A 72089-nucleotide genomic window follows, 5' to 3' on the forward strand; every position below is an offset into this window, starting at 1 on the left:
GCCTACTCTAACAAATGATAAATTGACATAATGAAAGAACTTGAGGTAAACTTTGTGTACAGTAGAAAACCTTTCTCGGTCAGTTTCAATGAAATGGACTCTCGGGTGTGTAAAATAAAAACAGGGATAATATTGGTCTAATGGACTTCCTGTCATACGAAGACTGTCCTCTGTGTTCCTGGGTGAGAGAACTCAAGTATCCCATCTAGTGTTCAAACATGGTTTTACAACATTGATTTAAAAAAAGGCTGTAACCATTATCCCACTGAGCACTTCAGGAAACAAATCTAACCAAAATTAACATTATATTGCTCTCTTAACATAGTTAGTGTAACCTAGTGATACATGAGGCACAAGTATTTTCATAGCATGTTATTAAGCAACTCATGAATCAATGCAGACATGAAGTGCCTCAGTCTGCAAAACATCACACATGCTATAGTCCTCTAGTGTCACAATAATATGTGGAATTAGTAGCATTGAAGAGAAGGAATGTGTCATTCTCTTTCCAAACACTGGCTACTTTGAGAATAGAAGACTGTCTAACCTCTCATGGGCTCTTTCCACTCCAAGGCATTTTTCTTCTACCTCCCTCAGTGTGAGTTCTGAGGTGTCCCTTGATATGGCTGGACTGACTGAATCCTTTCCCACAGACAGGACAGGAGTAGGGCTTCTCCCCCGTGTGGACCCTCAGGTGGGTCTTCAGATGGACTGACTGGTTGAAGCGTTTACCACACACGTGGCAGCGGTACGGTCTCTCTCCCGTGTGGATGCGCTGGTGCTCCTTTAACCTCCCTGAGTAGCTGAAACTCTTGCCACACACACCACAGTGGAAGGGCTTCTCCTTATTGTGAGAACACATGTGGACCTTGAGGTAACTGGTAGAGGTGAATGACTTCCAACAGACTGTGCAGAGGATTTGCCTGTGACTAGTGTCACCACTGTGTGGTTCTGTGTGGGATAGCATGTGTTCCTTCAGCTGGGATAGCTCACAGAACACGGCACCACACTGAGTACATGAGTGTGTCTGTGTGTCCTCCTCTGGTCTCCTTTCTGGATCTCTCTGAACACTTTCAGTGTTCTCACTCTGTGTTCTAGAACAGTCTGGATTTACTGCAGAGAGGGGCTGAGACTGAGGGGAGTCACTGGTTGGTTCTGATAGTGATACTCCATAGCCCTCTCCATCAGGTTCTGTTTTGACCTGTCCAGTTGTGTTGGTCAGTAGAGAGTACTTCTCTCTGTTCTCCACAGTTTGGAGAAGATGTGTGGACTGAGGTGGCTCCTGATCACAGTCACTTTTCACACAGGGAGGAATGATTATGGAGTCTTCTTTGGTATCAGCCTCCGGCCCTTGAATCTGCTCTACCTCCTGACGGGTCCCGAGTTCACCCTGTTCCTCTTTAATCTGTGTGGGCTTTGGGTCCCTCTGCCCCAGACTTGGGCTCCACTCCTGCTCACAGTGCTGTTGCTCAGGGGGAGTTTGCTGCTCTGAGACCCAAGAGAGAATGGGCTGAGGAGCTGGTGGAAAGAAGACAATAAATGACATCAATGACAGCTATTGACACTTGATTGACAAGACAAACATTGTGTTAGCTAGCTTGTTCTGTTAAATGTAATAGCTATGTCTCTGGCTGAATTGAATATCAGCCTTTCCCCACTCCTCTATTCACCTGTGCCACTGCCATATGCACACATCTCCCAAAGCAGAGGGAGTGAAAATGATGGATGGTGTAGGGGCTAATTAGATACAGTGGGGCAGAAAAGTATTTAGTCAGCCACCAATTGTGCAAGTTCTCCCACTTAAAAATAAATAAATAATCATAGGTACACTTCAACTATGACAGACAAAATGAGAAGAAAAACAAATCCAGAAAATCACATTGTAGGATTTGTAATTAATTTATTTGCAAATTATGGTGGAAAATAAGTATTTGGTCACCTACAAACAAGCAAGATTTCTGGCTCTCACAGACCTGTAACTTCTTCTTTAAGAGGATCCTCTGTCCTCCACTCGTTAACCGTATTAATGGCACCGGTTTGAACTTGTTATCAGTATAAAAGACACCTGTCCACAACCTCAAACAGTCACACTCCAAACTCCACTATGGCCAAGACCAAAGAGCTGTCAAAGAACACCAGAAACAAAATTGTAGACCTGCACAGCTGCCTGGTTTGAAGAAATCAACTGTGGGAGCAATTATTAGGAAATGGAAGACATACAAGACCACTGATAATATCCCTCGATCTGGGGCTCCACGCAAGATCTCACCCTGTGGGGTCAAAATGATCACAAGAACGGTGAGCAAAAATCCCAGGACAAAAAAAAAAAAATATGCCATTTAGCAGACGCTTTTATCCAAAGCGACTTACAGTCATGTGTGCATACATTCTACGTATGGGTGGTCCCAGGGATCGAACCCACTACCCTGGCGTTACAAGCGCCATGCTCTACCAACTGAGCTACAGAAGGACCACAAGGGGACCTAGTGAATGACCTGCAGAGAGCTGGGACCAAAGTAACAAAGCTTACCATCAGTAACACACTACGCCGCCAGGGACTCAAATCCTGCAGTGCCAGACGTGTCCCCCTGCTTAAGCCAGTACATGTCCCGTCAGAAGTTAGCTAGAGAGCATTTGGATGATCCAGAAGAAGATTGGGAGAATGTCATATGGTCAGATGAAACCAAAATATAACTTTTTTGGTAAAAACTCAACTCGTCGCGTTTGGAGGACAAAGAATGCTGAGTTGTATCCAAAGAACACCATACCTACTGTGAAGCATGGGGGTGGAAACATCATGCTTTGTGGCTGTTTTTCTGCAAAGGGACCAGGACGACTGATCCGTGAAAAGGAAAGAATGAATGGGGCCATGTATCGTGAGATTTTGAGTGAAAACATCCTTCCATCAGCAAGGGCATTGAAGATGAAACGTGGCTGAGTCTTTCAGCATGACAATGATCCCAAACACACCGCCCAGGCAATGAAGGAGTGGATTCGTAAGAAGCATTTCAAGGTCCTGGAGTGGCCTAGCCTGTCTCCAGATCTCAACCCCGTAGAAAATCTTTGGAGGGAGTTGAAAGTCCGTGTTGCCCAGCAACAGCCCCAAAACATCACTGCTCTAGAGGAGATCTACATGGAGGAATGGGCCAAAATACCAGCAACAGTGTGTGAAAACCCTGTGAAGACTTACAGAAAACGTTTGACCTCTGTCATTGCAAACAAAGGGTATATAACAAAGTATTGAGATAAACTTTTGTTATTGACTAAATACTTATTTTCCACCATAATTTGCAAATAAATTCATTAAAAATCCTACAATGTGATTTTCTGGACTTTTTTTCTCATTTTGTCTGTCATAGTTGAAGTGTACCTATGATGAAAATTACAGGACTCTCTCATCTTTTTAAGAGGGAGAACTTGCACAATTGGTGGCTGACAAAATACTTTTTTGCCCCACTTTACTTCGATAACCACTTCAACCGAGCCAAGGAAGCTAACTTTCACCATAAAAATGCACCGTTATAAATAAAGCATTCCATGCGTCATCACATTTCAAATCAAACTGTCACAAGCGCCAAATACAACAAGTATAGACCTTACTGTGAAACGCTTACATGCAAGCCATTAACCAACAGTGCAGTTCAAGAAGAGTTGAGAATATTTACCAAATAAACAAAAGTAAAAAATAATAAAAAGTAACATAATAACAAGGCTTTATACAGGGGGTACCGAGTCAGTGTGCGGGTTACAGGTTAGCTGAGGTCATTTGTCCATGTAGGTAGGGGTGAAGTGACTATGCATAGATAATAAACAGTGAGTAGCAGCAGTGTACAAAACAAATGGTGGTCAATGTAAATAATCCGGTGGCCATTTGTTTAATTGTTCAGCAGTCTTATGGCTTGGGGGTAGAAGCTGTTAAGGAGCCTTTTGGTCCTAGACTTGCTTGCCATGCGGTAGCAGAGAAAACAGTTTATGACTTGGGTGACTAGAGTCTGACAATTTTATGGACCTTCCTCTGACACCACCTATTATATAGGTCCTGGATGGCAGGAAGCTTGACCCCGGTGATATACTGGGCTGTACGCACTACCCTCTGTAGCGCCTTATGGTCAGATGCCGAGCAGTTGCCATACCAGGCGGTGATGCAACCGGTCAGGATGCTCTCGATGATGCAGCTGTATAACTGAATGATCTGGGGACCCATGCCAAATCTTTTCAGTCTCCAGAAGGGGAATAGGTTTTGTCGTGCCCTCTTCACGACTGTCTTGGTGATGTGGACACCAAGAAACTTGAAACGCTCAACCCACTACAGCCCCGTCGATGTTACTGGAGGCCTGTTCAGCCCGCTTTTTCCTGTAGTCCATGATCAGCTCCTTTGTCTTGCTCACATTAAGGGAGAGGTTGTTGTTCTGGCACCACTCTGCCAGTTCTCTGACCTCCTTCCAATAGGCTGTCTCATCGTTGTCGGTGAACAGGCCTACCACTGTTGTGTCGTCAGCAAACTTAATGAGGGTGTTGGAGTCGTGTTTGGCCTCGCAGTCATGGGTGAACAGGGAGTACAGAAGGGGACTAAGTACACACCCCTGAGGAGCCCCAGTATTGAGGATCAGCGTTGCATACGTGTTGTTGTCTAACCTTACCACCTGGGGGAGGCCCATCAGGAAGTCCAGGATCCAGTTGCAGAGGGAGGTGTTTAGTCCCAGGGTCCTTAGCTTAGTGATGAGCTTCGTGGGCACTATGGTGTTGAACGCTGAGCTGTCGTCAATGAACAGCATTCTCACATAGGTGTTCCTTTTGTCCAGGTGGGAAAGAGCAGTGTGGAGTGTGATTGAGATTGCATAATCTGTGGATCTGTTGGGGCAGTATGCGAATTGGAGTGGGTCTACGGTATCCGGGAGGTTGCTGTTGATGTGAGCCATGACCAGCTTTTCATGGCTACCGACGTTAGTGCTACGGGGCGGTAATCATTTAGGCAGGTTACCTTCGCTTCCTTGGGCACAGGCTGTCAGATTTATGTAAAATAGCCTACTATTCCTGTGATGAGTAGATTGGATAGTCATAACTTAGTCTAATAATATAACTCAATCAAACACTGTTCGCAAAAAAAAAAACTTCATTGAGTGCGTAGAGCAGGCTTAGCGTGTGTGTACTAGCTAGCTAATGTACGGCATGTAGTGACGTAATGCTAATTGGCTTTGTACTGTTTCAAGTACACTCAATGGCAGTTGTCGTGGCATGTAGTGCAAGATCACACAAAATAATGGAGAGGCGTACCTAATTATAAGACATAGGTGGCAACCTGTGATAAATAGCTATCTAGCATTACACAAACACCCGTGTGTAAGCATAACAGGGGATGTAGTGTGGTTAGTCAACTGGAAGCACACAGGTTATGCATCTGTGCCAAACTGAGACTGTTTCTTTATTTGAAATATTATGTATTGCTGATATGAAAGATAAGGGGATTATCAGCATGTGTTTAGAAAACTGGTTTGAAAGCAGATGATTGGAGTTTCTAAAAAAAATAAAACACAGCTTCGGTTTTGTAGTTCACGTGGAGCCAACGGTGGTGGAATGTAACACCTGGAAACCCTAGATATGGAGAAGGGTTTCCGAGAGTTATGAGACTCCCTTTTAAAATAAAAGTTAAATATTGTAAAACGACTGTGTGGGGGTTATTAATTTGAATGCTCGTATTTATTATTTAAAAGTGGAACATGTATTGCACTTAAGTCAACAGTGGGTCCCCAACTTTATGGGTTTATTGATACCCTCGCCACCGAGGGCCCTCTAAACGTGTTGGTGGGGGTGGTTTGGGATTGATGACTCTCCGGGAGTAGATACAATCGGTTGTTTCCGGTTTAAGTATTTAACCTAACGGCCGTTTCACCTAAAAACAAATCTCCGCCCAGGAGTCTCTTTACGCCTGCTACATTAGGTATCCGCCGTGTCTCTGCCCTACAGAGTCAAATACTGTAGAATACAATGCAATACGTGTCTAGATAATACGTGTAAATGAGAAGAGTACAGTAGTCTTGATGGCTACATACCCGGTGTGATCAAGTGTCGTTTCAGGTATTGATTCTCTCTCTTTGTCCGGGTTATTTCTTCCTGGTACTCGGATATCGTGTTTCCGACCACTCCAAGTATATCCTCGGCAGCTTGCATCAAACGCTCAGTTAGAAATACATTCAGATATTGTAATTTAGTCATTGTTTGCAGATTAACGGGACAAAATATCTTCCTGAAATACACGTAGCTTGCTAGGGCTTGTTGTCAAAATTACCGCTGTGAAGCAGGCAAGAATAAATAAGTACTTCCGGTTCATGGATTTTTGGAATCCTTCGGAATAAGAGTCCCGTCCTGTTTACTTTGTAAAGGAATAATTATGTCGAAAATTATGGAAAATGTACACGTATCGATATTTTATACTAGTTATCATTCAAAGAATCATGTATATTGTGATGTATTTGTTCACTTTAATCCAATCGTTTTTCATATTGTACACACACAGCAAAAGGGGATCCATTCTATTCAGGAGCACTTCTAGTTTCCAAATCCACAGAGTTTACACCCAGAGGAGCTTTTACTGTGACACAACGTACAGATAATTTTGTATAGTGCAATAGCTATACATGTCCAATTTGAAATCAAATATATTTTTTAAAGTTGATGGACCACTCTGTAAGGGCTGCCAATTGAGCTTCAACACTCCTATGGATATAAACTGCAGATTTAAAAACTCAAAGTACTCCTGAGAAGAATGGACCCCACTTTAACTCCGACAGAATGTACATCAAATGGTGTAAATACTTGTATGTTCAATGTGAAAAACATACTAAACATTGTGCAATACGAATGGGCTAATTAAGTATGGTATGATTATTCATATTGTTATTATTAATATTATCATTCATGTTTGGTTATTTGTATTACTGTTACCTATCTAGTAATCATTACTTTTAATGCTGTTAACAATATCAATGATATAATAATATTTGAGCTATAAAGGCGATTAATTTTATTCATTTTTTCATATTGTTAAACACAATTTTAAGTCTGCTTACATTTCCTCATAAAATTTGACCAATTTTGAAGGTTTGTATTCTTTTTCACCCTATTCATTGTAGGACTTATATTTTGAAGGAAAATCCCTTAGGACTTATTCTTTCAAGGTCTTGCTCAGTTGTGTAAAAAAACTTTAAAGTTCCACTTAAGTCGTTTTTTGGGGTACTTGTACTTTACTTTTTTTAAATGTTGCCTACTTTTACTTCACTACATTCCTAAATTAAATAATGTACTTTTTATTCCATACATTTTCTCTGACACACAAAAAAACTTGATAAATGGTCCAATTCACACACTTATCAAGAGAACATCCCTGGTCATCCCTACTGCCTCTGAACTGTCAGACTCACTAAACACAAATGCTTTGTTTGTAAATTATGTTTGAGTGTTGGAGTCTGTCCCTGACTATCTGTCAATAAAAAATAAACAAGAAAATGGTGCCGTCTGGTTTGCTTAATATATGGAATGGTTTACACTTGTACTTTTGAAACTTAAGTATGTTTAAGACATTCCATTCACTTTTGATACTTAAGTATATTACAAACCAAATACTTTCAGTAGTATTTTACTGGTTGACTTTTACTTGAGTCATTTTCTATTAAGGTACCTTTACTTTTACTCAAGTATGACAATTGAGAAATTTTTCCAACACTGGTGTTGCTTATTCTTGCTCACCGAACTGAGGTGTCAAACTTGAAGAGAAGGGTGCAACTGCAGGCTGTTAGGTGACCTAAACTGGGATATGCTTAACACCCCGGCAGTTCTACAATTAAGCTAGATGCCCTCAATCTCGATCAAATCATCAAGGAACCCACCAGGTACAACCCTAACTGTAAACAAGGGCACCCTCATAGACGTCATCCTGACCAACTGGCCCTCCAAATACACCTCCACTGTCTTCAACCAGGATCTCAGCGATCACTGCCTCATTGCCTGTATCCGCCACGGAGCCGCAGTCAAACGACCACCCCTCATCACTGTCAAACGCTCCCTAAAACACTTCTGTGAGCAGGCCTTTCTAATCGACCTGGCCCGGGTATCCTGGAAGGACATTGACCTCATCCCGTCAGTTGAGGATGCCTGGTCATTCTTTAAAAGTAACTTCCTCACCATTTTAGATAAGCATGCTCCGTTCAAAAAATGCAGAACCAAGAACAGATACAGCCCTTGGTTCACTCCAGACCTGACTGCCCTCGACCAGCACAAAAACATCCTGTGGCGGACTGCAATAGCATCGAATAGTCCCCGTGATATGCAACTGTTCAGGGAAGTCAGGAACCAATACACGCAGTCAGTCAGGAAAGCTAAGGCCAGCTTCTTCAGGCAGAAGTTTGCATCCTGTAGCTCCAACTCCAAAAAGTTCTGGGACACTGTGAAGTCCATGGAGAACAAGAGCACCTCCTCCCAGCTGCCCACTGCACTGAGGCTAGGTAACACGGTCTCCACCGATAAATCCATGATTATCGAAAACTTCAATAAGCATTTCTCAACGGCTGGCCATGCCTTCCGCCTGGCTACTCCAACCTCGGCCAACAGCTCCGCCCCACCCGCAGCTCCTCGCCCAAGCCTCTCCAGGTTCTCCTTTACCCAAATCCAGATAGCAGATGTTCTGAAAGAGCTGCAAAACCTGGACCCGTACAAATCAGCTGGGCTTGACAATCTGGACCCTCTATTTCTGAAACTATCCGCCGCCATTGTCGCAACCCCTATTACCAGCCTGTTCAACCTCTCTTTCATATCGTCTGAGATCCCCAAGGATTGGAAAGCTGCCGCAGTCATCCCCATCTTCAAAGGGGGAGACACCCTGGACCCAAACTGTTATAGACCTATATCCATCCTGCCTATCTAAGGTCTTCGAAAGCCAAGTCAACAAACAGGTCACTGACCATCTCGAATCCCACCGTACCTTCTCCGCTGTGCAATCTGGTTTCCGAGCCGGTCACGGGTGCACCTCAGCCACACTCAAGGTACTAAATGATATCATAACCGCCATCGATAAAAGACAGTACTGTGCAGCCGTCTTCATCGACCTTGCCAAGGCTTTCGACTCTGTCAATCACCATATTCTTATCGGCAGACTCAGTAGCCTCGGTTTTTCGGATGACTGCCTTGCCTGGTTCACCAATTACTTTGCAGACAGAGTTCAGTGTGTCAAATCGGAGGGCATGCTGTCCGGTCCTCTGGCAGTCTCTATGGGGGTGCCACAGGGTTCAATTCTCGGGCCGACTATTTTCTCTGTATATATCAATGATGTTGCTCTTGCTGCGGGCAATTCCCTGATCCACCTCTACGCAGACGACACCATTCTATATACTTTCGGCCCATCATTGGACACTGTGCTATCTAACCTCCAAACGAGCTTCAATGCCATACAGCACTCCTTCCGTGGCCTCCAACTGCTCTTAAACGCTAGTAAAACCAAATGCATGCTTTTCAACCGATCGCTGCCTGCACCCACATGCCCGACTAGCATCACCACCCTGGATGGTTCCGACCTTGAATATGTGGACATCTATAACTACCTAGGTGTCTGGCTAGACTGCAAACTCTCCTTCCAGACTCATATCAAACATCTCCAATCGAAAATCAAATCAAGAGTCAGCTTTCTATTCCGCAACAAAGCCTCCTTCACTCACGCCGCCAAGCTTACCCTAGTAAAACTGACTACCCTACCGATCCTCGACTTCGGCGATGTCATCTACAAAATGGCTTCCAACACTCTACTCAGCAAACTGGATGCAGTCTATCACAGTGCCATCCGTTTTGTCACTAAAGCACCTTATACCACCCACCACTGCAACTTGTATGCTCTAGTCGGCTGGCCCTCGCTACATATTCGTCGCCAGACCCACTGGCTCCAGGTCATCTACAAGTCCATGCTAGGTAAAGCTCCGCCTTATCTCAGTTCACTGGTCACGATGGCTACACCCATCCGTAGCACGCGCTCCAGCAGGTGTATCTCACTGATCATCCCTAAAGCCAACACCTCATTCGGCCGCCTTTCGTTCCAGTACTCTGCTGCCTGTGACTGGAACGAATTGCAAAAATCGCTGAAGTTGGAGACTTTTATCTCCCTCACCAACTTCAAACATCAGCTATCTGAGCAGCTAACCGATCGCTGCAGCTGTACACAGTCTATTGGTAAATAGCCCACCCATTTTCACCTACCTCATTCCCATACTGTTTTTATACTGTTTTTATTTATTTTTCTGCTCTTTTGCACACCAATATCTCTACCTGTACATGACCATCTGATCATTTATCACTCCAGTGTTAATCTGCAAAATTGTAATTATTCGCCTACCTCCTCATGCCTTTTGCACACATTGTATATAGACTGCCACTTTTTTTTCTACTGTGTTATTGACTTGTTAATTGTTTACTCCATGTGTAACTCTGTGTTGTCTGTTCACACTGCTATGCTTTATCTTGGCCAGGTCGCAGTTGCAAATGAGAACTTGTTTTCAACTAGCCTACCTGGTTAAATAAAGGTGAAAAAAAATTACAAAACAAAAAATGGCGGTAATGCACCAGAATGTTGGATTACAACCACAGATAAACCCCACAGAAGAAGCGGGGGTGGAAAGGGTTGCTAACTATAGCTAGTACACAGGTAGTTGGAGGTGAGGGGCACTACGGGTGTGTACTTGCTATCGTTTCCGCCCGCCTCTTCTGTGGGCTTTATCGGCTGTTAGCACACCGTATGCTAGCTTGCTTGCTAACTAGTTAGCACACGGTTTCCATTAGCGCGGGAGGCTGGGGCGACACCGTGTGCTAAGTGTTGCTCCTGCCTGCTGCACTAGCAGGGGAGTGTCTTTCCGCCTGTCTGGTCTGTTTTCCCGCAGTTCAATTAACAACGTCAAGGGCAGGTGTTCGGCGGGAGGGAAGAACACTTTAAATGCAGCAATGCTGCAGTTGCACACTTGGAACGCTGTAAGCACGGAAGTGACGTCGGCACTCTAGTCGCATATGGCCGTGTTTATCATTTAAATGTAGGAACGTATTGTATTAATTCTAAAGGATTGTTTGTCTCTGACATTGCTTCTACATATGCATAGCTTGCTGTTTGGGGTTTTATGCTGGGTTTCTGTATAGCACTTTGTGACATCTGCTGATGTAAAAAGGGCTTTATAAATACATTTAATTGATTGATGGAGAAGACACTATAGTGGCTGAGCGCCACTACACAACACTGATCAATACATGAATTGCACTATAACGTTGACAAACGGTGCCCACAAACTTTTAGTGCTTACAGAAAGCTGTCCCAATAGCAGTCCCAACAGCAGAGTCCCAATAGCAGTCCCAACATCTTACCACTGCTACACCTGGCTATCAGTGGAGCCTTGTCTGGCAGCAAAACAGTTAATTAAGCCTCATTTACTGCCTTTAAAAAAACATAACTGATATGGCTGATTTGCTTAAACAAATGTGGTTTCTACTTACAATTGAGATGTACAAACTATGGCATAAGGGAACGAGTGGATAAGAGGAAATCTGTCATTTCGATTAAAACATTAATGAGCTAGGATGGACGTAGTCAATATAACTATTTGTTCAGCACTTTTAAAATGTACAGAGACAGAATTCAGAACATAGGTCGTTCTTACAGTGTTCTTACTGTACACCAAGTCAGAACCGTAGGATAAATAAAGGGGGCATATAAGCAGACAATGAAAGCTCTTACAATATTCAGTGATTACATTTCTCTAAAACAGGTTTTAGGCTACATGTGCACCACCAAGTCAGAACAGTAGGTTAAATTAAGAGGGCAAAATGTACCAAATTATTAGGGCGAGGCACATGGGTTACTAACAGCTTACTACACAACATATACTCAGTATTGCTTTCTTAGCTACAGTATAAATATCTCCCTAACATATTGCAGTATTTATGCAGCAACATACAATACATATTTGGACTCAACTTGTTGTGCTGTGCTCACTTGAACAGAGAGGTGGTGTGGCAGAGCTTCATGGGCAAATTTTGTTATAAAACGTTGTCATCAAAGTCTGGCATTCTCTGGATGTGTGGTGTTTTTAAGACAACTGGGAACTCGGAAAAAAACAAGGTTGAATCATGATGATGTCAGTGATCTTCAGGTTGTAGCTCTAAAAAGAGGCCCAAGTTCCCGACTTACAATTCCGAGTTGGATGACCGTTCAAAATGTAATTTCCCAGTCGGAGCTATTTTTTTCCCCGAGTTCCCCGTTGTCTTGAACTCACTGGTCAGATTTCCCAGTTCCGAGTTAACAGTTGTTTTGAGTGCGGCAGAAATCATGCTGGATTGACAGCATGGCCAATGTTGAATGTTTTAATTTTAAGCTTGGAAAAGAGACCCTTAAACTTAGAATTGGGACCACACACCCACTCAACTGAATAGGAGGCTAGTGATTGCTTTGCAATACTTGCAGTTAGCCACGGATTCCTTCCAAACCACACACTGTTGAATTTGCGATTTCCAACTTGTTGTGTAATGTTTATATCCAATGGCCGATTAGCACCGATATTTTTCATCTATAATTTCTCTTCATTATTTCTCTTCATATGACAAGGATTCAAAATGATTTGCCAGTAGATTGTCGACTTCATTCATGATGATGACTGCTAGCTAAGATTTTGAAAGTAAGATGTTGACATGATCAGTCCAATCAAAGCTACTGTAGATATGCGATTTGACGTCATTTTATATGTGGCCGATGACCTTGAGCTTTCTTGGAAGGGCACTTCTAATGTAACTCTACAGCAGCACCCAAGGGGCTTGAATATGAGCTCTACCCTTAGATTTGACAAGATATGATGTGTGTAGTAAATCTGAGTGGGTTGATGTATATGATATTGGATGTGATTTAGTAAGTGTGTACAATGCCTGTATAAGAGTAAGACTATAATGTATGCCGTCCAAATACATAATAACTCTGCCAATTTGCATGGTTGAGTGTCTGCGTGTGTGTAAAATGTAGTGCGTAAAGCCTTAATATTCATGATGATAATTGTAAACCATATCGTATCACTGTCACAGTTCCATCATAATTACCTTTATCATCATTGAAAAACACATCCCAGCAATTCCATAGAAATTGAGATTTCACGTGATCATGAAAGACACCTTTCATTACTCTACAGCATGTATAAGTCCATATGTGTACAGGAGCATGTAACTGAGTATGTGTGTGTTCATATCCACTTCATAATGTTCAGATATTTTTACAGTTCCCATACTTTCTTTTTTTCGTAACCTGAAGTCCCTGTAGAATTTAGTACAGCTATGGTGTTATGGAGCTGTCTCGGGAATAGCTGTCCATCTATAGTTTGTCCACAATGAGAAAGGCATACTTACCCTTCTCCGTCTGTTGTCTTTGTACCGGATACGGTCTCTTATGACGTTCGTTTATCTCCCTTGGAAATTGAGACCAAATTTGGTCCCTGTAAGCTCCCTTCCCCTACTTTTGATCAGCTCCTTTTGTTGATATTGTTCAAATTTTGCAATGATCGGTCGGGGACCCGTGGTCTTGTCGCTCTGAGCTCCAAGTCTGAGTACTCGGTGGAAAGCCACCTTGTTTACAGTCTCTATAGGAAGTTTCAAGGCCGATTGCATGAATTCTCTGATCGCGCCCTCTGAGTTTTTGGAATGCGTCCTCAGGAATCCCAGAAAAAAAAATATTTTCACACATGCTATGACTTTGTATGTCTAGTAGTGACTCCTTCATCACCCTGTTTTCCCTGAGTAGACAATCCATGTTGGAATTGTGGATTTTTAACTTGGCTGTGAGTGCCTCGTTCTCTCCTTGGAGAGTGAGAATTTCACTCTGGCTAAACTCCCTCTCAGCCCTGCTATACATATGCAAAAATTGTGTGTAGATTGAGGAAAACAACTATTTAATCAATTTTAGAATGAAGCTGTAAGTAACGTAACAAAATGTGGAAAAAGTCAAGGGGTCTGAATAATTTCTGAATTTCACTGTATGTAATCAAAACAAGCACAAATGCTTCAATTCATGAAGGTCATGTTAACTGACTGATATTATCTCATAGAACAAAAGATTTAAGATCGAAGCTTGTGTTACCCTGACCTTATTTTCGGTGTTTATCCCAAAACTCTATTCTTTCCCCATTCATTTCCCCTATAGGAATGGCTGAATAAACCACAGGTAACTCATTTCCTGTTTTTAGGACTACAAGCTAGTGAGCTCTAGTGGGATGTTTTTTTTGCTATATAGTCATCATAGATTTTTTTTATGTTTGTACGTATAAACGTACCAATAGTTGGGTTTCTGGATTTAAGGCTGTTGCTTGGCAGGACCTGTGAGGGCAATCATATTCAACTGTAACTAGGTTTCCATTCAAAATGTAAAATCAGTCAAATTAATTTAGCGAGAAATGGCGTTAATTATTTTATGTGCAAATATTGATATTATAATAATCATAGTTAAATGCGATGCAAACCATTGAACTGTTTTTTTATTTGGTATATGTGAATATTTTCATGTGCACTGTCATCACATACAGCCTTTTATGCACAAGTCAATTTGATGGGAACACATCTGGTGGGAAAACGCACACAGTTTTATGCAGAAAATCTGTCGCCAATAGAGTGGAAACCGAGCTTGTGTAACACTTTTGTGGAGGAGAAATAATTAAAGTATACCATCTAGTGTTCAAATATGGTTTTACAACAACATTGGTGAGGATAGGTTGTCTGTAACAGTCCCACTGATCACTAGAACATTGATCTGATGTGACAGTATTGTTTTTCTTCAGAAACAGACATTCAGAAATAAAATGTTCCCACACATAGGCCTACTTAATCAATATGACAGAGAGATTGTTTATTTGCAAGTAGACCAACAAACTCCTATTGAAATCATCAACAATAAAAAAATGGCAAATCTAACAAATGAACATTATATTTCTCTAGTGATACGAGGGGATGCATTCAAGTCTTTTCATAGCATTGTATTAGAGCAGCTCTCTTAACTCAATGCAGAAATTAGGTTCCTTAGTTACAGTCTGCAAAACATCATACATTCTATAGTCCTCTAGTCTTACAATTCTATGTAGAATTAGTAGCACTGAAGAGAAGGTATGTCTATCTTCCTCTTTCCAAAAGCTAGGTGCTTTGAGAACAGAAGGCTCTGTCTATTCCCTCGTGGGCTCTTTCCACTCTAAGGCTATCTCTGATAAGCTACCCAGGAAAAGTAGAAATGCCAAAAAAATAAGGTCTGTGATAAATAAAGGCTAAGGAGAAGGAGATCTTATACATTTTGTTCTATGAGATAATCAGCTAACGTCAATTTTGTGAATTTTCAAGCAATCGGAAAGTATTCAGACCCCTTGACTTTTTCCACAATTTGTTATGTTACAGTCATATTCTAAAATTAAAATCGTTCCCACCCCCTCAACCTACCCCACAATGACAAAACAAAGACAGGTTTAGAAATGTTCGCAAATTTATTAAAAAGAAAAAACGGAAATATCAAATTGTGTGTTCAGATCCTTTACTCAACTTTGTTGAAGCACCTTTGGCAGCGATTACAGCCTTGAGTCTTCTTGGTATGATGCCACAAGCTTGGCACACCTGTATTTGGAAAGTTTCTCCCATTCTTCTCTGCAGATCCTCTTAAGCTATGTCAGGTTGGATGGGGAGCGTCACTGCACAGCTATATTTAAGTCTCTTCAGAGATGTTCGGTCGGGTTCAAGTCCGGGCTCTAGCTGGGACACTCAAAGACATTCAGGGACTTGTCCCGAAGCCACTCCTGCGTTGTCTTGGCTGTGTGTGTAGGGTCGTTGTCCTGTTGGAAGGTGAACCTTCACCCCAGTCTGAGGTTCTGAGCGCTCAGGAGCAGGTTTTCATCAAGGATCTCTCTGTACTTTGCTCTGTTCATCTTTCCCTCAATCTTGACTAGTCTCCTAGTCCGTGCCACTGAAAAACATCCCCACGGCATGATTCTTCCACCATCATGCTTCACCGTTGGGATGGTGCCAGGTTTCCTCCAGACGTGACACTTGGTATTCAGGCCAAAGAGTACAATCTTGGTTTCATCAGACCAGAGGATCTTGTATCTCATGCTCTGAGAGTCCTTTTAGGTGCTTTTTGGCAAACTCCAAGCGGGCTGTCATGCGCATTTTAGTGAGGAGTGGTTTCCGTCTGGCCACTCTACCATAAAGGCCTGATTGGTGGAGTGTGGCAGAGATGGTTGCCCTTCTGGAAGGTTCTCCCATCTCCACAGAGGAACCCTGGAGCTCTGTCAGAGTGACCATCGGGTTCTTGGTCACCTTCCTGACCAAGGCCCTTCTCCCCTGATTACTCAGTTTAGCCAGGTGGCCAACTCTAGGAAGAGTCTTGGTGGTTCCAAACTTCTTCCATTTAAGAACGATGGAAGCCACATTGTCCTTGGGGACCTTCAATGCTGCAGACATTTTTTGATACCCTTCTCCAGATATGTGCCTCGACACAATCCTGTCTCAGAGATCTAGGGACAATTCCCTCGACCTCATGGCTTGATTTTTGCTGACATGCACTGTCAACTGTGGGACCTTATATAGACAGGTGTGTGCCTTTCCAAATCATTTCCAATCAACTGAATTTACCACAGGTGGACTCTAAGTTGTAGAAACATCTCAAGGATGATCAATGGAAACAGGATGCACCTGAGCTGAATTTCGAGTCTCATAGCAAAGGGTCTGAATACTTATGTACATTTTGTACATTTTTAATACATTTGCAAACATTTCTAAAAACCTGTTTTTGTTTTGTCATTATGGGGTGTTGTGTGTAGATTGATATTTTTGTAATCCATTTTAGAATAAGGCTGTAACATAACAAAATGTGGAAAAAGGAAAGGGGTCTGAATACTTTCTGAATGCACTGTATTAGCCATTTCTGAGACTCACTCAGCTAATTCCTTTGATAAAGCAGTAGCAATACAAGCAATACAAATACATATTCAAAAACATATCCCTCTAATGCTTAGGGAAGATCTCATGTAAAGTGATATTGAAGTGTTATTGCTTCAGGTTCACCTATCTCAACTAAAGCTTGTTCTTTTAGGGTGTTGCAATAGGCCACCAAGTGCTAACAGTCAGTATCTAGATAATGTGTGTGAAATGCTTGATAGTGTATGTAATATAAACAGAGGTCTACTTTTTTGGGGACCTGAATATTGACTGTTTCCATCAAGCTGTTTGCTCAAGAGGAAGCTTCTCACTGTAACCAGTGCATGTAATCTGGTTCAGGTCAATCAACCTACCAGGGTGTTTACACTACAGGAACCAAAATGTCCCTTTTTCAGGACCCTGTCTTTCAAAGATCATTCGTAAAAATCCAAATAACTTCACAGATCTTCATTGTAAAGGGTTTAAAAACTGTTTCCCTGTGGAATGGTCGTTAAGACAGTAACAGCTTGCAGACGGTAGGCAATTAAGGTCACAGTTATGAAAACTTAGGACACAAAAGAGGCCTTTGTACTGACTCTGAAAAACACCAAAAGAAAGATGCCCAGGGTCCCTCCTCAGTGGGTTAACATCTCACTGCAAGCACTGGCAAATCTGGTGCTGTCCATGAGGAGATGATGCACTGCAGTACTTAATGCAGATGGTGGCCACACCAGATACTGACTGTTACTTTTGATTTTGACCGTCCCTTTGTTCAGGGACACATTATTCAATTTCTGTTAGTCACATGTCTGTGGAACTTGTTCAGTTCCTGTCTCAGTTGTTGAATCTTATGTTCATACAAATATTTACACGTTAAGTTTGCTGAAAATAAATGCAGTTGACAGTGAGAGGACGTTTCTTTTTTTTGATAAGTTTATATAATCCACATGTAGAACTAATACTGTAGCACTTTGTTCTAAAACTGTATCCGTACCCATTGAATGCAGTGATCTCAATATAGTGGCTATATCCAGGAAGGCCAAAGTTCCAAAAGCTGGTCCTGAAATAGTGTATAAGAGGTCATACAAAAGATTTAGCTGTGACTCTTATGTGGATGATGTTAAAAATATTTGTTGGTCTGATGTGATTAATAAGAAGCATCCAGATGCCTCACTTAATGAATTTATGACATTGCTTCTTCCAATTATTGATTAACATGCCACCTGTCAAGAAACTGACTGTTAGAATTGTTAAGGATTTGATGAGGAATTGAAGAACGATGGTTGAAAGATGGGGCAAAAGGAGTGGTTAATAAGTCTGGCTGCACACCTCTTATTGAGATTTGAGAAATTATGTGACTTAAAATAAACTTATGAAGACAAGGTCAATGATAAAAATAATGATTGAAAATAATTTGAGTACTTTAAATTAAATTATGGGCAGGAAGACACTCCTGTGAATTCTATGGTTTTTATTAGATTACTTGTAGTCTTTCATGTTGTTTGTCTGTAATGTTTGTAATGACTTGGTGCTGCCTATCTTGGCCAGGACACTCTGGAAAAATAGATTTTAAATCTCAATGAGCCCTTTCTGGTTAAATAAAGGTTAAATAAATAAAATAATAAAATCAGATGGCTTATTCAACACAAAATCATTTAATGTTGCCAATTATTTTAATAATTACTTCATTGGCAAAGAGGGCAATCCTAGGCAGTAAAAGCCAACCATGAACAGTTGAAATAAAATAAAATAAAAGCATTGTAAGTTTGAATTTTGTAAAGTTAGTGTGGAAGAGGCGGAACAATTGTTATCGATCAATAATGACAAACCTCCTGGCATTGACAACTTAGATGGAAAGCTGACCTGCCACTGTCAATAAACAAATCCTGTGTCCATGTCTGCTGATGATTCAACCCTATGTGGGCCAGCAACCACAGCTAGTGAAATCACTGCAACCCTAAACAAGGAGTTGGTCAGTTTTAGAATGGGAGGCCAGTAATAAACTGGTCCTGAAAATCTCAAAAACTAAGAGCATTGTATTTGGTACAAATCATTCCATAAGTTCTAGACCTCAGCTGAATCTGGTAATTAATAGTTTGGCTGTTGAGCAGACTAAATTATTTGGTGTTATCTTAATATTGTAAATTGTCATGGTCAAAACATATTGATTCAATGGCTGTAAAGATGGGGAGAGGTCTCTCCGTGGTAAAAAGATGCTCTGCTTTTTGACACCGCCATCCCCTAAAGCAATAATATGCATGCTAGTCTCTCTTGGCTAAGTGTTGAGGAAAGACTGACTGCATGGCTTCTCGTTTTTATAAAGAAACACCAATGTGTTCGAAATGACAAATTCTTTGCATAATCAACTTACACACAGCACTTACCCCACCAGACATATTTTCAGTCGCCAGGTCCAGAACAAATTCAAGGAAACTTACAGTATTATACAGAGCCATGATTGCATGGAACCTTCCATCTCATATAGGGAAAGTGAACAGCAAACCTGGTTTTAAAAAACAAATAAAGCAACACCTCACGGCACAACGCCTCTCCCCCATTTGACCTACTTGTTGCGTGTATGTACTAACATGTATGTGGAACTGAGTGCACACACACACTACATGTTAATGTTTAAGTGTAAAGTCTTTTGCCTGTAATGTCTTTTTCGTTATGTGTTGGACCCCAGAAAGATTAGCTGTCGCCATTGGCGTCGGAGAATGGCGATCCTAATAAAAAAAAGGCATCTTTCATCTACCTCCCTCGGGTGTGAGTTCTGAGGTGTCCCTTGATATGGCTGGACTGACTGAATCCTTTCCCACAGACAGGACAGGAGTAGGGTTTCTCCCCCGTGTGGACCCTCAGGTGGGTCTTCAGATGGGCAGACCGGTTGAAGCTTTTAGCACACACGTGGCAGCGGTACGGTCTCTCTCCCGTGTGGATGCGTTGGTGCTCCCTGAACCTGCCTGAGTAGCTGAAACTCTTGCCACACACACCACAGTGGAAGGGCTTCTCCTTATTGTGAGAACACAGGTGGACCTTGAGGTAACTGGTAGAGGTGAATGACTTCCAACAGACTGTGCAGAGGATTTGCCTGTGACTAGTGTCACCACTGTGTGGTTCTGTGTGGGATAGCATGTGTGCATCCAATTGGGAAAGCTCACAGAACACAGCTCCACACTGAGTACATGCGTGTGTCTGTGTGTCCTCCTCTGGTCTCCTTTCTGGATCTCTCTGAACACTTTCAGTGTTCTCACTCTGTGTTCTAGAACAGTCTGGATTTACTGCAGAGAGGGGCTGAGACTGAGGGGAGTCACTGGTTGGTTCTGATAGTGATACTCCATAGCCCTCTCCATCAGGTTCTGTTTTGATCTGTCCAGTTGTGTTGGTCAGTAGAGAGTACTTCTCTCTGTTCTCCACAGTTTGAAGAAGATGTGTGGACTGAGGTGGCTCCTGATCACAGTCACTTTTCACACAGGGAGGAATGATTATGGAGTCTTCTTTGGCATCAGCCTCCGGCCCTTGAATCTGCTCTACCTCCTGACGGGTCCTGAGTTCACCCTGTTCCTCTTTAATCTGTGTGTGCTCTGTGTCCCTCTGGCCCAGACTGGGGCTCCACTCCTGCTCACAGCGCTGTTTCTCAGGGGGAGTTTGCTGCTCTGAGACCCAAGAGACAATGGGCTGAGGAGCTGGGGGAAAGAAGACAATTTACATCAATGACAGCTGTTGACGCTTGATTAGCAAGACCACCATTGAGTGAGTTAGCTTGTTCTGGGAATGATATAGCTATGTCTCTGGCTGAATCCCATGTCACCTCTTCCCCTCACCCATCCATCCATTTGGGCATTCACGCGTGCATCTGCCATACACACAAGTGTACCAAAGCTGAGGGAGTGAAATTTATGGAGGGTGTAGTGCAGCGTTTCCCAAACTAGAGGTCGCGAAAGAAACAGACAAATTGAAATACTATCAAAAGTACTGTCAGACTGATTTGTAATAGACTGTCATATCCCCAATTTAAAAAGGTAAACATTGGCCGTTGATTACATCACTCTTTTTTTAAATATATTGTGTGGTCGCAGAAAAGTGTTGATCAAAATGGGGTCGCAGGCCAAAATATTTTGGGAACCTCTGGTGTAGAATTTAATTAGACACTCCGATAACCACCTGGATCAAGCCACGGCACTGCATTATTTGAGTGTGTTGTACCAGCGCATAGGCGGCCAGTGAGTTTGAAGTTAATTGTCACCATTAAAAATGTGCCTTTTAACTTATGTTAGTTAGCCTGCTATTCCTAATGTGATGAAATGATTGGATAGCCATAATTATGGCTCATAATATAACAACAACAAAAAAAGCATGGCTGACCGCGTAGAGTAGGGCACCATTGGAGAGCATTGGCCATATCCACGATGAGCGCACACATTCACTCTATCATTGTTGGGTCAGTGCCACTTGAATGTTTATTTTTGGACAATAATTTCCTCCTCTATGGTAGATGGATGTCATTGTATTTGTTTCTCCCCTTTTTATAGGGCTATTATATGAAATCAGACAAAGCTGTTAGCAGAGTAGGCTACCCTGAACCTTTTCTTGTTAAAAAAATGTTTCTGCTATGTCTCCAGTCATATAAAGCGTAGTAGAAAGGCATGAAATGTGTTTATAAAAATGGCAGATTTTTCCAGTTGAAAGGAGAAGAAACGTATCTGATATTGCTTATAGACTATCCAATAAGGTAGGCTATACTGTTCGCTCAATTAAGTTGAGAATTTTTATGACTAAAAGACAATCTTTTCATGATCTTCTCTTTACAGCAATAGCCATTTGCTTTCCAAACTGTTTTCCCGCGATTGTAGGGTTGTCCCCGAAATCTTTGCCGACCGAGAGTTCAGTTCTTAAACCAATCGATGTTCTGAATTTTTTAAATCACATGCACGTGACCTATAGGGCCTGACCTATAGCATATCATAATCACATCAATAAATTGGTTATAACAAACTCTGAACACCGTAACACATCACAGCAAAATGGATGCAGAGGAGGTGACAAACTCGAAACGGGGGAATGTTTACTGGTTGCTAAGGAGGTAAAGGGGAAGTCAGATGTGTGGAATAAATTTGAGTAGTTGTGGAAAATACTGGAGATAAATAAAAATAAGGTAAGGAGCAAGTGCTATGTGCATATTATGTGTCAAACAGGTGCTGTTAGATTACAATGTAATTTTTATGACCGTTCAGAAACAATGAAAACAACAGTAAATAAATTTGAAGAGTACTAGAGAGTATGTAAAAAAATAAAAAATAAATCAAGCCTTAATTACAGCAAAGACTAAAAACAGTCACACGCATTCATGAATGCAATTGCCGAAATGGAGTGGTTTATTTATTGTTGATGATAATTATTCAAGGGACGCTATATTTTGTTAAAGCAAAAATGCTTGATTGCATTTAAAATCATGAATGACTCGTATGCTGTGCAATGACATTAACTAATTAATGATTGATTGATAAAGTACCCTATATACAGTGCATTTGGTAAGTATTCAGACCATGACTTTGTCCACATTTTGTGACATTACAGCCTAAATTGAAAATGTATTAAATTGTATTTTTCCTCAATTTAGACACAATAGCCCATAATGACAAAGCAAAAACAGGCTTAACATTTTTTTTTTTACCCTATTTATCTAAGTATTCAGACCCTTTGCTATGAGACTCAAAATGTAGCTCAGGTGCATCCTGTTTCCATTGATCATTCTTGAGATGTTTCTACAACTTGCTTGGAGTCCACCTGTGGTAAATTCAATTGATTGGACATGATTTGGAAAGGCACACACCCGTCTATATATGGTCTCACAGTTGACAGTGCATGTCAGAGCAAAAACCAAGCCATGAGGTCAAAGGAATTGTCCTTAGAGCTCTGAGACAGGATTGTGTCAAGGCACAGATCTGGGGAAGGACACCAAAACATTTCTGTAGAATTGAAGGTGCACAAGAACACCACCAAGACTCTTCCTCGAGCTGGCTGCCCAGCCAATCTGAGCAATCAGGGTAGAAGTACCTTGGTCAGGGAGGTGACCAAGAACCCGATGGTCACTCTGACAGAGCTGCAGAGTTCATCTGTGGGGATGGGAGACCCTTCTTGAAGGACAACCATCACTGCAGCACTCCACCAATCAGGCATTTATGGTAGAGTGGCCAGATGAAAGCCACTCCTCACTAAAAGGCACATGAGAGCCCGCTTGGGGTTTGCCAAAAGGCACCTAAGGACTCTCAGACCATGAGAAACAAGATTCTGTGGTCTGATGTAGACAAAATTGAACTATTTGGCCTGAATGCCAAACGTCAGGTCTGAAGGAAACCTGGCACCATCCCTACGGAGCAGAGTACATAGAGATCCTTGATGAAAACCTGCACCAGAGCACTCAGGACCTCAAACCGGGGTGAAGATTCACCTTCAAACAGGACAATGATCCTAAGGCCACAGCCAAAGCAACGCGTGAAAAAACAGGTGTGTCAAGCTTGTAGCATCATACCCAAGAAGACTGAAGGCTGTAATTGCTGCCAAAGGGTCTGAATACTTATGTAAATGTGATATTTCCATATTTTTTTTGTGTGTACAAACATTTCTAAAAACCTGTTTTTGCTTTGTCATTATGGGTTATTGTTTGTAGATTGATGAGAAAAAAAACAATTTAATCAATTTTAGAATAAGGCTGTACATAACAAAAATGTGAAAAAAGTCAAGGGGTCTGAATACTTTCCAAATGCACTCTTGTTAAACAACAGGGGGATATATTCTTTTGAATTTCATGCATGTTTTATTATTTTTAAAAGTGGAACAGGAATTCCATCATTCAAGTGACAAGTGTGTCCTGAAGTTGATGGGTTTATTGTAGTGATGTGGGGGTTAGTTCATAACCAGCTGTCCACGCTGATATATTTGCGGTGTAGGCGGGTTTAGGGTCATGCAATATTGTGTGGATGAAGGACAGGCTGGTTGAATGAAGAGAAAACAATACATTAAAAAAATAACATTTTTGTACAATTTATTATTGTACATTGAAGTTTTTCTTTCATTCTTTTTAGGGTTTCTGGCATTAGTACGTGAGCCTATAAGCTTCTGCGCAAAATAGCCCACACACCAATCAACCAAACGTTTTTTGTGAAGGGGCAGAAAAAGTTAGTTGTTACACAGAGGATAAAAAGACAATGTCTGAGTTGAATTCAATAAGAGAAAAGCTGTAAAATTAAGAGTTGAAAATAACGAGAAGGCAGGGCAAGAAAAGTAATGAAAGATTTGGTGAAGTGGTAAAAGAGGATGATAGCCAGCACTGCTATCTTATGTGTGATCATTGTGAGGCGCTATACAAATTTGAAGTCACAAGACGGGCACATCAAGGGAACTGTAGCCTACTGATCAGATGTTTTAAATGGAAACTGAAATCTGGACACTGACTGTAGATCTAACCTTTCACATAGCCTTAATATTAACTCCTGCGGAATTAAGCATTAATTGCAGTAAAATTATACACCAAATGTGAAATGACTCAGGAACAGGAGTGGAGAAATATGATTGATTTATTTCAACATCTTGAGAGAATGTAAATGCAGTCTGTAGAGGTGCTATCTTTATCAGCATCACGAAAGCTAATATTTCAACTACATAAGACATGCATCCAAGCCAAACTGAAATTTTATTAGAAACATGTTGGGTCATTTTCATAGCTTTCCATTTCCTTACAACCGGTCAATCTGATGTCATTTTAGTAACTTTACAAAACCTGTCCCGTTTTTTGTTGAGTTATTGCATTTTCTCACCAGTGCCTAAACGTCTTTGCTCCACAAAAGAAGCAGAAAAGAAATTTACCAATGTCAACTAGATTGAAGCATGAAATCTATCAATTGATGACATTCTGGTGAGCAAGGGTTTATTTAGTCTTATAGGGCAACATATAATGACAGAAGATCAGCTACATGTATCTAATTATAGACAGTTCACTAACACATCAAGAGCTTGGGACTACAAGGTTATATCTGCAAGATGATGATTCTGAGATAATTGGCTTTAAAGTTCCAAAACCTCCTTTGTTTAAATGGTGTCAGCTATTTTTATATTTTATTATTTTAAGCTTATCAACAGGGTATTTATATTACTATATAGGTAGAGATCATTGAACAGAACAAGGCTATGTCAACTCATTTTTTGACAAAAATGCAGACAGAACTTTGTCCCAAGCTCTCGAAATAGTCTACCAAAATGTTGGCAATTGTAAATAGAAACATATCTAAATTAGGCCCAAAAAATCCTGCACCAAATTGTTCCGCTGTCTCCAACTTACCATATTCGGAGAATGATTTTGTACCCTATTTGCGGATCATCTTTTTTTAAAGCTCAAAAAGCAGTATTAGCAGTATGCAAATCAGGGAGCCAAATAAACGGCTCTTTCACCGACGCGATTCCCAACGTTCACCAAAAAGAGCCGTTCGTTCGCGAACGACCCATCACTAGTGCACGAGTGGGAGCTCCGGTATTTCGCGCCGATGAAAGATAAGAGCCATATGTATCGAAAGCAATGATTATTGAAGTTTCTAAACGTTAAAACAGCGTCCGGATTGTAGTTCACGTGAGGTAGTCGTGGGCGAAGCTAATGGCTGAAACTATAGGAGAAGCCTTCTGGCTGCTTACGAGTTTGAGAGCTAGGCATCCACCGTCTTTCTGCCCCACAGAGTCAACTATTGTAGAAAACAATGTAACTTTTCTAGCTAATTCGTGTAAATGAGAAGTGCAGTAAAGTAATCTAGCTAGCTATACATACCCGGTAAGACCGGTGTGATCAAGTGTTGTTTCAGGTATTGGTTTTCTCTCTTTGTCCGGGCTATTTCTTCCTGGTACTCAGAGATCGTGTCTCCGACCACTCCAAGTATCTCCTCGGCAGCTTGCATCAAACGCTCAGTTAGATACACATTCAGATATTGTAATTTAGTCATCGTTGGACGATTATAGGGGGCAAAATATCTTCCCGAAATACACGCAGCTTGTTGTCAAACGTGAACGCTGTGCGCACGGAAGTGACGTCGGCACTCTAGTCACATTCACCATAGGAACGTCAAATTAATTGTTAATCTCTGTCACATTGAACAGACACAATCACACAGGAAGAATTGAACAGATTGATTATCTTCTTGGGAGGCTGCTGAATTTTCCTGTGTGTGGTTACTGATAAGGGACACACACATTCCTAAGGAGTTTCTCTCTCTGAATACAACCAGTAAAGCATTCATTATTACAGTTACAGTGCTTTGCAGTATATATATTTTTTTAAATGAACGGATACTTAATAATTCATTAAGTTTATTCAAAATAACCATTCATAGTATTGGTTAATCATATCAATAGGAATGTTTTGATAACAATGCAGTACTGACCATTACCTCATGCAACGTTTTGCTGACAATGATTACAGTCTAATGCACAGTTTACATTTACATTACATTTTACATTTAAGTCATTTAGCAGACGCTCTTATACAGAGCGACTTACAAATTGGTGCATTCACCTTATGACATCCAGTGGAACAGCCACTTTACAATAGTGCATCTACATATTTTAAGGGGGGGGTGAGAAGGATTACTTTATCCTATCCTAGGTATTCCTTAAAGAGGTGGGGTTTCAGGTGTCTCCGGAAGGTGGTGATTGATTCCGCTGTCCTGGCGTCGTGAGGGAGTTTGTTCCACCATTGGGGAGCCAGAGCAGCGAACAGTTTTGACTGGGCTGAGCGGGAACTGTACTTCCTCAGTGGTAGGGAGGCGAGCAGGCCAGAGGTGGATGAACGCAGTGCCCTTATTTGGGTGTAGGGCCTGATCAGAGCCTGGAGGTACTGAGGTGCCGTTCCCCTCACAGCTCCGTAGGCAAGCACCATGGTCTTGTAGCGGATGCGAGCTTCAACTGGAAGCCAGTGGAGAGAGTGGAGGAGCGGGGTGACGTGAGAGAACTTGGGAAGGTTGAACACCAGACGGGCTGCGGCGTTCTGGATGAGTTGTAGGGGTTTAATGGCACAGGCAGGGAGCCCAGCCAACAGCGAGTTGCAGTAATCCAGACGGGAGATGACAAGTGCCTGGATTAGGACCTGTGCCGCTTCCTGTGTGAGGCAGGGTCGTACTCTGCGGATGTTGTAGAGCATGAACCTACAGGAACGGGCCACCGCCTTGATGTTAGTTGAGAACGACAGGGTGTTGTCCAGGATCACGCCAAGGTTCTTAGCGCTCTGGGAGGAGGACACAATGGAGTTGTCAACCGTGATGGCGAGATCATGGAACGGGCAGTCCTTCCCCGGGAGGAAGAGCAGCTCCGTCTTGCCGAAGTTCAGCTTGAGGTGGTGATCCGTCATCCACACTGATATGTCTGCCAGACATGCAGAGATGCGATTCGCCACCTGGTCATCAGAAGGGGAAAGGAGAAGATTAATTGTGTGTCGTCTGCATAGCAATGATAGGAGAGACCATGTGAGGTTATGACAGAGCCAAGTGACTTGGTGTATAGCGAGAATAGGAGAGGGCCTAGAACAGAGCCCTGGGGGACACCAGTGGTGAGAGCGCATGGTGAGGAGACAGATTCTCGCCACGCCACCTGGTAGGAGCGACCTGTCAGGTAGGACGCAATCCAAGCGTGGGCCACGCCGGAGATGCCCAACTCGGAGAGGGTGGAGAGGAGGATCTGATGGTTCACAGTATCGAAGGCAGCCGATAGGTCTAGAAGGATGAGAGCAGAGGAGAGAGAGTTAGCTTTAGCGGTGCGGAGCGCCTCCGTGATACAGAGAAGAGCAGTCTCAGTTGAATGACTAGTCTTGAAACCTGACTGATTTGGATCAAGAAGGTCATTCTGAGAGAGATAGCGGAAGAGCTGACCAAGGACGGCACGTTCAAGAGTTTTGGAGAGAAAAGAAAGAAGGGATACTGGTCTGTAGTTGTTGACATCGGAGGGATCGAGTGTAGGTTTTTTCAGAAGGGGTGCAACTCTCGCTCTCTTGAAGACGGAAGGGACGTAGCCAGCGGTCAGGGATAAGTTGATGAGCGAGGTGAGGTAAGGGAGAAGGTCTCCGGAAATGGTCTGGAGAAGAGAGGAGGGGATAGGGTCAAGCGGGCAGGTTGTTGGGCGGCCGGCCGTCACAAGACGCGAGATTTCATCTGGAGAGAGAGGGAGAAAGAGGTCAGAGCACAGGGTAGGGCACTGTGAGCAGAACCAGCGGTGTCGTTTGACTTAGCAAACGAGGATCGGATGTCGTCGACCTTCTTTTCAAAATGGTTGACGAAGTCATCTGCAGAGAGGGAGGAGGGGGGAGGGGGAGGAGGATTCAGGAGGGAGGAGAAGGTGGCAAAGAGCTTCCTAGGGTTAGAGGCAGATGCTTGGAATTTAGAGTGGTAGAAAGTGGCTTTAGCAGCAGAGACAGAGGAGGAAAATATAGAGAGGAGGGAGTGAAAGGATGCCAGGTCCGCAGGGAGGCGAGTTTTCCTCCATTTCCGCTCGGCTGCCCGGAGCCCTGTTCTGTGAGCTCGCAATGAGTCGTCAAGCCACGGAGCGGGAGGGGAGGACCGAGCCGGCCTGGAAGATAGGGGACATAGAGAGTCAAAGGATGCAGAAAGGGAGGAGAGGAGGGTTGAGGAGGCAGAATCAGGAGATAGGTTGGAGAAGGTTTGAGCAGAGGGAAGAGATGATAGGATGGAAGAGGAGAGAGTAGCGGGGGAGAGAGAGCGAAGGTTGGGATGGCGCGATACCATCCGAGTAGGGGCAGTGTGGGAAGTGTTGGATGAGAGCGAGAGGGAAAAGGATACAAGGTAGTGGTCGGAGACTTGGAGGGGAGTTGCAATGAGGTTAGTGGAAAAACAGCATCTAGTAAAGATGAGGTCGAGCGTATTGCCTGCCTTGTGAGTAGGGGGGGAAGGTGAGAGGGTGAGGTCAAAAGAGGAGAGGAGTGGAAAGAAGGAGGCAGAGAGGAATGAGTCAAAGGTAGACGTGGGGAGGTTAAAGTCGCCCAGAACTGTGAGAGGTGAGCCATCCTCAGGAAAGGAGCTTATCAAGGCATCAAGCTCATTGATGAACTCTCCGAGGGGACCTGGAGGGCGATAAATGATAAGGATGTTAAGCTTGAAAGGGCTGGTAACTGTGACAGCATGAAATTCAAAGGAGGCGATAGACAGATGGGTAAGGGGAGAAAGAGAGAATGACCACTTGGGAGAGATAAGGATCCCGATGCCACCACCCCGCTGACCAGAAGCTCTCGGGGTGTGCGAGAACACGTGGGCGGACGAAGAGAGAGCAGTAGGAGTAGCAGTGTTATCTGTGGTGATCCATGTTTCTGTCAGTGCCAAGAAGTCGAGGGACTGGAGGGAGGCATAGGCTGAGATGAACTCTGCCTTGTTGGCTGCAGATCGGCAGTTCCAGAGGCTACCGGAGACCTGGAACTCCACGTGGGTCGTGCGCGCTGGGATCACCAGATTAGGGTGGCAGCGGCCACGCGGTGTGGAGCGTTTGTATGGTCTGTGCAGAGAGGAGAGAACAGGGATAGACAGACACATAGTTGACAGGCTACAGAAGAGGCTACGCTAATGCAAGGAGATTGGAATGACAAGTGGACTACACGTCTCAAATGTTCAGAAAGTTAAGCTTACGTAGCAAGAATCTTATTGACTAAAATGATTAAAATGATACAGTACTGCTGAAGTAGGCTAGCTGGCAGTGGCTGCGTTGTTGACTTTGTAGGCTAGCTGGCAGTGGCTGCGTACATGCGTTTACATCGTGACGCATTTCAATACACTGTTCGTCATTTTCACAGAGTCTTACCCGCTGTTAGTGTGCTACCGCAGCCTGCATTCGGGGCGTTCCCATTGGTTCCTTCATGAACACCCCCCTCGAGCATCCCATTGGTTACAGCATGAACGCCCCCCATCTCGAGCAGAACATTTCATCAGAGTTTCATACTGTACTGTCTTTGTCTTCATACTTGTGACACTTTGGGATGTGGGTCCTTAGCTCCTACCTGCCAAACACCTGCCCTCATGTCATTAACAGAACTAACGGGAAAACAGTGCCTGACAGTCGGGGACAAAGAACACTGTCTATCATGTACAGCTGGTTAGCTAGCTACTGTTGTCGCCCCTGACCCTTCTGTGGGGTTTATTGGCGGCTGGCATCCAATGTTATTGTGCATTAATGCCACCTACTGTACTGGAGCGCTCCTGCTTTCCGCCTGTCCGAGCTTTAAATGTACCAATAGAAGTATAAAGAGGGGTTTCTGCAGATTCCACAATTGCACCATTTTCTGCCCCGCTACTGAACGGACAACTGTAGAGTTTGTAACGCAAGGTGGAGGAGAGCCTGTCTCTCAGAGACCACATTTATTTTGGGAGGCTGCAAAGCAGCTAGCTAGCTAAAAGCAATTTAATCAATTTTAGAATAAAGCTGTAAGGTAACAACATTTTTTAAAGTCAAGGGGTCTTTCCGAATGCACAGTAGCTAGCTAAAAGCTAGACTGAAGATACTGTATCTTCAACCAAGCCTAGCTTTTATCTAGCTAGCTGCTCTACATTGCAAGTTAGCTTGACTTGCTATAAAGTTAGAGAAACAAGTTGAGGAACAAGTAATTAAATATTATCCACTTAAAAAATATATTTATACTGTATTGAATAATATTTGTATATTTAATGAGTGACAGGCTCTCCTGCATCTTGCGTTACACTTGTCCATTCAGTAGTGGGGCAAGACTCCGTGAAGACGACATATGGCGTAATGAAATATGTCTTGATGTAAACAAGGCATAAGAGAAACAGATGCACTTACTCTACCTGCCAGCCATCAAGTGTACTGCAGGCAATATAACAGTCATGACCTTAGACATATTGCCTATCATTGACTTTGTGTACTTCTCTGAACAGGATCTAATAATGATAGGTTTTGAAAGAAACATTAAAATGTTAGGTGTTCATTTTCCAATCATCTTAGTGTAACCGATGTGAAATGGCTAGCTAGTTAGCGGTGGTGCGCGCTAATAGCATTTCAATCGGTGACATCACTCGCTTTGAGACCTTGAAGTAGTGGTTCCCCTTGCCACTACTTCAAGTGTGTGTGTGTGTGTGTGTGTGTGTGTGTGTGTGTGTGTGTGTGTGTGTGTGTGTGTGTGTGTGTGTGTGTGTGTGTGTGTGTGTGTGTGTGTGTGTGTGTGTGTGTGTGTGTGTGTGTGTGTGTGTTTGTACAGTACCAGTCAAAAGTTTGGACACACCTTCTCATTCAAGGGTTTTTCTTTATTTTTAATATTTTCTACATTGTAGAATAATAGTGAAGACGTCAAAGCTATGAAATAACACATATTGAATCATGTAGTAACCAAAAAAGTGTTAAATCAAAATATATTTTATAACTGAGATTCTTAAAAGTAGCCACCCTTTGCCTTGATGACAGCTGTGCACACCCTTGGCATTAGCTCACCAGTCAACCTACTGTGTACTGAACATTCATATTGCAATGTACAGCCTTACCTAATTTCATAGACCCAAGATCCATACGTATCAGTCTAGTCAGTGACACCCACAGAACACAACTGTGAAGAGTTTACACAAATATTAAGGTCATAACTCTTATTGCAGGACTTTGACACCACTGTGAAATGACACTAATGTGAAATGAACCACATTAGCTCACCAGTCAATGGGCTGAATAGTGAGGTGATTACCCACAGTGGTAGCAATGCACGGTTATAACATTTACAGAAAATACAGATATGCCAATAGGGGGGTGTTGCTTTCTATATTCAGAACCACATTCCTGTAAAGCTAAGAGAAGATCTCATGTTAAACACAATTTAAGTAAAATGGCTACAGGGTCATCTGCCTCACCAAAATTCTTATGGGAAGATGCTATAGACCACCAAGTGCTAACAGTCAGTCATATTATCTGGATAATATGTGTGAAATGCTTGATAATATACAGTTGAAGTCGGAAGTTTAAATATACTTAGGTTGGAGTCCTTAAAGCAAATCAAATGTATTTATATAGCCCTTCACACATCAGCTGATATCTCAAAGTGCTGTACAGAAACCCAGCCTAAAGCCCCAAACAGCAATCAATGCAGGTGTTGAAGCACGTTGGCTAGGAAAAACTCCATAGAAAGGCCAAAACCTAGGAAGAAACCTAGAGAGGAACCAGGCTATGAGGGGTGGCCAGTCCTCTTCTGGCTGTGCCGGGTGGAGATTATAACAGAACATGGCCAAGATGCTCAAATGTTCATAAATGACCAGCATGGTCAAATAATAGGTCTGGGACAGGTAGCACGTCCGGTGAACAGGTCAGGATTCCATAGCCGCAGGCAGAACAGTTGAAACTGGAGCAGCAGTACGGCCAGGTGGACTGGGGACAGCAAGGAGTCATCATGCCAGGTAGTCCTGAGGCATGGTCCTACGGCTCAGGTCCTCCGAGAGAGAGAAAGAAAGAGAGAATTAGTGAGAGCATACTTAAATTCACACAGGACACCGGATAAGTAGGAGAAGTACTCCAGATATAACAAACTGACCCTAGCCCCCCGACACAAACCACTGCAGTATAAATACTGGAGTCTGAGACAGGAGGGGTCAGGAGACACTGTGGCCAGCACAGCCCCCACACCACTAGAGGGATATCTTCAACCACCAACTTACCATCCTGAGACAAGGCCGAGTATAGCCCACAAAGATCTCCGCCATGGCACAACCCAAGGGGGGGGGGGGGTGCCAACCCAGACTGGAAGATCACATCAGTGACTCAACCCACTCAAGTGACGCACCCCTTCTAGGGACGGCATGAAAGAGCACCAGTAAGCCAGTGACTCAGCCCCTGTAATAGGGTTAGAGGCAGAGAATCCCAGTGGAAAGAGGGGAACCGGCCAGGCAGAGACAGCAATGGCAGTTCGTTGCTCCAGATCCTTTCCGTTCACCTTCGCACTCCTGGGCCAGACTACACTCAATCATATGACCCCCTGAAGAGATGAATCTTCAGTAAAGACTTAAAGGTTGAGACCGAGTTTGCGTCTCTGACATGGGTAGGCAGTCCATTCCATAAAAATGGAGCTCATTATGAGAAAACCCTGCCTCCAGCTGTTTGCTTAGAAATTCTAGGGACAATTAGGAGGCCTGCGTCTTGTGACTGTAGCGTACGTGTAGGTATGTACGGTAGAACCAAATCAGAGAGATAGGTAGGAGCAAGCCCATGTAATGCTTAAATGCAGTAGTCTAACCTAGAAGTAACAAAAGCATGGATACATTTTTCTTAAGGTGGAAAAATAGGATGATCGGGCAGCAGTAAGGGCTCCAGTTTGGTGTGGCGCCATTTCCGTTCCAATTTTCTGGAAGCTTGCTTCAGAGCTCGGGTATTTTCTGTATACCAGGGAGCGAGTTTCTTATGAAAAAATGTTTTTAGTTTTTAGGGGTGCAACTGCATCTAGGGTATTGCGCAAGGTTAAATTGAGTTCCTCAGTTAGGTGGTTAACTCATTTTTGTCCTCTGACGTCCTTGGGTAGGCAGAGGGAGTCAGGAAGGGCATCAAGGAATCTTTGTGTTGTCTGTGAATTTATAGCACGACTTTTGATGCTCCTTGGTTGGGGTCTGAGCAGATTATTTGTTGCAATTGCAAACGTAATAAAATGGTGGTCCGATACTCCAGGATTATGAGGAAATACATTGAGATCCACAACATTTATTCCATGGGACAAAACTAGGTCCAGAGTATGACTGTGACAGTGAGTAGATCCAGAGACATGTTGGACAAAACCCACTGAGTCGATGACGGCTCCGAAAGCCTTTTGGAGTGGGTCTGTGGACTTTTCCATGTGAATATTAAAGTCACCAAAAATTTGAATATTATCTGCTTATGAATACAAGGTCCGATAGGAATTCAGGGAACTCAATGAGGAACGCTGTATATGGCCCAGGAGGCCTGTAAACAGTAGCTGTAAAAGGTGATTGAATAGGCTGCATAGATTTCATGACTAGAAGCTCAAAATATATTTTTTTGTGTAAATTTAAATTTACTATCGTAAATGTTAGCAACACCTCCGCCTTTGGGGGATGCACGGGGGATATGGTCACTAGTGTAACGAGGAGGTGAGGCCTCATTTAACACAGTAAATTCATCAGGCTTAAGCCATGTTTCAGTCAGGCCAATCACATCAAGATTATGATCAGTGATTAGTTCATTGACTATAATTGCCTTTGAAGTAAGGGATCTAACATTAAGTAGCCCTATTTTGAGATGTGAGGTATCACGATCTCTTTCAATAATGACAGGATTGGAGGAGGTCTTTATCCTAGTGAGATTGCTAAGGCGAACACCGCCATGTTTAGTTTTGCCCAACCCAGGTCGAGGCACAGACACGGTCTCAATGGGGATAGCTGAGCTGACTACACTGACTGTGCTAGTGGCAGACTCCACGAAACTGGCAGGCTGGCTAACAGCCTGCTGCCTGGCCTGCACCCTATTTCATTGTGGAGCTAGAGGAGTTAGAGCCCTGTCTATGTTGGTAGATAAGATGAGAGCACCCCTCCAGCTAGAATGGAGTTTGTCACTCCTCAGCAGGCCAGGCTTGTTCCTGTTTGTGGGTGAGTCCCAGAAAGAGGGCCAATTATCTACAAATTCTATCTTTTGGGAGGGGCAGAAAACAGTTTTCAACCAGCGATTGAGTTGTGAGACTATGCTGTAGAGCTCATCACTCCCCGAACTGGGAGGGGGCCAGAGACAATTACTCAATGCCGACACATCTTTCTAGCTGATTTACATGCTGAAGCTATGTAGCACTTGGTGACCTCTGACTGTTTCATCCTAACATCGTTGGTGCCGACGTGGATAACAATATCTCTATACTCTCTACACTTGCCAGTTTCAGCTTTAGCCAGCACCATCTTCAGATTAGCCTTAACGTCGGTAGCCCTGCCCTCTGGTAAACAGTGTATGATCACTTGATGGTTCATTTTAAGTCTAATACTGCGGTTAATGGAGTCGCCAATGACTAGGGTTTTCAATTTGTCAGAGCTAATGGTGGGAAGCTTCGGCGTCTCAGACCCCGTAACAGGAGGAGTAGAGACAAGAGAAGGCTCGGCCTCAGACTCCGACTAGCTGCTTAATGGGGAAAACCGGTTGAAAGTTTCTGTCGGCTGAATGAGCAATACCGGTTGAGAATTCCTACAGCATTTCCATCCAGAAACAACAGCAAAGAACCTTGTGAAGATGCTGGAGGAAACAGGTACAAAAGTATCTATATCCACAGTAAAATGAGTCCTATATCAACCTAACCTGATAGACCGCTTAGCATGGAAGAAGCCACTGCTCCAAAACTGCCATAAAAAAGCCAGACTACAGTTTGCAACTGCACATGGGGACCAAGGTCGTGCTTTTTGGAGAAATGTCCTCTGGTCCGATGAAACAAAAATAGAACTGTTTGGCCATAATGACCATCATTATGTTTGATGGAAAAGGGGGAGGCTTACAAGCCGAAGAACAACATCCCAACCGTGAAGCACTGGGGTGGCAGCATCATGTTGTGGGGGTGATTTGCTACAGGAGGGACTGGTGCACTTCACAAAATAGATGGCATCATGAGGATGGAAAATTATGAGGATATATTGAAGCAACATCTCAAGACATCAGTCCCAGTTAAAGCTTGATCGCAAATTTTTTTAAACATTTTTTTTATTTCACCTTTATTTAGCCAGGTAGGCTAGTTGAGAACAAGTTCTCATTTGCAACTGCGACCTGGCCAAGATAAAGCATAGCAGTGTGAACAGACAACACAGAGTTACACATGGAGTAAACAATTAACAAGTCAATAACACAGTAGAAAAAAAGGGGAGTCTATATACAATGTGTGCAAAAGGCATGAGGAGGTAGGCGAATAATTACAATATTGCAGATTAACACTGGAGTGATAAATGATCAGATGGTCATGTACAGGTAGAGATATTGGTGTGCAAAAGAGCAGAAAAGTAAATAAATAAAAACAGTATGGGGATGAGGTAGGTGAAAATGGGTGGGCTATTTACCAATAGATTATGTACAGCTGCAGCGATCGGTTCGCTGCTCAGATAGCTGATGTTTGAAGTTGGTGAGGGAGATAAAAGTCTCCAACTTCAGCGATTTTTGCAATTCGTTCCAGTCACAGGCAGCAGAGTACTGGAACGAAAGGCGGCCGAATGAGGTGTTGGCTTTAGGGATGATCAGTGAGATACACCTGCTGGAGCGCGTGCTACGGGTGGGTGTAGCCATCGTGACCAGTGAACTGAGATAAGGCGGAGCTTTACCTAGCATGGCCTTGTAGATGACCTGGAGCCAGTGGGTCTGGCGACGAATATGTACGAGGGCCAGCCGACTAGAGCATACAAGTCGCAGTGGTGGGTGGTATAAGGTGCTTTAGTGACAAAACGGATGGCACTGTGATAAACTGCATCCAGTTTGCTGAGTAGAGTGTTGGAAGCGATTTTGTAGATGACATCGTCGAAGTCGAGGATCGGTAGGATAGTCAGTTTTACTAGGGTAAGCTTGGCAGCATGAGTGAAGGAGGCTTTGTTGCGGAATAGAAAGCCGACTCTTGATTTGATTTTCGATTGGAGATGTTTGATATGGGTCTGGAAGGAGAGTTTGCAGTCTAGCCAGACACCTAGGTACTTATAGATGTCCACATATTCAAGGTCGGAACCATCCAGTGTGGTGATGCTAGTCGGGCATGCGGGTGCAGGCAGCGATCTGTTGAAAAGCATGCATTTGGTTTCACTAGCGTTTAAGAGCAGTTGGAGGCCACGGAAGGAGTGTTGTATGGCATTGAAGCTCGTTTGGAGGTTAGATAGCACAGTGTCCAATGACGGGCCGAAAGTATATAGAATAGTGTCGTCTGCGTAGAGGTGGATCAGGGAATCGCCCGCAGCAAGACCAACATCATTGATATATACAGAGAAAAGAGTCGGCCCGAGAATTGAACCCTGTGGCACCCCCATAGAGACTGCCAGAGGACCGGACAGCATGCCCTCCGATTTGACACACTGAACTCTGTCTGCAAAGTAATTGGTGAACCAGGCAAGGCAGTCATCCGAAAATCCGAGGCTACTGAGTCTGCCGATAAGAATCTGGTGATTGACAGAGTCGAATGCCTTGGCAAGGTCGATGAAGACGGCTGCACAGTACTGTCTTTTATCGATGGCGGTTATGATGTCGTTTAGTACCTTGAGTGTGGCCTAGGTGCACCCGTGACCGGCTCGGAAACCAGATTGCATAGCGGAGAAGGTACGGTGGGATTCGAGATGGTCAGTGACCTGTTTGTTGACTTGGCTTTCGAAGACCTTAGATAGGCAGGGCAGAATGGATATAGGTCTGTAACAGTTTGGGTCCAGGGTGTCTCCCCCTTTGAAGAGGGTGATGACTGCAGCAGCTTTCCAATCCTTGGGGATCTCAGACGATATGAAAGAGAGGTTGAACAGGCTGGTAATAGGGGTTGCGACAATGGCGGCGGATAGTTTCAGAAATAGAGGGTCCAGATTGTCAAGCCCAGCTGATTTATACGGGTCCAGGTTTTGCAGCTCTTTCAGAACATCTGTTATCTGGATTTGGGTAAAGGAGAACCTGGAGAGGCTTGGGCGAGGAGCTGCGGGGGGGGGCCGGAGCTGTTGGCCGAGGTAGGAGTAGCCAGGCGGAAGGCATGGCCAGCCGTTGAGAAATGCTTGTTGAAGTTTTCGATAATCATGGATTTGTCGGTGGTGACCGTGTTCCCTAGCCTCAGTGCAGTGGGCAGCTGGGAGGAGGTGCTCTTGTTCTCCATGGACTTCACAGTGTCCCAGAACTTTTTTTTTGGAGTTGGAGCTACAGGATGCAAACTTCTGCCTGAAGAAGCTGGCCTTAGCTTTCGTGACTGACTGCGTGTATTGGTTCCTGACTTCCCTGAACAGTTGCATATCGCGGGGACTGTTCGATGCTATTGCAGTCCGCCACAGGATGTTTTTGTGCTGGTTGAGGGCAGTCAGGTCTGGAGTGAACCAAGGGCTGTATCTGTTCTTAGTTCTGCATTTTTTTGAACGGAGCATGCTTATCTAAATTGGTGAGGAAGTTACTCTTAAAGAATGACCAGGCATCCTCAACTGTTTTGATGAGGTCAATGTCCTTCCAGGATACCTGGGCCAGGTCGATTAGAAAGGCCTGCTCACAGAAGTGTTTGAAGGAGCGTTTGACAGTGATGAGGGGTGGTCGTTTGACTGCGGCACCGTAGCGGATACAGGCAATGAGGCAGTGGTCGCTGAGATCCTGGTTGAAGACAGCGGAGGTGTATTTGGAGGTCCAGTTGGTCAGGATGACGTCTATGAGGGTGCCCTTGCTTACAGAGTTAGGGTTGTACCTGGTGGTTCCTTGATGATTTGTGTGAGATTGAGGGCATCTAGCTTAGATTGTAGGACTGCCGGGGTGTTAAGCATATCCCAGTTTAGGTCACCTAACAGAACAAACTCTGATGCTAGATGGGGGGCAATCAAATGGGTCTTCCAAATGGACAATGACCCCAAGCATACTTCCAAAGTTGTGGCAAAATGGCATAAGGACAACAAAGTGAATGTATTGGAGTGGCCATCACAAAGCCCTGACCTCAATCTTGTAGAAAATTTGTGGGCAGAACTGAAAAAGCATGTGTGAGCAAGGAGGCCTACAAACCTGACTCAGTTACACCAGCTCTGTCAGGAGGAATGGGCCAAAATTCACCCAACTTATTGTGGGAAGTTAGTGGAAAGCTGCCTGAAAAGTTTCACCCAAGTTAAACAATTTTTAAAGGCAATGCTACCAAATACTAATTGAGTGTACGTAAACTTCTGACCAACTAGGAATGTGATGAAAAAAATACAAGCTGCAATAAGTCATTCTCTCTACTATTATTCTGACATTTCACATCCTTAAAATAAAGTGGTGATCCTAACTGACCTAAAACAGGGCATTTTTACTAGGATTAAATGTCAGGAATTGTGAAAACGGAGTTTGGCCTCTAGGTCATCACGCTGCTGATTATTTCGCACACCTGTAACCATCGTCTCAATCACCTGCACTTAATGACACTCACCTGGACTCCATCCCCTCCTTGATTATCTTCCCGATATCTGTTACTCCCCTTGGTTCTTTCCTCAGGTGTTATTGACTCTGTTTTATGTCGTTGCGTTGTTTGCATTTCGTGTTCATTGTTTATTTTATTTATTAAACACTCACTACCTGAACTTGCTTCCTGACTCTCAGCGCACTCGTTACATACTGGCTCAAATAGCCGACCAATCAGCCTGTTAACAACCCTTTGGAAACTTTTGGAAAAAATTGTTTGACCAGATATAATGCTATTTTACAGTGAACAAATTTCCAACAGACTTTCAGCATGCTTATAGGGAAAGACATTCAACTTACACAAATGACTGATGATTGGCTGAGAGAAATTGATCATAGAAAGATTGTGGGGGCTGTTCTGTTAGACTTCAGTGCGGCATTTGGCATTATCGATCATAGTCTGCTGCTTGAAAAATGTATGTGTTATGGCTTTACACCCCATGCTAAATTGTGGATAAAGAGTTACCTGTATAACAGAACACAGAGGGAAGTTCTTTAATGGAAGCCTCTCCAACATAATCCAGGTATAATCAGGAATTCCCCAGGACAGCTGTCTAGGCCCCTTACTTTTTTCAAACTTTACTAACAACATGCCACTGTCTGAGTAAAGTCAAATACTTTAAAATGCAAATCAATTTATAACATTTTTGACATGCGTTTTTCTGGATTTTGTTGTTGTTATTCTGTCTCTCACTGTTCAAATAAACCTACCATTAAAATTATAGACTGATCATTTCTTTGTCAGTGGGCACACGTACAAAATCAGCAGGGGATCAAATACTTTTTTCCCCTCACTGTACACATCAGCTACTACAGCGAATGGAATGACTGCAACACTTAACAAAGAGCTGCAGTTAGGTTCAGAATGGGTGGAAAGGAATAAGTTAGTCCTAAATATTTCAAAAATTAAAAGCATTGTATTTGGGACAAATAATTCCCTAAACCTCAACTAAATCTTGTAATAAATCATGTGGAAATTGAGTAAGTTGAGGTGACTAAACTGCTTGAAGTAGCCCTGGATTGTAAACTGTCATGGTCAAAACATGTTGACACAACAGTAGCTAAGATGGGGAGAAGTCTGTCCGTAATGAAGTGCAGCTCTGCCTTCTTAACAACACTATCAACAAGGAAGGTCCTACTGGCCCTAGTTGTCGCACCTGGACTACTGTTCAGTCGTGTGGTCAGGTGCCACAAAGAGGGACTTAGGAAAATTACAATTGGCTCAGAACAGGGCAGCACAGCTGGCCCTTAAATGTACACAGCGAGCTAACATTAATTATATGTATGTCAATCTCTCATGGCTCAAAGTGGAGGAGAAATTGACTTCATCACTACTTTTTTGTAAGAAGTGTTGACAAGCTGAATGCTCCGAGTTGTCTGTTTATACCACTAGCACACAGCTCGGACACCCACGCATACCCCACAAGACATGCCACCAGAGGTCTCTTCACAATTCCCAAGTCCAGAACAGACTATGGTAGTCGCACAATACTACATAGAGCCATGACTAAATGGAACTCCATTTCACATCAGGTAACTGATACAAGGAGTAGACTCAGATTTAAAAAACAGATAGAAATACACCTTATGGAACAGCGGGCAATGTGAAGAGACACACACATACAGGTACAGACGCATACGCACACACATGCTAGCACACGCACTCTACACACGTAGATTGTAATATTGTTGTATGGTGGTATTATACATTTTGTATTGTAGATATGTAGTGGTGTAATAATGTTACACTGTTTTCTATTTTGTTTTATGTGTAATGTAAATGCCTTAACCTTTCTGGGATATGTGGAACGCTCGCGTCCCACCTGGCCAAAAGCCAGGGAAAATGCAGAGCGCCAAATTAAAATAAATTACTATAAAAATCAAACTTTCATTAAATCACACATGCAAGACAGCAAATTAAATTCACTTGTTGTGAATCCAGCCAACATGTCAGATTTCAAAAAGTATTTTCGGTGAAAGCAAACGATGCTATTATCTGAGGATAGCACCTCCGTAAACAAAGAGAGAAACCATATTTCTTTCCTGCAGGCGCGACACAAAACGCAGAAATAAAAATATAATTCATGGCTTACCTTTGACGAGCTTCTTTTGTTGGCACTCCAATATGTGCCATAAACATCACAAATGGTCCTTTTATTTGATTAATTCTGTCGATATATATCCAAAATGTCCATTTAATTGGCGCGTTTGATCCAGAAAAACACCGGTTCCAACTTGCGCAACGTAAAACTAACCTGTCTCACGACGGTCTAAACCCAGCTCACGTTCCCTATTAGTGGGTGAACAATCCAACGCTTGGTGAATTCTGCTTCACATTGATAGGAAGAGCCGACATCGAAGGATCAAAAAGCGTCGTCAAAAGTTACTTGTAAACTTTGCCAAAATTTGGGCATGCATTTCATCCGGACGTGAAAATAATGCCCCCTGTCACCAAGAAGTTAATATGTTAGGACTCCAGGAAGAGTAGCTGCTGCCTTGGCTAATGGTGATCCCTAATAAATACGAACACAAATAACTTTTCATTGATTGTCATAACATTAAAATAAGTGATAATTATCCTAAAAAGGTCTGGCCTTTTGATTTGCGTTCAAATTCAGGTGTTGATTTGATCAAAATAATCAAATCATACAAAACATGCATTTATCGCTTATCCTCAATCAATTATTCATGGGTTGTCAACGAAACATCAAACTAAATCCAAATTATTCAAACGCTTAATGGAACTGAAGCCGTCACTGCCATACAAGTTTTAGCTTTGCAAATGATGTTACACAATTACCTGCCGGTGACTCTTAGCACACCATCTCACAGCCTTCTCTTAGAGACAAACATTTTAACTGGCCCTTCCCACCTCTGGCCCTAACCAAACCGATTGGTTGCTAGGGACCAGCTTGCCAGGTGCCTTATCACACTGGCAGGTGACCACAGTCATCTTGGGTTCCAGATCTCAATTACTGCCGCCCCTGTGTCTTCTTCAAGCGATTGCAGAGAGAGCATCAAGCTCATACTCCTTTTCCCTGCCCAAAACAACAGTATTCCTATCTTGAAATGTGGGATGGTGTGTAAATTAAGTAGAGGGAGGAACATTGTATTTGTGTATATTACTGCTGGTCACAGACCAGCAAAATAAGGAGAGCCAGGTTACTCTTTCAAATGGTGTGTAATTACAGAGTGCAGTAGTGTGCAATTATTGATGTACATAATGTATAGGTCCCCTTGTCTGTCCAGTGCCCTGACCACTGTTTTGTTTCAAGGTACTTATGGAGACAACACCTGTTCCCGAGACATAACACCACAACCCGGAAGACCTCCACCTGGCCGCCACATTGAAGCTCGCTCAGAACAAGCTGCAGAAGTCAAGATTAATTTGGTTAAGTAGGAAATGCTGTATCCCTCATCCTACACATTTTACTGGACCAGGGTATCTGTAGACCAGGGTATATGTAGACCAGAGTATCTGTAGACCAGAGTATCTGTAGACCAGGGTATCTGTAGTGGGATTTGGTTTGTTAGGTTGATGTGAGGACTGCTAATAGTGTTTGCTGTACTAATGATTCTGATGTGCCGCTTGAAACATGACATCCGTTAAGTCATGCAATGGACACACAGTGCCTGTCACGCCTTGGTCATTATATTTTGTGTTTTTGGTGTATGTTTGGGTAAGCCAGGGTGTGACATGGGTTTATATGTTGTGTTTCGTATTGGGGTTTGTAGTAATTGGGATTGTGTATGATTAGGGGTGTGTCTAGTTAGGCTTGGCTGCCTGGGGCGATTCTCAATCAGAGTCAGGTGCTTGTCGTTGTCTCTGATTGAGAACCGTATTTAGACAGCCTGACTTTCACGTTGTATTTTGTGGGTGTTTGTTCCTGTCTTAGTGTTGTAGTCACCAGATAGGCTCTAATAGGTATCACGTTTCGTTTGTTGTTTTCATATACAGTTAATTCATGTACCGCGATTATTTTCATTAAAGTCATGAGTAACCTACACGCCCCATCCTTCAGCTGTTTACCTAAACTAATGTTGTGGATTGTGATGTCATTGTCAAAAGTCACACTGGTGTGTGCTTCCTTTTCCACAAAGCTTTGAAAATAAGCAATGCGAGTTTATTGCCTAATGCAGATTTAAAGCAGCCTACTGTTTTAAGCAATTAAGATTCAATAGATGTACTGTTAATAAATGGTTTACAGAACTAAAACAAACTAACTTAGAAGGTTGACATTTTTTAAGAAAGAGACAATGTTTTACTATAAAATAAGAGGGTGAAGCCATGAAGATAGGATTAATAATGAAATATTCTCTGCATTCTGTTGTCCTCTTCTTGATGTCAATCCTTCCTGTTCTCCAATTAAAATATATGTCTCTTCTTTCAGTGTCTTTCCCAAACCTTTTTAGAATATTTTGCACTTGATGTTTCTATGACAATCAATGCAAAGATATTGCGAACAAGAGATTTAAAAGCATTTTTATATGATTTGATTATTTATATTAAATCAACACATTCATTTTTATGCAAATCAAATGTTGTAAACGTAGGCAAGACATTTTTTAAATAATTAGCACTTGTTTTTATGTTTCTATGACAATCAATGCAAAAGTTATTGCGAACAAGAGATTTAACAATGAATGTCAGATATAAAACATACTTTACCTAGGTGCTGAGCACTCGCTTTAACACACCGCTACAGGTTATTCAACACAGCGCTACAGGTTGGCTAATGCCATGCATCCTAGACTACACGACTTTCAAAATCCTAACATTGCCGAGCCTTGTCACACCATGGGGTCAGCTCCCTGTTTCATCAGGGAGCCTCAAAGATGAAGAAAACAAATGTCATCGCTGAATTCACGTTATGTTTTCTATTTAATGCAACCACAGAATAGAATTAAAGCAACATTTCACATTGTTTTTCCTGATCTGGTAACCTAACCACACAGACACAGAAAATAACATGATTGGACAATAAAACTCACAGGGCTTGCTTTATGTAGTTTTGCATCATGTTGTCCTGCCCTCTGCAGCTGTAGGTCTAATAAAAAATATACTCATGTACACATGTAATGTGTTTATTGCTAAATTCCAGTACATCATTTTGGATTGAAAAAGTATTGGTAGCCAAGTCAGCCCAAGTTTGAATATAAAGCACATTTGATCCCATTCACATTTTCTCACAAACAAATGGGCTATAAATACATAACATTACCACTTTACCCTGGCCAGAACGCATAATAGGCTAGACTATACAGCTGCTGTTATTAGTAGCCTACAGTCTACAGTCAAAAATAGTCTCGTTTCCATGCAATACAGAATCCAAGCAAACAGGGGATGTCCTGAGGACATTCAACGACATTCCCGTTAGGTCTCTTAAGGGTTTTGGCGTAACGTTATTCCACTGACGTTATGATAAAGTTCTAAGAAAGTTGCGTGATGGACCCAAGGGAATGTTCTCTTGGGGAACTTTCTCTATTTCCCTGTTTGTTCCCAGGAGATCACCATGTCACCATCACCATGTCCATGACCATCACCATGTCAGATCCTTTTAAAGAGGTTCTCAGGACTTTCATTTTACTAGTCCTTTGGATGTTGTGTGATGGTCCCAAGGGAAAGTTCACAGGGGGACCTTTTTTATAGTTTAGATTTTGTCCAGTCCGGTCTGACTGTTGACGTTAACATCAAAGCCAGGGTGGACTGACCAAACTTAAACAACTTTTCAACGTCCAAGGATGTCAGGTGTCGGGTGGTGAGATGCTGGTTACAGTAAATGAAAAGAGAGGAGGCTCATTGATAGGTGTCAGTAAGAACTGGGAGAGTTGGCATTACCAGGAGATTGAGGGAGAGAGGCAGAGAGAGAGAGAGGGGGAGAGAGGAAGGTGTTGTCCAGATTCTGACTGTTTTAACACCTGGTTTGATCACCAGATGACAGGAAGACAAAGAAAACCATTAAGAGCTGAACATAACAGTATGCCAGTGGAAGGGAGTAGCAGGTGCAGGTGACCCAACTGTGTTTTGTGTCTTCTATGATTTCCCAGTGTAGCCAATTCAGTTGTAGTAATTCCTTTACTGATTTGTTTTGGTAATTCTGAGCTTTAATCACTTGATAATTCATCAACAAAATGAATATCAGTAAAATCACTATAACTCAATTGGTAGGTCTACCATTACTTATTACTTCTGTAAATGTTTATTATCCTCCACCCTCATGAGGGAGAGAAATTAGAAAATAGAAAGATACAGTATGGGTTTTTGTAATGGCAAAACCTCTTGGCATACCGATCCCTTTAGCGGGATCATTTTCGTCAACATCCGCTGAATTGCAGATCGCCAAATTCAAATTAAATTACTAAAAATATTTAATTTTCATGAAATCACACGTGCAATATAGCAAAACACAGCTTAGCTTATTGTTAATCCACCTGGCGTGTCAGATAAAAAAGAAGCTTTAAAGCGAAAGCCAACCAAGCGTTTATGTGAGGACAGCTCTCAGCAGACAAAACATTACAAACAGCTAGCAGCAAAGTAGATTGGTCACAAAAGTCAGAAAAGCAATATAATTAATTACCTTTGATGATCTTCGGATGTTTGCACTCACGAGACTCCCAGTTACACAATAAATGTTTGTTTTGTTCGATAAAGATTATTTTTATATCCAAAAACCTCCATTTGGTTGGCACGTTTTGTTGAGTAATCCACAGGCTCGTGCAGGTCATGGCGGGCAGACGAAAATTCCAAATAGTATCCGTAAAGTTCGTAGAAACATGTCAAATGTTTTTATTATCAATCCTCAGGTTGTTTTTACAATAAATAATCGATAATATTTCAACCGGACGGTAGCCTTTTCAATACAAGAGAGAAAGAAAAGGTCTCATTCCTGTGTCGCACGTATGAACAAATCTGGAGACCTAGCTATCCACTGACGCGATGTGAACATTCTCGCAAATTTTTCAGAATAAAAGCCTGAAACTATGTGTAAAGACTGTTCACACCCTGTGGAAGCCATAGGGAAATTAATCTGGTTTATATTCATTTAAATGGAGGACAGGCTTGCAATGGAACAGAGTATTTTCAGAAAAACAGCACTTCCTGGTTGGATTTTCCTCAGGTTTTTGCCTGCAATATCAGTTCTGTTATACTCACAGACAATATTTTGACAGTTTTGGAAACATTAGAGAGTACTCTATCCTAATAAGTGAATTATATGCATATTCTAGCTTCTGGGCCTGAAAAATAGGCAGTTTACTTTGGGAACGTGTTTTATCCAAACATCAAAATACAGCCCCCTTGCTTCAAGAGGTTTTAAACTTACAGAAAGTAAACCATTTATCCAAAACTAAATATAAGTGTTGGCAGGGGTCTTTACATCAACATTATTTTGTTTTGATGTATTTCTGATACCTTTTAAGATTCTTTCTTGTACAGTGGGGAGAACAAGTATTTGATACACTGCCGATTTTGCAGGTTTTCCTACTTACAAAGCATGTAGAGGTCTGTCATTTTCATCATAGGTACACTTCAACTGTGAGAGACAGAATCTAAAACAAAAATCCAGAAAATCACATTGTATGATTTTTAAGTAATTAATTTGCATTTTATTGCACGACATACTGTAAGTATATGATCACCTACCAACCAGTAAGAATTCCGGCTCTCACAGACCTGTTAGTTTTTCTTTAAGAAGCCCTCCTGTTCTCCACTCATTACCTGTATTAACAGCCCAGAACTACACTGCGGGACCTGGTCAATGACCCGAAGAGAGCTGGGACAACAGTCTCAAAGAAAACCATTAGTAACACACTACGCCATCATGGAATAAAATCTTGCAGTGTACGCAAGGTCCCCCTGCTCAAGCCAGCGCATGTCCTGGCCCGTCTGAAGTTTGCCAATGACCATCCGAATGATCCAGAGGAGGAATGGGAGAAGGTCATATGGTCTGATGAGACAAAAATAGAGCTTTTTGGTCTCAACTCCACTCGCCATGTTTGGAGGAAGAAGAAGGATAAGTACAACCCCAAGAACACCATCCCAACCGTGAAGCATGGAGGTGGAAACACCATTCTTTGGGGATGCTTTTCTGCAAAGGGGACGGGATGACTGCACCGTATTGAGGGGAGGATGGATGGGGCCATGTATCGCGAAATCTTGGCCAACAACCTCCTTCCCCCATTGAAGATGGGTCGTGGCTGGGTCTTCCAGCATGACAACGACCTGAAACACACAGCCAGGGAAACTAAGGAGTGGCTCCGTAAGAAGCATCTCAAGGTCCTGGAGTGTCCTATCCAGTCTCCAGACCTGAACCCAATAGAACATCTTTGGAGGGAGCTGAAAGTCTGTATTGCCCAGCGACAGCCCCGAAACCTGAAGGATCTGGAGAAGGTCTGTATGGAGGAGTGGGCCAAAATCCCTGCTGCAGTGTGTGCTAACCTGGTCAGGAACTACAGGAAACGTATGATCTCTGTAATTGCAAACAAAGGTTTCTGTACCAAATATTAAGGTCTGCTTTTCTGATGTACCAAATACTTATGTCATTACTTAGAAATCATACAATGTGATTTTCTGGATTTTTGTTTTAGATTCTGTCTCTCACAGTTGAAGTGTACCTATGATAAAAATTACAGACCTCTACATGCTTTGTAAGTAGGAAAACCTGCAAAATCGGCCGTGTTTCAAATACTTGTTCTCCCCACTGTAGATGTTTTCTAAGACCCCTTTTCCATTTGTTATCCAGAAATCAATGTCGTTACTTATGCCAAATTCTTAAGATGGAAAAATGTATCTCTGCCTTCATTTCCACAAAATATAGACTCTTAAATTTCATTTGACACCCAATTTGATATACTCCTATGACCATCACATGTTGGTGCTCATGGGTCCTTTTCAATTGATATGCCCCTAACCAATAGTAGTGAAATAAGATTAAATCTAGTCATGATCAGTTTAATATATTTTCATTAATTAGCCTAAGTGAAATAGATTGGCTTGATAGCAGCAGTCATTGACCCTGTTGGTTGGTTAACAAGAAAATCTTGACGTAGACATTGTTCATATTTTCTTGACGTTACACAGCATTCAGTTTTGGGAAAACTGGTCCAGCCACTTCAAATCAAACCAAATTGTATTGGTCACATACACATACTTAGCAGATGTTATTGTGGGTGTAGCGAAATACACCCGCAATAGTTAGCCAAGATGGCGTAGCAGTAGGACGTGTGTGTTTGTCTTTGTCTAATCCCATGTCTTAATAGCCAGGCTTTTTCGTATATATCTTAATCTCACTTTCTATCTACGAACTAAATATACTTTCCTGCAACCCACCTCACCCAATGTGGTAGGGATCTGCTATTTTTATTCCTTATAACTGGAACTTCCATTAGGAGGTTGCCAGCTAACTAGCAACTAGTCTTTGTTAGCCAAGAGTCTTCACCTCTTTCTCAGTCACCAGCCAGCCTTAGCTCGGACAACACCTTCCAGTCTGCAAAGCGTGATATCAATTCAGAGCATATCGGTCTGCTTATCTCTACGATATCACCAGATTCCTGCTGCTTTGGATCATTATACTGGATCATCGCAGCTAGCTAGCTGCAAATGAGTGGCTACAGTTAGCTAACACCTCTGTCCCGAAGCAAGCACCAGCTAGTCTTGAGCTAGCCTCGAGCTAGGCCCATATACCAGCTAATTCTAGGGCTACAATACTTCCTTTGCAAATTGGCCTGGACCCTTTATTGTCGTCACATCACGAATGGACTGCCGACGTGATCACCCGATGTGGTCTCAACAGGCTATTCTGTTACGATGTGTCCAAAGAACCATCAGTAGCCCCGGCCCACTAGCTTTTTTGAACGCTGTGTCCCCTGGTCACCTAGCGTAGTAGTGACTACCGAAAGGCACCCTGACTCACCTATTGCTGCTCTTTTGACCCTATGATCACTCGGCTACACAGCTGATGCCCCCTGGACTATTTCAATAACACGGTACCTCATTATTTTTTTACCTATCGGTCCCAGCCTCAAACTCAGGTCCAGTATGTATCTAACTGACCCTCTCTGCCCATTCATCGCCATTTACCCATTTTTGTCTTAGCTCTCCTGATCAACACCTGTGATTGCTTTATGCCTCTCTCTAATGTCAATATGCCTTGTCTACTGATGTCTTCGCTATTTCTTATTGTTTTAATTCACTGTAGAGCACTCAGTCCCACTCAAAATGCCTTAAATAGCTATTTTCTCCCACCCCACACACATGCAGAGACCTCAACTGGCTCAACTGGTGCCTCAAGAGACTAAACCTCTCTCATCATCACTCAAAGCCTAGGTTTACCTCCACTGTACTCACATCCTACCATAACATTGTCTGTACATTATGCCCTGAATCTATTCTACCACTCCCAGAAATCTGCTTCTTTTATTCACTGTCCCCAACGCACGAGACGACCAGTTCTTATAGCCTTTAGCAGTACCCTTATCCTACTCCTCCTCTGTTCCTCTGGTGATGTAGAGGTTAACCCAGGCCCTGTAGCACCACTCCTATTCCCCGGGCCCTATCATTTGTTGACTTCTGTAACCGTAAAAGCCTTGGTTTCATACATGTAAAGATCAAAAGCCTCCTCCCTAAATTGGTTTTATTCACTGCTTTAGCACACTCTGCCAACCCTGATGTCCTAGCCGTGTCTGAATCCTGGCTTAGGAAGGCCACCAAAAAATAAGAACAGATATAGCCCTTGGTTCACTCCAGACTTGACTGCCCTTTACCAGCACAAAAACATCCTGTGGCGTACTGCAATAGCATCAACTAGCTCCCACGATATGCAACTTTTCAGGGAAGTTAGGAACCAATATACACAGGCAGTTAGGAAAGCGAAGGCTAGCTTTTTCAGTCTCATCTGAAAGTTGTAAATTCTTGGTTATCTGCATGAACCCTGGCTAACAATTTGAATCAGCAATACAAAATTGGGTTTAATGATTGATTTGCTAAATATCTAACTAATCACACAGAATTACACATAATTAAATCATAACTTGATTACAAATTACGTCATAAAGGAAAACGTCCCTAGCGGGCGGAACAGATATGACAGCTGGTTACACAAAAGAAAAGGCGCTGAGTTTGAGTGAAAAGGTGGGAAGACAAAGGAACAAAGGGCGAAGCTGTGCTATCGTAAATGCAGTATCTTATGCATTCTAAATTACTGCCCATTTGGAAAAGGAAAATGCAATGAATATTTACTCTGAGCTGCGCTTCGATAGGTTGGTGGTTGACGGAAGGTCGTGTTGCCCAACCAAGTCCTTTGTCCTTTGAAGAAGGTCTCTGCTGGTAAATTGAATACGTGTAGTAACATCGTTGTGTGGTAGACGGGATACTCTGTCTGTGCCTTCCTAACCCTCGTTTGCAGCGGCTGTTGCTAACTCAACGGCTAGGAGGTATCACTTCTGTAGTGAATAAGAGTTCGAAGTTCATACCATTCGCAACCAAAGCTCACGCTGATGTTGGCTTCGTTCTGTAGTTATTATCGGAACCATTCTGAGATCGGACCGTCGTCCTCACGTCCTCGGAACACGAGGTTATATTGTCATCAAGGGCTTATATAGGAAGGGAGAGGAAGGCGTGTTTGAAAAGTTTTATAGCCCATGTCCCTTCACAGGGGCTGGCCACTGATTGAGCAGAGCCCTATCTTATGAAAACCCAAATCCCATCATCCCATCATGATTAATTTCATATTCAAACATTTAAATTGAACATCAATTCCATGTGAATCCGATAACTCTGATGTGTAGACTTTCCACTGTAGAGTTTATGTCATCTTACCATTGATGAGAATGTCTCAGATGACAACCGAACTGACATCATATTCATTAAGTACCACCGCATATGTTCAATTGGTCGGATTACCAGAATATAGTTCATTTCCTCCCACCTTCTGATGTTCCCAGAATCTCTATGTTAACCATGTGTTTTGCAAATGTAACATCACTAGGGTAGAGAGAGGAAAAAGGGAGGAAAAGGTATTTATGACTGTTAAACCTACCCCCAGGCCAACGTCATGACAGTAGGATGTGAGAACAGTGGAGGTAAACCTAGGCATTGAGTAACGATGAGAGAGGTTGCATCTCTGGAGGCACCAGATAAGCCAGGTGAGGTCTCCGCATGTGTGTGGGTGAGACAACAGAGCTATAAGAGCATGTTGAGAAGACTGGGGGCTCTACAGTGAAATAAAACAATAAGAACTAACCAAAACAGCAGTAAACAAAGCATATTGACATTAGAGAGAGGCATAAAGCAATCACAGGTGTTAAGACAACAACGAGTAAATGGCGATGAATGGGAAGAGAGGGTCAGTTAGGTACACACAGGACCTGAGTTCGAGGCTGGGGCCGACAGATAAACAAAATAAGGTACGGTGTTAGTGAACAGTCCAGCAGGCATCAGCTGTTTAGCCGAGTGAACATAGGATTGGCCAGGGCTAGTGATGGGTCTTTGGCGACATTGCAATGGAAAAGCCTGTTGAAACCACATCGGACGTTTATGTCGGCAGACCAGTCAGGATGGATTGGCGGGGCTCCGTGTCGACAATAAAGGGACCAGGCCAATTGGCAAAAGAGGTATTGTAGCCCAAGAATTAGCTGGTATACTTTGTCGGCTAGCCGGGAGTTGGACCTAGCTCAAGGCTAACTGGTGATTGCTTCGGGACAGAGGTGTTTGCCAACAATAGCCACTCGGTTGCAGCTAGCTAGCTGCGGTGATCCGGTGTAATGGTTCAGAGCTTGCTGTAGGAATCCGGTGATGTGGTATAGAAAAGTAGTCCTATATTCTCTGGGTTGATATCGAGCTGTGCAGACTGGCAGGTATTCACCGAGCTAAAGCTGACTGGTGTCCGAGCTGAAGGTGAAGACCGCTAGCAGTGGCTAACAATGACTAATAACTAGTAGCTAGTTAGCTGGCTAGCTTCTGATGGATGTTCCAGTTATTAGGTCTAAAAATAACAGATCCGTACCACATTGGGTGAGGTGGGTTGCAGGAAAGTATATTTAGTTCGTAGATGGAAAGTGAGATTAAAATATATACGAAAGAAAACAAAGAAACAGACTATTTACATGGGACAAGACAAACACACGTCCGTTTCATACAGTTGAAGTCGGAATTGTACAGACACCTTATCCAAATACATTTAAACTCAGTTTTTCACAATTCCTGACATTTAATCCTAGTAAAAATTCCCTGTTTTAGGTCAGTTAGAATGAACACTTTATTTTAATAATGTGAAATGTCAGAATAATAGTAGAGAGAATGATTTATTTCAGCTTTTATTTATTTCATCACATTCCCAGTGGGTCAGAAGTTTACATACACTCAATTAGTATTTGGTAGCATTGCCTTTAAATTGTTTAACTTGGGTCAAACATTTCAGGAAGCCTTCCACAAGCTTCCCACAAGGAGTTGGGTGAATTTTGGCCCATTCCTCCTGACAGTAACTGAGTCAGGTTTGTAGGCCTCCTTGCTCACACACGCTTTTTCAGTTCTGCCCACAAATTTTCTATACGATTAAGGTCAGGGCTTTGTGATGGCCACTCCAATACCTTGAATTTGTTGTCCTTAAGCCATTTTCCCACAACTTTTGAATTATGCTTGGGGTCATTGTCCATTTGGAAGAGCCATTTGCAACCAAGCTTTAACTTCCTGACTGATGTCTTGAGATGTTGCTTCAATATATCCTCATAATTTTCCATTCTCATGATGCCATCTATTTTGTGAAGTGCACCAGTCCCTCCTGCAGCTGTAGTGGCAAATCAGTTCAAATCAAACAGACGTATGTGTTTCCCCTGTGATGCGATTGATGTCTGTAATCCATCAGTTGGTCATTTGGCTAACCCCCTCCTTAGACAACCTCTGAACTTTGTATGTCCAGCTGGTCTAGGCGTCTATGTCACCTTCCCTTCATGTAGTCTGTTTTTAGTGTTCAACTATTCTATATATCTTATGCATTTGTCTATGTGTTATATTTTGCACCCACACAGCAAAGCACCCCCACAATATGATGCTGCCACCCCCGTGCTTCACGGTTGGGCTGGTGTTCTTGGCTTGCAAGCCTCCCCCTTTTTCCTCCAAACATAGTGGTGGTCATTATGGCCAAACAGTTATATTTCTGTTTCATCAGACCAGAGGACATTTCTCCAAAAAGCACAATATTTGTCCCCATGTGCAGCTGCAAACCGTAGTCTGGCTTTTTTTATGAGGGTTTTGAAGCGGTGGCTTCTTCTTTGCCGAGCGGCCTTTCAGATTATGTCGATACAGGACTCGTTTTACTGTGGATATAGATACCTTCGTACCTGTTCCCTCCAGCATCTTCACAAGGTCCTTTGCTGTTGTTCTGGGATTGATTTGCACTTTTGGCACCAAAGTACGTTCATCTCTAGGAGACAGAAGCGGTATGATGGCTGCCTGGTCCCATGGTGTTTATACTTGCGTACTATTGTTTGTAAAGACGAACGCGGTAACTTCAGGCGTTTGGAAACGGCTCCCAAGGATGAACCAGACTTGTGGAGGCCTACAATTTATTTTCTGAGGTCTTGAATGATTTATTTTGATTTTCTCATGATGTCAAGCAAATAGCCACTGAGTTTGTAGGTAGGCATTGAAATACATCCACAGGTACACCTCCAATTGACTCAAATTATGTCAATTAGCCTATCAGAAGCTTCTAAAGCCATGACATCATTTTCTGGAATTTTCCGAGCTGTTTAAAGGCACAGTAAACTCAGTGTATGTAAACTTTTGACCCACTGGAATTGTGATACAGTGAATAATAAGTGAAATAATCTGTCTGTAAACAATTGTTGGAAAAAGTACTTGTGTCATGCACGTAACCAACTTTCCAAAACTATAGTTTGTTAACAAGTCATTTGTTGAGTGGTTGAAAAGATAGTTTTAATGACTCCAACCTTAATGTATGTAAACTTCCGACTTCAACTGTAAATAGCTATCGGTAGTTCAAATAAAGCAAAATGATGTACTAATAAACCCACCACAGTGATGTCGATTATGAAGTCCTAGGCGGAGAGTTCTCGGTTGAACACAGATGCGCATCGGACAGTCCTTGCACTTTTCAACCCACGCCCACCCTGATATATAACACCGCCCACTGGGCGAAATGGCGTAAAATAAGTGATGCCCCCTCTGTAAGGCTGCCATTAGCTACTAAATAATCCTTAATTTATTCTGTATGGGATTTTAAAATAATCTGTTCAAGGACATACATCTGGTGTAATAGAAGCAATTATTGGTACCATGATTGTCTTTAAAATGTGTATTTATTTATATGAAGATTGATCACGAAGATTTACATTTCCCTTCACTATTAATGGGGATACTGTTTTCTGCATACAATGCCTGCAGTACTGCGGCCAGCCTTGAATTTGGTGGATGATTTTAGCCATCTTTATTTTTCAGCTTGTCTTCTTTTCCACTAGAGGGCGACCTCTAACAGTTATTCAGCTCAGAGGTACCGTAGATCCAAGGCCGACCATAAAAATAAACACTGTACATTGATTCACACACTACTAGACGAAAGTGTATCCTACAGTGACAAATAACTTGACATGATTTAAGAAAACTTAATGGGAGGTAAATTTGTGTGTATTAGAAAACCCTATGTCAACTTTACACCTCTCTCTGTTGGTTTCAAGAAATGGGTGTGTAAAATAAAAACAGGGATAATATTGCTCTAAATAACTTCTTCGCAGTTCTCGTAATAAGACTGACCTTTGTGTTCCTGGGTGAGAGATAATTCAAGTATACCATTTAGTGTTCAAACATGGTTTTATAAGAACATTGGTGAGGATGGGCTGTCTGTAACAATCGTCCCACTGGTCATTCTAGCTGACGTTGACCTGATGTGAGTTTTCTTTCCTTCTTCGGAAGCAGACATTCAGAAATAAATATTCCCACACATGCTTAATCAATATGACAGAGTTAGTTTATTTGCAAGGAGACCAACCAGCTCCAATTTAAATCTTTAAGAGGAAGAAATGAACATGATATTTCTCTGTAACATAATGTCACATATTGATCCACGAGGGGATGTGTTCAAGTCTTTTCATGTTCATGAGCAGCTCTCTCAAATCAATGCAGACATGAGATGCCTCAGTCTGCAAAACATTACACATTCTATAGTCCTCTAGTCTTTTCATGTTCATGCAAAACATTACACATTCTATAGTCCTCTAGCAGCTCTCTCAAATCAATGCAGACATGAGATGCCTCAGTCTGCAAAACATTACACATTCTATAGTCCTCTAGTCTTTTCATGTTCATGAGCAGCTCTCTCAAATCAATGCAGACATGAGATGCCTCAGTCTGCAAAACATTACACATTCTATAGTCCTCTAGTCTTTTCATGTTCATGAGCAGCTCTCTCAAATCAATGCAGACATGAGATGCCTCAGTCTGCAAAACATTACACATTCTATAGTCCTCTAGTCTTTTCATGTTCATGAGCAGCTCTCTCAAATCAATGCAGACATGAGATGCCTCAGTCTGCAAAACATTACACATTCTATAGTCCTCTAGTCTTTTCATGTTCATGAGCAGCTCTCTCAAATCAATGCAGACATGAGATGCCTCAGTCTGCAAAACATTACACATTCTATAGTCCTCTAGTCTTTTCATGTTCATGAGCAGCTCTCTCAAATCAATGCAGACATGAGATGCCTCAGTCTGCAAAACATTACACATTCTATAGTCCTCTAGTCTTTTCATGTTCATGAGCAGCTCTCTCAAATCAATGCAGACATGAGATGCCTCAGTCTGCAAAACATTACACATTCTATAGTCCTCTAGTCTTTCAATTAAATGTAGAATTAGACATTCCTTCTCTTCAGTTCTATCTCTTTCTCTTCCAAAATGCTGGGTACTATGAGAACAATTTTATTTAACCTTTATCTTGACAGGGAAGTAACACAAACTAGATAAGCCATGTAAATGAGAGCATAGACTCCTTAGTATGACTTCCCATGTTGCTCAAGGGAAAGGCTTTGTCTATCCCCTCATAGGGTCTTTCCACTCCAAGGCATCTTTGTGCTACCTTCCTCGGGTGTGAGTTCTGAGGTGTCCCTTGATATGGCTGGACTGACTGAATCCTTTCCCACAGACAGGACAGGAGTAGGGTTTCTCCCCCGTGTGGACCCTCAGGTGGGTCTTCAGATGGACTGACTGGCTGAAGCGTTTACCACACACGTGGCAGCGATATGGTCTCTCTCCCGTGTGGATGCGCTGGTGCTCCCTGAACCTGCCTGAGTAGCTGAAACTCTTGCCACACACACCACAGTGGAAGGGCTTATCCTTAGTGTGAGAACGCAGGTGGACCTTGAGGTAACTGGTAGAGGTGAATGACTTCCAACAGACTGTGCAGAGGATTTGCCTGTGACTAGTGTCACCACTGTGTGGTTCTGTGTGGGATAGCATGTGTGCCTTCAGCTGGGATAGCTCACAGAACACGGCACCACACTGAGTACATGAGTGTGTCTGTGTGTCCTCCTCTGGTCTCCTTTCTGGATCTCTCGGAACACTTTCAGTGTTCTCACTCTGTGTTCTAGAACAGTCTGGATTTACTGCAGAGAGGGGCTGAGACTGAGGGGAGTCACTGGTTGGTTCTGATAGTGATACTCCATAGCCCTCTCCATCAGGTTCTGTTTTGATCTGTCCAGTTGTGTTGGTCAGTAGAGAGTACTTCTCTCTGTTCTCCACAGTTTGGAGAAGATGTGTGGGCTGAGGTGGCTCCTGATCACAGTCACCTTTCACACAGAGAGGAATGATTATGGAGTCTTCTTTGGTATCAGCCACCGGCCCTTGAATCTGCTCTACCTCCTGACGTGTCCTGAGTTCACCCTGTTCCTCTTTAATCTGTGTGGGCTTTGGGTCCCTCTGCCCCAGACTTGGGCTCCACTCCTGCTCACAGCGCTGTTGCTCAGGGGGAGTTTGCTGCTCTGAGACAACAGAGAGAATGGGCTGAGGAGCTGTTGGAAATAAGACAATAAATGATGTCAGTGAAAGTAATGACAGCTGTTGACACTTGATTGACAAGACCAACATTGTGTTAGCTAGCTTGTTCTGGGAATGGAATATCTATGTCTCTGTCTGAATCTCAAATCTCGCCTTCCCCTCGCCCCTCTATTTGCGAGTTCACGCACACCTCCCCCATATGCACAAGTGTCCTAAAGCTGAGGGTGTGAAAATTATGGAGGGTGTAGGGGATAATTAGACTCTCCGATAACCAATTGCCTCAGCAACGCAATGCTGCAAGGCAAACAGTGTTCCATTGGAAATGAATGTACTTCTGGTGTACCAAAACCGTGTTGGTGTGATGAGAAGGCATTATTATATGCCAAGTGCATTTGTTTGTCTGATTTTTGATACATGTAAAAGATTAAATACCTCACAAAATGTAATGTTTAACTGTTACTGAGGTTTATATCTTGTATAACGACAGGGTGGATTTGTTAATAATAATTTCATGCTTGTTTTATTATTTCAAAGTGTAACATGAATTGCATCATTCAAGTCACCAGTGTCCCAAAGTTGATGGGTTTAATGACCCCCTCATCACTCTCAGGAAGTCACCCTCGGATTTCGCCAGCAACATGGGGAAACTGAGGGCCCTCGGTCCAGCTTTTGTCAAATTAATGTCAGATTTTACTTTTTGTAGCAGGCTAGGAAAATGTACTCAGCAAGTTAGGTTAATTAGGTTAATGTTAGGAAAATGGTTAGGGTATGCTCAAATGCCAAACAAATAAAACATCAACTTTTGACATTAATTTGGCACAAGCTGAATTCCTTCCAGCCATGACCAGGGCCCTCAGAGCGAGTTGGTAGGGGCGAGGGGTGGGATACACAGTCTCTCTGCCCTAAACATTCAACTACTGTAGAATACAATTTAACACGTTTCTAGCCCTATAGCTAATTTGTGTAATGTCGAGCTAGCTACATACCCGGTAAGACCGGTGTGATCAAGTGGCGTTTCAGGTATTGGTTTTCTCGCTTTGTCCGGGCTATTTCTTCCTGGTACTCAGAGATTGTGTCTCCGACCACTCTAAGTATCTCCTCGGCAGCTTGCATCAAACGCTCAGTTAGATACACATTCAGATATTGTAATTTAGCCATCGTTAGACGATTCTAGGGGGCAAAATAGCTTCCCAAAATACACGTAGTCTGGGCAAAGACAGTACAGTCTTCAGAATCTCAGTGGCTCGGGCTTGTTGTCAAACATGAACGCTGTACTGCACGGAAGTGACGTCAGCACGACAGGCACACATTGGTAGAATTGCTCGTTCTCAGATTTAAGAAAATATAGCTAAAGTTGGGTCATTGACATTGTAAAAGAGATACACACCATTGCATTGGTATGCCGCGTTGCACATCATGAAATAAAGAAAAAAAGGGCGACTTTGACAGACTGAGCAGTACACTAAGTAGACTACCACTGGAAGAACGTGAAAACATCAACTTAGTTATACAATTTATGTGTTAATCTGATCCCATCCAGAATGTCAACACAATTACTTCTAAAAAGGCATATTATGCTATATAATGTAGCCTAAGCTATGATATTGGATAGGCTATTCATATCAAGTATCTATTTTCATAGTGTGAATGATGGAAAAAATGTATACATTTATTAATAGGCATTAGGAAGGTGCCTGTAATAGTGTTCTGTAATGACTGTATTTATTCACATTTTCTGTGTCTACATTCATAGGTCATGGACAGGACACACCAGACAGGACCCACCGGACCTACAGCCATCTTGGGTAGTGCGCATCCCAGGCTGGCAAACCTGGATAGGGTGTTCCCCAAGGTGACATTCTATTGAAATCTACCCTACTCCTGGTCATTTTTTATGACTAAATATGATCAGTCTGACATAATTCTATTTATAACTGTATAATATCCCACTTAAGCAAATTTGATGGGTAGCTATGACAGTCAGTCCAACACCTTCGTCCAGGGCTGTCAAACTCAATTCCTGGAGAACCGCATGATTACTGGGTTATTTCCTTTCAATTAAGACCTATGTATGTATGTATGTATGTATGTATGTATGTATGTATGTATGTATGTATGTATGTATGTATGTATGTATGTATGTATGTATGTATGTATGTATGTATGTATGTATGTATGTATGTATGTATGTATGTATGTATGTATGTATATATATATATATATATATATATATATATATATATATATACACAGTTGAAGTCGGAAGTTTACATACACTTAGGTTGGAGTCAATAAAACTTGTTTTTCAACCACTCCACAGATTTCTTGCTAACAAACTAGGACATCTACTTTGTGCATGACACAGGTAATTTTTCCAAAAATTGTTTACAGACAGATTATTTCACTTATAATTCACTGTATCACAATTCCAGTGGGTCAAAAGTTTACATACACTGAGTTGACTGTGCCTTTAAACAGCTTGGAAAATTCCAGAAAATTATGTCATGGCTTTGGAAGCTTCTGATAGGCTAATTGCCATAATTTGAGTCAATTGGAGATGTACCTGTGGATGTATTTCAATGCCAACCTTCAAACTCAGTACCTCTGCTTGACATCATGGGAAAATCAAAAGAAATCAGCCAGGACCTCAACAAGACAATTGCAGACCCCCACAAGTCTGGTTTCATCCTTGGGAGCAGTTTCCAAAAGCCTGAAGGTACCACATTCATCTGTATAAACAATAGTACGCAAGTATAAACACCATGGGACCACGCAGCTGTCATACCGCTCAGGAAGGAGATGTTCTGTCTCCTAGAGATGAACGTGTTTTGGTGCGAAAAGTGCAAATCAATCCCAGAATAACAGCAAAGGACCTTGTGAAGATGCTGGAGGAAACAGGTACAAAAGTATCTATATCCACAGTAAAATGAGTCCTATATCGACATAACCTGAAAGGCCGTTCAGCAAGGAAGAAGCCACTGCTCCAAAACCGCCATAAAAAAGACAGACTACGGTTTGCAACTGCACATGGGGACAAGATTGTACTTTTTGGAGAAATGTCCTCTGGTCTGATGAAACAAAAATATAACTTTTGGGCCATAATGACCACCCTTATGTTTGGAGGAAAAAGGGGGAGGTTTGCAAGCCGAAGAACACCATCCCAACCGTGAAGCACGGGTGGCAGCATCATGTTGTGGGGGTGCTTTGCTGCAGGAGGGACTGGTGCACTTCACAAAATAGATGGCATCATGAGAATGGAAAATTATGAGGATGTATTGAAGCAACATCTCAAGACATCAGTCAGGAAGTTAAAGCTTGGTCGCAAATGGCTCTTCCAAATGGAAAATGACCCCCAGCAACAAAGTCAATGTATTGGAGTGGCAAACACAAATCCCTGACCTCAATCCAATAGAAAATTTGTGGGCAGAACTGAAAAAGCGTGTGCGAGCAAGGAGGCCTACAAACCTGACTCAGTTACACCAGCTCTGCCAGGAGGAATGGGCCAAAATTCACCCAACTTATTGTGGGAAGTTTGTGGAAGGATACCTGAAAAGTTTGACCCAAGTTAAACAATTTAAAGGCAATGCTACGATCCCCGGGACCACCCATACGTAGAATGTATGCACACATGACTGTAAGTCGCTTTGGATAAAAGCGTCTGCTAAATGGCATATATTATTATTATTATTATTACTAATTGAGTGTATGTATCTTGTGACCCACTGGGAATGTGAACTATTATTCTGACATTTCACATTCTTAAATTAAAGTGGTGATCCTAACTGATCTATCACAGGGAATTTTTTGTTTCAAATATTTTTATTAAACACACACAAGAATGGTGTATAGGTATACATGACAGGTATACAATTCTTATCTAAACATAAAAGAGCATACAGGAACAACAAGACCCAGAGTTCTGGGTGCAGAACAAATAATACAGAACACGACATACAAAACAAGGACACGTGGAAAGAAAGAGGGAAGATGTCCCCCCTATCCCCCATCCCCTATTCCCCCCCCCCCCCCTCCCAACTGCTCGGGTGGTAGGGCCAGCACACGCTGCCCAAAGGTAGATTCAAATTTTACCATTGAGAGTGCGTTAATAAGTACAAATTCACAGCGCCGACTCGTCCAAGTAGGAGAGGAAAGGCTGCCAGATTTTATCAAATGTTGATAATTTATTGTTCAGAATATATCTAATTCTTTCTAAGTGTACAGTGTTTGCCAATTCACTGAGCCATAATTTGGTAGAGGGCGCTTCCCTCCTTTTCCAAAACAACAAGATTAGTTTTTTTGCCGAGATGAGACCATACGAGATTAGTTGTTTTTGGGGTTGGTTAATCTGTTTAGGGACTCAGATACTCCCAGGATTATCAGAAGCGGGTCTGGATCTATTGAAGTCTCCAAAACTTCAGAGAGGATCCTAAAAATTCCACACCAATAACCATGCAAGCTAGAGCATAGGGCAAAGCAGTGGAGTAGTGTACCCTGCGTGGCCTGACATTTATCACATGTAGGGGATGTATCAGGAAATATCCTATGCAGTTTAGTTTTGGAATAGTGTAATCTGTGTAATACTTTGAATTGTATGAGACGATGTCTGGAATTAATGGAGCATGTGTGGATATACTCCAAGCTCTCTTCCCAGTCTGCCACTGAGATGTCAGTCCCTAGTTCTTCCTCCCATTTTGCCTTGATGGCATCTGTAGAAGGTGTGCTAACCGATTGAAAAGCATCATATAGACGCGATATCAGTTTATCTGAGGTGGGGCATATTTTTATGCATCCGTCAAACATGGAAGGTTTAGCATTCTCAAATGTTGGGAGGTGTTTTCTAACGTAGTCTCTAATTTGTAGGTATCTGAAAAAATTACTTCTGGGAAGATTATAAGTTTCCCTCAGCAGCTCAAAGGAAGCAAAGGTCCCTTCTATGTATAAATCCCCTATGGTGCTTATCCCCAACTCTCCCCATCGCTCAAAGGTGTTATCAAGGTTAGAAGGGGCAAAGGAGGGATTCCTGGCGATAGGGAGCATGAATGACATTGGTCTGAGCTCAAAGTGGACTTTAATTTGCTTCCAGATTCGGACTGTGCTATGTATTATAGGATTGTTACAATAAAGTGACATCTCCAGATTGACAGGCGACAAAATCACAGCGCCAATAGAGAAGGGGTGACACTCCTCCCGCTCCATACTAAGCCAGCTGGATGCCGGGAGTACGTCATCCAACAGAAACGTAACAATGCGGAGGTTAGCGGCCCAGTAATAAAATATAAAATTTGGGAGAGACAATCCTCCTTCCATCTTGGATTTACAGAGGTGTTTTTTACCTATCCTGTGTGTTTTATAATCCCAGATGAAAGGATTGATAATTGAGTCCAGTTGTTTATGAAAGGATTTAGGTATGACAGGGAATTTTTACTTGGATTAAATGTCAGGATTTGTGAAAAACTGAGTTTAAATGTATTTGGCTATGCTGCATGTAAACTTCCGACTTATTTTATATTTGAGATTCTTCAAATAGCCACCCTTTGCCTTGATGATGGCTTTGCACACTCTTGACATTCTCTCAACCAGCTTCTCCTGGAATTATTTTCCAACAGCCTTGAAGGAGTTCCCACATATGCTGAGCCAACCAGATGGCATGGCGTATCGCTGCAGAATGCTGTGGTAGCCTTGCTGGTTAAGTGTGCCTTGAATTCTAAATAAATCATAGACAGTGTCACCAGCAAATCACCCCCACACCATAACACATCCACCTCCATGGTTTACGGTGGGAAATACACATGCTGAGATTATCTGTTCACCCACACTGCGTCTCACAAAGACACGGCGGTTGGAACAAAAAATCTCAAATTTGGACTCATAAGACGAAAGGACAGATGTCTAATATCCATTGCTGGTGTTTCTTGGCCCAAACAAGTCTCTTCCTCTTATTGGTGTCTTTTAGTAGTGGTTTCTTTGCAGAAATTTGACAATGATGTCCTGATACACAGTCTCCTCTGAACAGTTGATGTTGAGATGTGTCTTGAACTCTGTGAAGCATTTATTTGGGCTGCAATCTGAGGTGCAGTTAACTTAATGAACTTATCCTCTGCAGCAGAGGTAACTCTGGGTCTTCCTTTCCTGTGGCGGTCCTCATGAGAGCCAGTTTCATCATAGAGCTTGACGGTTTTTGCAACTGCACTTGAAACTTTCAAAGTTCTTGAAATTTTCCAGATTGACTGACCTTCATGTCTTAAAGTAATGATGGACTGTCTTTGCTCTTTGCTTATGTGAGCTGTTCTTGCCATAATATGGACATGGTCTTTTACCAAATAGGGCTATTCTTCTGTATACCACCCGACCTTGTCACAACACAACTGATTGGCTCAAACACATTAAGAAGCAAAGATATTCCACAAATGAACTTTTAAGAAGGCACACCTGTTAATTGAAATCCATTCCAGGAGACTACCTAATGAAGCTGATTGAGAGAATGCCAAGAGTGTGAAAAGCTGTCATCAAGGCAAAGGGTGGCTACTTTGAAGAATCTCAAGTATGTGTTATTTCATTGTTTTGATGTCTTCACTATTATTCTACAATGTAGAAAACATTACAAATAAAGAAAAACCCTTGAATGAGTAGGTGTGTCCAAACATTTGACTGGTACTGTATATAAAACTCTTCTGACGTCAAATCTCGTACAACCAAATACTTCTCTGAATCTGCCACCACAAACTCTATTTTTTGTAACTTATACATTCCATCCCTGCTGTACGGTTGATAACTATTGCTATGAATGTTATAAAGCCAATCTTGCGGAAGCCTATACTGTATCACTCATTGGCCTATCCCCCTGTGCTGGCACAGATCTACTACTCACACAAATCCTCTCAGGATCCCTTCACCTTGTTCTCCTTATCTGCAAGCATAACTCATGTAAATTCAACCAACCAATAGGAATACATAAACATCGAATAGATAAGTGTTTTTTGGGGAGATTAGTCATTATTAGAAAAGTTTAAACACAATAATGTTGCAGTAATACTAATCTGATCTGTTTCTAACTACAGAAACAGTTTCTGAACAATCTGAGATAGTGGGTGATGAAGTTCTCTTTCTGGTGATTTTTGAGGTGGAACGACTCTCTCTCTGTCCGTTTAAATTAAATGGGCTTGTAGGGATAATATTGCCAATAAACTTTCTCACGGTTCTCATACTAAGACTGACCTCAGTGTTCCTGGGTGAAAGAAGTTAACGAGGTTGTTTTGAAGGAAGCATAGTTTCACAGCCTCTCTCTGCCCGCTCAAGTCTTCTCAAATTAACATGGGCTGAAACATACTGCTCCACAAACACGTGAACGTAGACACACACACACACACACACACACACACACACACACACACACACACACACACACACACACACACACACACACACACACACACACACACACACACACACACACACACACACACACACACACACACACACACACACACACACACACACACACACACACACACACACACACACACACACACACACACACACACACACACACACACACACACACACACACACACACACACACACACACACACACACACACACACACACACACACACACACACACACACACACATACACACACACACACACACAAACTTTCACATTACACATTACATTGCCCTTACAAAGCGCTGCTCTGAGTGCCTGCAGTCTATTGACACAGTACTGAAACTAGAGACAAACAACACAACCACCACTTGAGATAGGAGCTCAATTAATGAGAAACTTTATTTCTGTTGGCAAAGGGGCTTTCTGTTTTAATGACTTGCTGTAGTGTGCAAGTGCTCAGACTTAGAGCTCTTTTATTCATTCTGTCCTTTTAATGCGTCAAAGGGTTACTGTCTCCAGACAATATTTCAGTGGTGACTTTCATACTCAGAGAAATAGAAAGTGAATAGCCAGCCAATGGCTACCTGCTTATTTGATATACAGCTAACACACTACTTAGGCTAATGCTTTGCTACACCTTTAGAAAAAAAGATGCTAAGTAGAACCATATAGGGCTTTAAGTTTTGTCCCCATAGGGGAACCCTAAAGCCCTTCGCTGAGGGTTCTACCTAGAACCCTTAATGCAGTGGTGGTAAAAGTACCCAATACTCATACTTGAGTAAAAGTAACGATACCTTATTAATAGAAAATGACTTGAGTAAAAGTGAAAGTCACTAAGTAAAATACTACTTGAGTAAAAGTCTAAAAGTGTTTTGTTTTAAATATACTTAAGTATCAAAAGTATGAATCATTTAAAATTCCTTATATTAAGCAAACCAGATGGCACCATTTCCTTTTCTTTTTAAAAATTTACGGACAGCCACGGGCACACTAACACTCAGTCGTCATTTACAGATAGCCACGGGCACACTAACACACAGTCATCATTTACAGATAGCCACGGGCACACTAACACTCAGTCATCATTTACAGATAGCCACGGGCACACTAACACTCAGTCATCATTTACAGATAGCCACGGGCACACTAACACTCAGTCATCATTTACAGATAGCCACGGGCACACTAACACTCAGTCTTCATTTACAGATAGCCACGGGCACACTAACACTCAGTCGTCATTTACAGATAGCCACGGGCACACTAACACTCAGTCATCATTTACAGATAGCCACGGGCACACTAACACTCAGTTGTCATTTACAGATAGCCACGGGCACACTAACACTCAGTCGTCATTTACAGATAGCCACGGGCACACTAACACTCAGTCATCATTTACAGATAGCCACGGGCACACTAACACTCAGTCATCATTTACAGATAGCCACGGGCACACTAACACACAGTCATCATTTACAGATAGCCACGGGCACACTAACACTCAGTCATCATTTACAGATAGCCACGGGCACACTAACACTCAGTCATCATTTACAGATAGCCACGGGCACACTAACACTCAGTCATCATTTACAGATAGCCACGGGCACACTAACACTCAGTCTTCATTTACAGATAGCCACGGGCACACTAACACTCAGTCGTCATTTACAGATAGCCACGGGCACACTAACACTCAGTCATCATTTACAGATAGCCACGGGCACACTAACACTCAGTTGTCATTTACAGATAGCCACGGGCACACTAACACTCAGTCGTCATTTACAGATAGCCACGGGCACACTAACACTCAGTCATCATTTACAGATAGCCACGGGCACACTAACACTCAGTCATCATTTACAGATAGCCACGGGCACACTAACACTCAGTCGTCATTTACAGATAGCCACGGGCACACTAACACTCAGTCGTCATTTACAGATAGCCACGGGCACACTAACACTCAGTCATCATTTACAGATAGCCACGGGCACACTAACACTCAGTCATCATTTTACAGATAGTCATCATTTACACGGGCACACTAACACTCAGTCATCATTTACAGATAGCCACGGGCACACTAACACTCAGTCATCATTTACAGATAGCCACGGGCACACTAACACTCAGTCATCATTTACAGATAGCCACGGGCACACTAACACTCAGTCATCATTTACAGATAGCCACGGGCACACTAACACTCAGTCATCATTTACAGATAGCCACGGGCACACTAACACTCAGTCATCATTTACAGATAGCCAGGGGCACACTAACACTCAGTCATCATTTACAGATAGCCACGGGCACACTAACACTCAGTCATCATTTACAGATAGCCAGGGGCACACTAACACTCAGTCATCATTTACAAACAAAGCATGTGTGTTTAGTGAGTCCGCCAGATCAGAGGCAGTAGGGATGTCCGGGATGTTCTCTTGATAAGTGAGTTGATTGGACCATTTTCTTGTCCTGCTAAGCATTCAAAAGGTAACGATTACGTTTGGGTGTCAGGGAAAACGTATGGAGTAAAAAGTACATCATTTTCTTTAGAAATGTAATGAAGTAAAAGTTGTCAAAAATATAAATAGTAATGTACAGATACCCTCAACTACTTAAGTAGTACTTTAAAGTATTTTACTTAAGTACTTCACACCACTACCTCTATGTAGGGTTATTCCTAGAACCCTCTATAAATGGTTCTACCAAGAACATTTTTATCATCTAAAGGTTCTTCCAAGAACACTCTATGAAGGGTTGTACCGGGAACCCTTTTATCTTTGAAGGGTTCTTCCTAGAACCCTCTATGAACAGTTCCACAAGTCTTATTAGTATTTCAAATGAAACCCTTTATGACATTACATATATCATATGTCCTTTCTTTGAGGTCTTATTTATAGAAACTTATTTATAGCAATCGGGGGAGAAGGGCCTTGGTCAGGGAGGTGACCAAGAACCCGGTGGTCACTGACAGATCTCCAGAGCTCCTCTTTTGGAGATGGGAGAACCTTTCAGAAGGACAACCATCTCTGCAGCACTCCACCAATCAGGCCTTTATGGTAGAGTGGCCAGACGGAAGCCACTCCTCAGTTAGTCAAATGACAGCCCGCTTGGAGTTTGCCAAAAGGCACCTAAAGGACTCTTTGGCCTGAACGCCAAGCGTCACTTCTGGAGGAACCCTGGCACCATCCCTACGGTGAAGCATGGTGGTGGCAACAGCATCATGCTGTGAGGATGCGTTTCAGCGACATGGACTGGGAGACTAGTCAGGATCGAGGGAAAGATGAACGGAGCTAAGTACCTGAAAATAGCTGTGCAGCGACGCTCCCGTTCCAACCTGACAGAGCATGAGAGGAACTGCAGAGAAGAATGGAAAAAACTCCCCAAATACAGTTGTGCCAAGCTTGTAGTGTCATACACAAGAATACTCTAGGCTGTTATTGCTGCCAAAGGTGCTTCAACAAAGTACTAAGTAAAGGGTCTGAATACGTATGTAAATGTGATATTTCAGTTTTTTATTTTCAATACAATTGCAAAAGTTTCCTAATCAGTTTCTACTTTGTCATGGGGCGGCAGGGTAGCCTAGTGGTTATAGCGTTGGACGAGTAACCGGAATGTTGCAAGTTCAAACCCCCGAGCTGACAAGGTACAAATCTGTCATTCTGCCCCAAGGCAGTTAACCCACTGTTCCTAGGCCATCATTGAAAATAATAATTTATTCTTAACTGACTTGCCTAGTTAAATAAAGGTCAAATAAATTATGGGGTATTGTGTGTAATTTGATGAGGAAAAAACAACAATTTAATAAATTTAAAAATAAGCCCTCTGATTACAATGAAGAGCAAGACATACCGCACTGTTCTGGGCCAGCTGCAGTTTAAAACCAAAACCAGTTGAATCAACTTTGTGTCCATGTTATTTCAACCAAACAATTCCATGTGATGACGTTGAATCAACGTGGAAAACTGATTGTATTTGCAAAAAGTCATCAACGTAAGGGAATTTGGTCTTGAACGTTGAACTGACGTCTACACCCAGTGGGCTTCTTGCCTTACAAAGAATCATCAAAGAACCCTTCTTCCAAAAACGGTTCTTAGGATAAAAAGGTAAACCCTTTGCCTTACAAATAACCCTTGTCTTCCAAAAATGTTTCTTCATAAGAAAATATTTATTGGTAGAATTCTATCCCTCTGCAAAGAACCCTTTTAGAACCCTTTTTTCTAAGAGCGTACTTCTGTGTTCAATGTTCTCAATATGAGAGCAAATATCAGCTTGAATGGCCTTGCTCATAGTCATAGCCTAATTTAGTTTATTAAATATATTAATGGAAGACATGGTGTCGAACGTGTTTGTTTTGGGTTTGTCCAAGTGTCTGCACTGCATGGTGGAACATCCTTCAATTCTGACAGATGTCATGCAGTCAAGTGAAAGAGTCTGTCTGTCTGTTCATCCATTTCCCCCTTTCTCTCTCTCTCCCCTCTCTCCACTGGCGCTCAGGTCCTTTGCCAGGCTCTCTGCACTCCTCTGATAACACCCTAACACCCTTACTCCTCTGGCAACACACCCTTACACACACAAACACACACACACACAGCACACACACACACTTACACATTTCATACAGGCTCTGTGTAGCGGAACCAGAAATGTTTTAGCATCGCCGCAGCGCTAATGGTCCAAAAAGACACCCAGAAAGAAAGAGAAAATCCAATGCTAGCTCAACAGTATCATTAGGGTGATATATAGCCCCCCCCCCTCGATAAATCACAATATATGCAAAAATCCACTAAATTAGTGCACTAGGCCTTTATTAGTCCTGTATGAGCGGAGAAAAATACTCGCCAGCAGAGCATGAAGAAAAAAAGTTTTGCACATACCCCCCACCACCCCCACTGCCCAGAACAACAGGGCTTTGAAGGCCAATGCTATTATGGCTAAACTGTAGGGAGGAGAACAACTTAGGGACAACAGATCAGATCAGTGTATTCTTGGCCATTGCTAAAAGTCCCTTGATGTCAGATGTTGGTATACGACTCATATGAAACTAAAAGGATGATGTGACTCAGTGGAGGCTCCTCAGTGGAAGGGAGGACCATCCTACTCAGTGAATGTCATAAAAAAAAAAGTGAAACATTAAAAAGTTATCCTTTTTAGATTAAACTAAACTAAATATATTCACGTCACCAAATAACTCATTAAAACACACTGGTTTGCAATGAAGGTCTACAGTAGCTTTAATAGCATCCTCTAAGGTAACACTATGGTATAGCCAGAGGACAGATATTTTCCGTCTCCCTCTGGGTACAGACCTCAATACAAGAACCAAGTAGGCTCATCGTTCTCATTCCCTTCCATAGACACAGTAATTATGACAACTTCAGGAGGATGACTGCAGTGCATAAAATGTTGTGAGTAGTTGACTCAAAAAGAGAGAAAGACAATAGTTGAACAGTTTTGAACACATTTTTTTCTTCAAACAGCAGAGAGAGAGAGAGAGACAGAGTGAGTACATTTAAAATCAAATCAAATGTAGTTGTAACATACACATGGTTAGCAGATGTTAATGCGAGTGTAGCGAAATGCTTGTGCTTCTAGTTCCGACAATGCAGTAATAACCAACAAGTAATCTAAATAACAATTCCAAAACTACTGTCTTATACACAGTGTAAGGGGATAAAGAATATGCACATAAAGATATATGAATGAGTGATGGTACAGAGCAGCATAGGCAAGATACAGTAGATGGTATCAAGTACAGTATATGTCATGTTTTGTCATATATTGTCATGTCTTGTCTTTGTGCTTTCCCTTCTGTTCGTTTCCCCCTGCTGGTCTTATTAGGTTCTTTCCCTCTTTCTATCCCTCTCTCCCTCTCTCACTCTCTCTCTATCGTTCCGTTCCTGCTCCCAGCTGTTCCTCATTCTCCCTACTACCTCATTTACTCTTTTCACACCTGTCCCCTATTTTGCCCTCTGATTAGAGCCCCTATTTCTCCCCCTGTTTTCCGCTTCTGTCCTTGTCGGATCCTTGTATGATGTTCACTGTTCTGTGTCCTTGTTACGCCCTGTCGTGTTTTACCTTCTTCAGATGCTGCGTGTGAGCAGGTGTCAGTGTCAGCTACGTCCGGTGCCTTCCCGAAACAACCTGCAGTCTGTGGTCGAGTCTCCAGTCATTCCTCTCTACTGACGAGTGGATTTCAGTTTTCCTGTTTTGTTTTCACCTTGATAATATCCAGGATTATTACTTTTGTCTAGAACTGGAATAAAGACTCTGTTTTCGTTAAGTCGCTTTTGGGTCCTCATTCACCAGCATAACAGAAGGATCCGACCAAGAATGGACCCAGCGACTACGGATTCTCTCTACTCTACTGTCGAGTTCCAGGGAGCGATGCTCGGCAGACACGAGCAGGAATTGTCTGCTGCTCGTCATGCCGTTGAGACCCTGGCCGCTCAGGTCTCCGACCTCTCAGGACAGTTTCAGAGTCTTCGTCTCGTGCCACCAGCTACTTCCTGGTCTTCCGAGTCTCCGGAACCTAGGGTTAATAACCCACCATGTTACTCTGGGCAGCCCACTGAGTGCCGCTCCTTTCTCACCCAGTGTGATATTGTGTTCTCTCTCCAGCCCAACACATACTCTAGAGAGAGAGCTCGGATTTCCTACGTCATATCACTCCTTACTGGTCGGGCTCGGGAGTGGGGCACAGCTATCTGGGAGGCAAGGGCTCAGTGTACTAACGATTATCTGAACTTTAAAGAGGAGATGATACGGGTTTTTGATCGTTCTGTTTTTGGGAAAGAAGCTTCCTGGTCCCTGTCTTCCCTATGTCAAGGTAATCGATCCATAACGGATTACTCTATAGAGTTTCGCACTCTTGCTGCCTCCAGTAACTGGAACGAGCAGGCGTTGCTCGCTCGTTTTCTGGAGGGACTCCACGCTAAGGTTAAGGATGAGATTCTCTCCCGGGAGGTTCCATCCAGCATGGATTCTTTGATTGAACTCGCTATTCGCATTGAACGACGGGTAGATCTTCGTCACCGAGCTCATAGAAGAGAGCTCGCGTTAACTGTGTCCCCCCTCTCCCCGACACTACCATCTTTCCCCACTGACTCAGGTGTTGAGCCCATGCAGCTGGGGGTATTCGCATCTCGACTAAGGAGAGGGAACGGAGAATCACCAACCGCCTCTGTCTCTATTGCGGTTCCGCTGGTCATTTTGTCATTTCATGTCCAGTTAAAGGCCAGAGCTCATCAGTAAGCGGAGGGCGACTGATAAGCGCTACTAGACTGTCCTCTCCGTCAAGTACCTGTACTACCTTGCCGGTCCATCTACGCTGGACCGGATCGGCAGCTTCCTGCAGTGCATTAATAGACTCTGGGGCGGAGGGCTGTTTTATGGACGAAGCCTGGGCTCGGGAACATGACATTCCTCTCAGACAGTTAGGGAGCCCACGGTCATGTTCGCCTTGGATGGTAGTCCTCTCCCCAGTATATTATGTGAAACACTACCTTTAACCCTCACAGTATCTGGTAACCATAGTGAGACCATTTCTTTTTTGATTTTTTGTTCACCTTTTACACCTGTTGTTTTGGGTCATCCCTGGCTAGTGTGT

General features: G+C 42.6%; 3 protein-coding genes across 3 annotated transcripts in view; all 3 read right to left on the bottom strand.

Annotated features, from left to right (window-relative positions):
• LOC123999227 (zinc finger protein with KRAB and SCAN domains 8-like) overlaps nucleotides 1-6306 on the bottom strand; it is a 6460-nt gene extending 154 nt beyond the window's left edge. Inside the window, exons 1-2 of the mRNA XM_046304778.1 lie at nucleotides 6051-6306; nucleotides 1-1518 (exon numbers count right to left, since the gene is read on the bottom strand). The exon at nucleotides 1-1518 is cut by the window's left edge and continues 154 nt beyond it. Coding sequence (XP_046160734.1) covers nucleotides 551-1518; nucleotides 6051-6213 — 1131 coding nt within the window. The 5' untranslated portion in view covers nucleotides 6214-6306 and the 3' untranslated portion in view covers nucleotides 1-550. The remainder of the gene's footprint in view (nucleotides 1519-6050) is intronic.
• Nucleotides 6307-18578: 12272 nt separating this feature from the next.
• LOC123999231 (zinc finger protein with KRAB and SCAN domains 8-like) lies at nucleotides 18579-26012 on the bottom strand. The gene is made up of 2 exons (XM_046304781.1): nucleotides 25760-26012; nucleotides 18579-20630 (listed from the first exon to the last, which is right to left on the bottom strand). Exons 1-2 carry the CDS (start codon nucleotides 25929-25931, stop codon nucleotides 19696-19698), a joined length of 1107 nt encoding a protein of 368 aa, XP_046160737.1. The 5' UTR covers nucleotides 25932-26012; the 3' UTR covers nucleotides 18579-19695.
• Nucleotides 26013-55310: 29298 nt separating this feature from the next.
• On the bottom strand, nucleotides 55311-58363 carry LOC123999230 (zinc finger protein 180-like). Its single transcript, XM_046304780.1, has 2 exons — nucleotides 58066-58363; nucleotides 55311-57093 (listed from the first exon to the last, which is right to left on the bottom strand). The coding sequence occupies exons 1-2, from the start codon at nucleotides 58235-58237 to the stop codon at nucleotides 56159-56161; spliced, it is 1107 nt and encodes a 368-aa protein (XP_046160736.1). The 5' UTR covers nucleotides 58238-58363; the 3' UTR covers nucleotides 55311-56158.
• Between the last annotated feature and the right edge of the window lie 13726 nt (nucleotides 58364-72089).

This window comes from Oncorhynchus gorbuscha, linkage group LG16 (genome assembly GCF_021184085.1).
Source record: "Oncorhynchus gorbuscha isolate QuinsamMale2020 ecotype Even-year linkage group LG16, OgorEven_v1.0, whole genome shotgun sequence".
NCBI lineage: Eukaryota > Metazoa > Chordata > Actinopteri > Salmoniformes > Salmonidae > Oncorhynchus > Oncorhynchus gorbuscha.

What these genes read in the sequence shown, in the direction of transcription:
- LOC123999231 (XM_046304781.1), bottom strand. Translation starts at nt 25,931, where the DNA reads ATGACTAAATTACAATATCTGAATGTGTATCTAACTGAGCGTTTGATG. An exon ending in GATCACACCGGTCTTACCGG is followed by an intron (nt 20,631 to 25,759) that starts GTATGTATAGCT and finishes TCTTTCCCCCAG; the next exon opens with CTCCTCAGCCCATTGTCTCT.
- LOC123999230 (XM_046304780.1), bottom strand. Translation starts at nt 58,237, where the DNA reads ATGGCTAAATTACAATATCTGAATGTGTATCTAACTGAGCGTTTGATG. An exon ending in GATCACACCGGTCTTACCGG is followed by an intron (nt 57,094 to 58,065) that starts GTATGTAGCTAG and finishes TATTTCCAACAG; the next exon opens with CTCCTCAGCCCATTCTCTCT.